Source organism: Saccopteryx leptura, chromosome 4, assembly GCF_036850995.1.
Source record: "Saccopteryx leptura isolate mSacLep1 chromosome 4, mSacLep1_pri_phased_curated, whole genome shotgun sequence".
Classification (NCBI taxonomy): Eukaryota; Metazoa; Chordata; class Mammalia; order Chiroptera; family Emballonuridae; genus Saccopteryx; species Saccopteryx leptura.
In genome coordinates this window covers 22,150,509-22,222,597 of record NC_089506.1, presented here as the reverse complement: position 1 = coordinate 22,222,597, position 72,089 = coordinate 22,150,509, and the positions used below count along the sequence as shown (strand labels likewise).

General features: G+C 40.8%; 1 long non-coding RNA gene across 1 annotated transcript; it reads left to right on the top strand.

Annotated features, from left to right (window-relative positions):
• Positions 1-15,754: 15,754 nt before the first annotated feature.
• Positions 15,755-60,093, top strand: LOC136404061 (uncharacterized). Its single transcript, XR_010751221.1, has 5 exons — positions 15,755-15,976; positions 36,106-36,227; positions 39,089-39,216; positions 58,820-59,025; positions 59,778-60,093. It is a non-coding gene; the product is annotated as an uncharacterized lncRNA (long non-coding RNA).
• The last annotated feature ends 11,996 nt before the right edge of the window (positions 60,094-72,089 follow it).

Here is a 72,089-nt window from a genome sequence, read left to right as displayed (position 1 = left end):
AACCCAATTATTGAATGTGTCATGTTGTTAACTGCATTTGGTAAAGGATGAAATGAAAAATCCAGGAAAAACTAGTGATAGTTCAATTTATGACTTTCCTCCTTTTTCTCTATTGTAGCCTTGATGCCGAGAAAGTAAAAATTAGCTCAGATTAAGAAAGCGAAATATCTGCTCTGCTATGTATCTTTCTGGAATAACAAATAACAAATAGAGCCAGCTGCTACACAGCCCTGCTCAGTGTTCAGCCTGTCAAAACGGTGCTTCATTTCACAATGAGATACCACTTCAGACCTACTAGGATGGCTATAATAAAAGACGTGCAAGATAACAAGTGTTGATGAGGATGTGGAGAAACTGTAGCCCTCATACATTACTGGTAGGAATGTAAAATGGCACAGTTGGGCGGTTCTTCATAAAGCTAACCATAGAATTGCCACATGGCCCAGCACTTTCACTTCTGAACACATGTCCGAAACCACTGAAAGCAGCAACTCAAACAGACTGTTTGTACATCAATGTTTATAGAAACATTACTCCAATAGCCAAAATGTCGAAACAACCCATGTGTCCGTTGACCAATGAATGGAAAACCCAAACATGGTATATATATAAAATAGAATATCATTCGGCCTTAAAAAGGAAGGAAAGTCTGAAACACACTGTAGTGTAGATGATCCTTGAGGACATTATGCTAAATGAAACAAGGTGATCACAAAAGCAGAGATAGAGTATGATTCTGCTTATAAGATACGTGGTCCAATCCATAGACGGAAAGTAGGAGTTGCCAGGGGCTAGGGAAAGGGAAAATGAACAGTCCCTGTTTAATGGGTACAGAGTTTCAGTTGTGCAAAATATAAACAGTTCTGTGGATGGATGATGGTGGTGGTAGCACAACGAAATGAATGTCAGGTCACAGAGCTGACACTTCAGACTGTTTAAGATAGCCAAAAACAAACAAACAAACAAATAAAAAACCTCATTATTTAAATTTCACCTGAACTCCACTTTTCCCTGAATCCCATGGTAACTCTATTTTTCCCTTTGTTTGAGAGAGACCCACAGTTTCTCTGAGGTGCTATCTGCCTCATAGCAATGAGCTAACAAACTGGACTTTGTTGGACTACAATTTTGTCCCTGGTGAACTTTGGTTGATTGGACTAAGAAAGTGTTCACTATTGTCTAACTAACCAGATCTTATTGTAATGGAATCTGGGGACTACTGGCAATTTGGTGACCTTGGGGAGATATTGCAAATTGATTCACTAAGTCAAGGGATAAACTTAAGCCAGTCCCCAGTTGAAGACTGGTTTGCTCTCCCCTCTCTCAGGGCCCTAAGTTTTCATAAAGCCATGGCTCCAGCGGGAGGTAAGCAACATTTGTGTTCTGCATTCTTTCAAAAACAGAGAACGACCCCCAGCCCACCCCCAACCTTAGGCTCTTCATCCATGTCTCCAGGGTCATCTAGGGGGAAGCACTGTTTATCCTGGTCCTTTAGAAGTGGTGACTCTACAGGTACCACTGCTGGCTCCTGACCTACATCCCAGCTGAGCTCCAGCCTCTGTCTCGTTCACCATTCTGAGGTCCTGTTCTGCTTCCGGTCCACGGAGATACTTAGCTTGTTTTTTATTTTTTCACTGATTCTGCCATTTGATTATCTACCATTGCGTTGGTTTTGCTCAGGGATTGAGGGTGTAGGATCACTTTGACCAAAAGTTCTTGTTTAAAAACTTTAGTGGCACTGGCTCAAAATATATTATAGAGCATCTCAGCCATATGAATGTGTAAATCTATCTAACAATGTCTGATTTTCTTCAATGAAGACCACTTTGATTTAAAAAAATATATATCAACTCTCAAATTCTTTCCATTTTTTTTTTTTGGCTGCCTCTGCTTTGCTGGTTTCCCAACCACTTATATAATTATATATATAGCGTGGCTACTAAGTAAACCAACACTTCACCACTACAAGTGAGTAAGTATGTATAGATCTTGTGAAATAACCTAGTCTTGAAAGTGTTGAGATGATCAGATTAAGTAATAGTAATTTTGGCCAGAAAAACAATAAATAATGTTAATTTTTGGATTTTAGCCTGTATGGACTGTCAACTAAAGTACAATCAATAAGTGTACAATCAATAACATGATTAAAAATTGCACATGATGTCTAAACAACTCTTCCCAGGCCAAGCTTTAATTCCAGCCTACTTTGATCAGCTCAGAAGCTGACAGAAAACAAACAAACAAATAAGCAAACTCAATTGTTCTTAACACAGCCCATCTAGGCAAAATTGTGAAGTTAATAAGGTTACTTGTGTTTTTCCTTTTTCTTTCTGGTGACTCACACAATTCCTGTTTCTTGCTCCAGGAATCTCTCCCATGTCCACTCTTGTAGAGCCTTGGGAAAAAACCAAGGCAAAGTATAGGGCAGGGGTACTCAATCTTTTTATACCTACCGCCCACTTTTGTATCTCTGTTAATAGAATTTTCTAACCGCCCACCAGTTCCACAGTAATGGTGATTTATAAAGTAGGGAAGTAACTTTACTTTATAAAATTTATAAAGCAGAGTTACAGCAAGTTAAAGCATATAATAATAATTACTTACCAAGTACTTTATGTTGGATTTTCGCTAAGTTAGGCAGAGTAAATCTTTATAAAACAACTTACTATAGTTAAATCTATCTTTTTATTTATACTTTGGTTGCTCTGCTACTGCCCACCATGAAAGCTGGAACACCCACTAGTGGGCAGTAGGGACCAGGTCGACTACCACTGGTCTAGGGAAAGGGCACTCCACTGGGAACTAAAAACATTGAGTTTAGTTCCAGTTCAGCTAACGGTTAGCTTTGTGACTTTGGATAACATCTCTGGGTCTCAATTTACTGATCTACAAACTTGGAGAAAAAGGAAGAGTTGCGTGAATGAGATCTCTTTTGTCTCCTGATTTCAACAGTTTTAGATGCATCATTCCTACTGGTCTATTAATTAAGGAAGAGTCATCCCCCCCCCCCCTCTGAGATTTAATAGGAAAATCTTGGAAATCAAAAGTGTTAAATTCTTAAATTTTTAATGATGACAATTTCAGGAACTGTGGCATGTTGATGGAGAAATATTTTTTTTCCATAGAAATTTTCTAAGAGACTTTAAATCACAAAATATGATTGAATTACTTACTTGTAAATTTGGAGTGGAGAAAAACAGGGAAACGTGATTTTTAATTTGTTAGCTTAATTACTTTCACCAATTTGAAATTTTGACTGTGTATCAAGCACTACTGGGAGGGTCTTGTGATACCCCTTCTCTTTCAATAAAGCACATTCTGTGTAACATCTCATTTTCCCTCCATTTTACTCTGTTGTTTATTTATGACTTTCATGCTATGCATTGCTTGTGGTTAAATTTGTGTTGCTAAATAATACTGTTGTAAATTAGGTACTGCTATTTTCTGGTCTTGTCTAGATCTCATCAGTGGAGTTCTATTAACTCTGAGATATTTTGTCACAGATAAATTGCTTTGTTCAATTTGCATTTCAGTAATTTTCTGATTTCAACATGGGCTTGGTAATGGGCATAATAATTCTGGAAGAGTAAATTGAAGGCAGAGAATCTTCTCCAAGTCTTGCCTCTTTAGCAACATTTCCAAATTGTCACTATTTTCCAGTGTGCAGTATCTTCTTACATCTGAGTAAATAAAAGTTAATTATCTTTATACAGCAGTGTTGGAAATGTTATCAGCTATTTTCTTCCCTTTGTATATGCTGCTGTCAATTGGAATTCAAATTGGCTTGGTAAAGAGTTTTGCCCCAGGGGTGCATTTTAATAGAAGCATTTCTGATTTATCATAATTTACGGGAGCATAGAAACTATTAAAATCGCGATTTCAAAGGCCGACTCTGGGAAGAAATGCATCAATTCGTTGGTTATGGGGCTTGATTTCTGCTTGTGGCCTCTCAAGTCTTCATTCTTCCAGTAAGCCTTTCCTGACATTTTCCTTTGTGTTTGTACTGTTTTTCTCACCTTTTCAAAAACTGTGAGCATTTTGAAAGAGAGACTTAGTTTGTTTACTTATAGGACTTAACCCAGTGCTGGACAATTAGTAGGTATTTAGAAGTTTAAATAGACTTACTTATCTAAATTCTGAAATATAGTACTCCTTGTCTTAAAGAAACACACACATAGAACTTAGAAGTGGTTTACTGATTGGTTGCTTTGTCTTCAAAATGTCAAACAAATGGTCCGAATGGTATTTTTTTCTTGATTGAATTTATGTATGTGTATGTACGAGGTGAGGAACAATCAACTATCCTGACAGGTTGTTTTTGCCTCCTGAAACAGCTTTTAAACAAACAAAAAACTGGAACCATTAACTGACATGAAATTGCTTTAACCCCATACACCACATAAAACGTGATATGTGTGTGTAAATATATATATTCACATACACAAAATACAGTGTGTCCGTAAAGTCATGGTGCACTTTTATCCAGTCCCAGGAAAGCAACAAAAGACGATAGAAATGTGAAATCTGCACCAAATAAAAGGAAAACTCTCCCAGTTTCATACCTATTCAGTGCAGTTTGATGTGGGCTCATGCACAGATTTTTTAGAGCTCCTTAGGTAGCTATCCCATATAGCCTCTACAGTCTCGTCACTGACTGATGGCCTACTAGAATGGGGTTTTTCCACCAAACTGCCGGTTTCCTTCAACTGCTTATCCCACCGAGTAATGTGATTCCTATGTGGTGGCACTTCGTTATAAATGTGCCGATATTCATGTTGCACTTTGGTCACAGATTCGAATTTAGCGAGCCACAGAACCCACTGAACTTTCCTCTGTACTGTCCACATCTCAACTGGCATGGCCGTGGGCTGCTCCACTGTATACACGGTGTGACGTCATCATCTGCGCATGCGCACATGCTGCCACATCATCCTACAGAAACTGGGAGGGTTTTCCTTTTATTTGGTGCAGATTTCACATTTCTATCATCTTTTGTTGCTTTCCTGTGACCAGTCAAAAGTGCACCATGACTTTACGGACACACTGTATTGAAATTATACAGGAAAAAGGAACCTGATCATTGCCTTTTTATGTGGTTCTCTCTTTTGAAAAAAAAAATTTGGACTATATTTGGAGATAGGATCTATTAAGAGGTACTTAAATTTACACGAGGTCAAATGAATAGGCCAATAAGACTGGTGCCTTTATAAGAAAAATAAGAAACACCATAGACACGTGAGCACAGAGGAAAAGACGTGTGGAGACACAGTGAGGAAGGTGGCCATAGGCAAGCCAAGCGGAGAGGTTTCAGATGAAACCAACCTTGCTAGTACCTTGATCTTTTGGACGTCCAGCCCACAAAACTGTAAGAAAATAAAGTTCTGTTGTTTAAGCCACCTGTCTGTGATATTTTGTTATGGCAGCCATAGTAAATTAATACATCTGGGAAAAATCCCAGCTTTAATTAACTCCCTTGTTTTTCTAACTCCCCATATGTAGCTGTGCAGTTGAATTTTGCTGCAGCAACATAAACCACTCAAACATACTGACAGGTCTCACATTAAACTCAAAACTAATGATGTGAAGTGAGTCCTTGGTATCTCAGGCCATCGTTCTACGTGTCTGTAGTCCATTTGCTCCCCCATCTCAGCCACATCAATCGTGTACCTTCCCCTCTGTCCTCAGACCACGAGCGTCTTCTCCCTGACCCTCGCCTTCAATAAATGATGTTGCTTCCTATCTTGCTGAGAGAATAGACATAATCAGAAAAGACCTAGACAGCCTGACCAGGCGGTGGCACAGTGGATAGAGCGTCGGACTGGGATGCCGAGGACCCAGGTTCGAGACCCTGAGCTCACCAGCTTGAGCGCGAGCTCATCTGGCTTGAGCAAAAGCTCACCAGCTTGAACCCAAGGTCGCTGGCTCGAGCAAGGGGTTACTCGGTCTGCTGAAGGCCCGCAGTCAAGGCACGTATGAGAAAGCAGTCAATGAACAACTAAGGTGTCGCAATGCGCAACGAAAAACTAATGATTGATGCTTCTCATCTCTCTCTGTTCCTGTCTATCCCTCTCTCTGACTCTCTCTCTGTTTCTGTAAAAAAAAAAGGAAAAGAAAAGACCTAGACATAATCAGTAAAGACCGTTCTCTCCTCACTTAGCCTACTTATAAGTGTTATTTACCTTGTTTATTTTTGTCTCTTCCTGCTAAATACAAGTTACATGGGAGCAAGATTTTATCTATTTATTCATTGTACCATCTCTGATGTTTGCAACATAATAGCCATTCAAAAAATATTTTTTGAATAATCAACAAATGAATATGACAGTGGACCAAATTTCTTATTATACACAAGACTGCCTCCAAGTTAACAGGGAAAGAATATTATAAATGGACAAAAAGTATGAATTGAAAGTTCATAGACAAAAGAAATATAAAAAGTGTGTTCAGCATTGTTTGTAATTGAAGAAAGACAACTTAAAGCAATAAGAGACTATAAATTTCATTTATCAGATTGACAAAAATTTTACATTTTGTTAAAACTCAGTGTTGGTGAGGATGCAAGAAAACAGACATTTTTACATACTATTGGTAGAAGTGTGAATTGGCATTCTGTGTTGACACTATCCATCAAAATCTACAACAAACATACTTTATGTAAGTGTGCCAACATATATGTGTAACAGGATGTTTATTCACAGTTTTGTTTTAATAGAAAATATGCGATTTAAATTTTTATGAATGTAAAAAATTGATACATTCATAAAAGGGAATACTCTACAGCCATTAAAATGAAAGCAATAGATTTTCATTTGGTGATATGAAAAGACGTTCATTGTTGCCAACATTCAAGCAATGAACAAAACGGTATAGTGTGTTTCCATTAAACATTTCTGAAAGGTTATATAAGAAGCAGTCAATAATTCCCCTGGGCAAGCCTGTTAGGAAGCACTGTATTCAGGGATAGCCAGGTTGTGTTATAATTAGAGTGAGGGATTGATGGGAATGCTCAGAGAAGAAGTCAAGCATATAAGAGATTTGCTTGAGTGACAGCACAGTGGAAAAGTGTTAGGAATTAAGGATAGAAGATGTGGGGTCAGAAAGGGAAGGTATGGGCCAAATGCGAGTGAGGGTCCAGACAAGAAGGGAAATCTGGGCTTTGTGAGGTGATAGAAAAACAAGAATAAAGGTCAAGATAGAGATCAGTGTCAATGATCTCAAAGAGGTTAATGGTGGGCGGTGAGCTATGTGGGTGAGGGTAGTGGGGCTAGAGTTGGTGGAAGAGGGGGCTTTGCCATGAGCATAAAGAATTGTAGGGCAGTTTTTAACTCCTGCCAATAGAGGTGTGGAGGCCAGGTGAGGGGTGGTCATATATGTTGCAAATGCAAATGCTTTCTTACTTAAATTGTTTTCTTTATTAATATATATTTATATTATATATTAATATACACTTATAAAACTTTTTACTTGTTATATTGTCAAATTTATCTATCTTTTTACTTAAGACTTTTTGGTATATTTATGCTTAAGGAATTTCTTCCTTATTCCAAAATCATAACAACTATATTTTTTAGAAGAACATTTAAAAATGTTTTCTTTTAATATTTTTATTTTTTATTTGGAGTATTTTGGATTAATGTTATGTAAGAATCTGGATTTTTATTTTTTTTATATAACCAGCTTAAGGTTCCAACATCATTCATCAAATGGTTATCATTTTTCTATGTTTTGAAATATCCTAAATTGAGTTTTAAATATTTATTTATCATGTATTTATATCTTCTCTCTCAGTTCCTAACCAAGTCTTGGACTAAAATTTTCATTCCACACCTTTTTAAACATTTCTGTGCTCTTAGCATTTTTTGTCTTGGTTTATAATAAAAATCTGAAAACGAAGGTCTTCTACCTTTAAAATCCAGACGTATCCTTAGACATTAAGCATCTCAGTGAGTTTGGTTGCTCCTGCTGCTGTGCCATTCATGCTAATCCTGCCATTTGCGTTTGAGGAACAAAGTTGGTAAAATAACTACTGAATAAAACACTTATCACACAATATTCTCTTGTCTAATGACTTGGTTTTGACTAATATACTTTCTCCAGAAGAACGGTAGCATGCAGAGCGTTGGGAAAATGAAAATATGATATTCACAGTTCATTTATAGTGTGGCAACTCCAGTAACTGTTTATATTTCAAAGTCTTATTGAAAGTCTGTTTAGAGCAGGGGTCCCCAAACTTTTTACACAGGGGGCCAGTTCACTGTCCCTCAGACCGTTGGAGGGCCAGACTATAAAAAAAACAACTATGAACAAATCCCTGTGCATATTGCACAGATCTTATTTTAAAGTAAAAAAACAAAATGGGAACAAATACAATATTTAAAATAAAGAACAAGTAAGTTTAAATCAACAAACTGACCAGTATTTCAATGGGAACTATGCTCCTCTCACTGACCACCAATGAAAGAGGTGCCCCTTCCAGAAGTGCAGCAGGGGCCGGATAAATGGCCTCAGGGGGCCGCATGCGGCCCGCAGGCCGTAGTTTGGGGACCCCTGGTTTAGAGTAAGGCAGAAGACCAGCCAGCTCAGATAACATCATGGTGCTGTGAACCTCGTAGCAGCTCCCTTTGTCTTTTGTTGGTTTCTTATAATTTAGAATTTTCTCACTTCTCAAATTCTGAAGCACTGCCTTAAACTTATAAGACTTTTGATTTTGAAAAAAGAGAACAAACAACAAAACGGCATCGCCCGAGAGAAATGAGTAACAGGCCCGCGTCATGGACACTAGCAATCCCTCAGTCAGACCAGAGCCCTACTTTCTCCCCACACTCTTGTTCATCCCGTCTGTTCTGGAGAGTTCAATGATCTTCATGCCTCCAGCTCTGTCTTCCAATTCATGGTCCAGATGGGCTTCCTGGTTCTCTTTCCAATATGCAAATGAGAACACATGGCTCCCGGTGCTCAGGAAGTACTCATGATTCTCTGCTGCTTAAAGAAGGAAGCCCAACCTCTGGAGCTTGGCATGCCGAGTCTTCATCCTCTGGCTGATGCACAGCTCTAGCTGGATCTCCTGCCATCCCCTCTAAACACCCCACAATGGACTTACATATTGTCTCATCCCTAGTTTTGTTTAGAGAGTTCCCAGGCCTGCAATACAACACCTCACATCTCTTCTCCCCCAAACCAGGATGATATCACAGATCCCGTAAGGCTCAGCTCAAACATCAACCCCTCCAAGGAACCTTCCCTCTTCCCTCAGGCAGAATCCATCACTTCCTTGTTATTATTCTTATAAAAGTTATTTTATACCATTATTAAACCGTGCTCACTGGTAGTTAGATGGTTGATTACGACACTGGCCCTCCCACTGAATTGGGGCCACTCCATCTGTAGAAACTTATTTAAGCATGTGGCGCTGGCATAGCTGCCCTGTGTTGAGCACAAGCATTATCTTGTTTTATCTTCCAAACAATCCTGTTAGGCAGGCAGTTTTATTACCTTTACTTTCGGATAAGAACGTTGAGCCTTAAAGAGATTAAGTAACTAACTTGCAGGCAGATTGCATATTCACTCCGAGTATTCTGTGACTGGAACTCAGTCCTTTTATGTCATCCCAGAGCCCCTGAATGAAGGAAAGAAGCAGCCCTCGTGCTGTGTGTGACTTGCTTTCTCTTGAAGAAGAATCTCCTCGTGTGGGGTCCATATGGCGCTGAGAGCTTCTTGCAGTCTGTGTGACCTTGGGCTAGCTACCAAATATTGCTGGGTCCCTGGGCTTACATCTGTAAGACGACAATAATGAACTTAACTACCTCCCAGGGCTTTCCATAGGATTAAATGAAATTCTGTATGCAAAACACATAAAAGGTGGCAGAATAAATTAGTAATAGATAACTTTTCTTCCCTTTTCCCTCACTGCTTTTCCCACAAAGACAACAGACCATTCTCAGAGGCTTATCTGGCTTCCCTGACCAGAGAGAAAACCAAATGAGGGCTAGAGAGATAGAGATAAGTAACCAGAGGATGACAGGTTTAGACAGAATTATCTATAGATAGAACCATGCCACTTCCGTGAGTATCTTAAATGAATAATGATTTAAATGTACTATACCATTGCTTTTGTCTCCTGTATTTATTTGGGGGAAGAAATGGCCTCACAGAGCATTACAGAGAGGGGGAAGCCATGGGGAATTATCTCTTGTCCTAACAGGACTATCATTTCTTTCTTTTTTCTTTTTTTTTTTAGGACTATCATTTCTTGTCACAAGATCTCCGAGTTTGGACACTGGCTTTCTGTCAGGCAGATAAAATATATTATGCTCTCTTTGTTAAAGATGGAGCTGCTCACGTGGAAGCCTGTTGCCCAGGTGATAATATTAATTGCCCTTCTTACTTGGGATGTGTGTGATTATATTAATGTGTGTTGGGGGCGGGCTGTGGGCAGGCAGGATCCTCGTATCCTGGGGCCTGGTTTTAGGACTAAGCCTTTCCCACCCTTTTTGATGTGAGATGGTGCACTGTCATGAGGAATCCCATATGCCTCAGATAAGTGACTTTGTATCAGAAACTTCCTTGTTTGTATATGGGATTAAAGGTTTTGAATCTACACTATAAAATGATGGGCAGACCAGGAGCTTGCTCTCTCTCTAGTTCCTGGAATAAGCATTAGAGAGGAGAGCAGAGAAAGGCCACGTGGAGGAGGCCAGGAGAAGTAGCCAAGATGTGGAGTGCTGAGTGAGAAGCCAGTTTGTGCAGAGTTTGTGCAGGGAGAAGGAAGGAGATGGGGAACATAGGTGAATAAGTCTGGTGAGCTAGAAACCTTTGATTCTAGGAAACTCGGATAAGTCAGTAGCTTTGTGAGCACTGAATGTGAGTGGTTTTGGAGCCCGCTGCATGTTTTTACTTGCCCACAGGGTGCAAGCTAAGATTAAAGATGATGGCCCACCAGTTCTTGGCTCCATTGTTTCATTACTGTCTGTCTGTTCGAATCTAATGCAAACCTGCATGGGCCAGGCTGATAGTGGTCGTGGATACTGGCTATACACTTTCAAGTTCAGGAGAAAAACAACCCCTTAGAGATTCTTTTGATGTGCTCTCTGGCACCATTAACACCATTATCAAATGACTTCAAAGTTCTCTGCTCCAGTGATAAGAGTGCAGCTCTCATGGCTGGTGAGAAGTTGGAGAAGGAAAATTGTTCTTACACTTTTGGGATGTGGTTTTATACAACTTTTTGTCTGTTTATTAAATTTAACTTTTGGATAGTAAGTATGTATTTAACACTTTATGACATGTGCAGAATTAGAACGTTAGAATGAGAGGCAGAGGTGAACAGGTAAAATATGGCAACTAATTTGAACTGGTGGTGGTTTGAAAGAGGTAAACACAGGGTGTCAGGAGAATTCAAGAAGAGAAGCCTAGCCCACTTGGGAGTCAGGAAGTAGGTTGGTAGTGGTCAGGACCTGCCCGTGGAAGCTTTCCCTCGGTCAGAGTCTTGGAAGATGGGTAGGAGTTAGTCAGACTAAGAAGGAAGAAATGGTCTTTTTTATCCTAAGTCTCAAACCAGCTATGGGAAATTAAAATGAATCTTCACTGAGTATTATATCCTGCTATGAGTTACACAGACAGTGTTTGGTTTAATCTGCATACTAACCTTGTGAGATATGTACAATATTTTAGAAATGAGGAAATATAAAGCTTTTGAACAACCTCTCTAAGGTTCCACTGCTAGTCAACAGAGAGATTGGGATTGAAATCCAAGTCAGACTCTAAAATACTTGGTCTTTTCATTGTGCCAAGCTAATTTTACAGTTCTCAGTAATATCTGCATTCACCACAGACAATTAGATTGATAATAGCGACATCATAGGATTTTAAAACTGGATTGAGATACAATTTCTGTATGTATGTATGCTTTTTAGAGGATGAGAAAGGAATATTTTTTTGTGTGGGTAAAGGTTACAGCAATATAAATGGCATTTATGAGAATATGTTTATTTTGGCAAAAGCATGTAAGAACTAGTTCTTTTAAAGTAATGCAGAGCACATGCCATTATCAGAATTGACTTTGTGTTATTCCAATTCTGTACTCGATGCTAATAATCTGAAACCAGGTAAGCATATTATTGTGAATGTGCCTTTAAAATTTCAAGTAAAATATAAAAAAATGGATTAAGATCTTGTCAGGCCAGGGGCCGCCGCCATCCACCATCGTGGCCCTTCACATGCAGGTTTCCATTAGATGGTAAAGAAACAGTGGAGCCAAAAAGTGGTGAGGCAGTCCTTTATTCTAGCCTTGCACTGGCGGGTGAGTCAACACACACAGGGCTCCAAAACCCTGACACACTCTCTGGTTTTTCCTGGAATCAAAGGCCCCCAGCAGTCTCAGTCACCTCTGGTTCCCCGTCTGCACGCCTTCTCCCTTCTCCTCTCTGCACAGACTGGCTTCTCCTTCAGCACCCTGCCATCTTGGCTTCCTTCTCCTTTCTGACTCTGCAAAAAAATGGCTTCCTTCCTTTTTTAACTTCTTTGGTGCCAAAAACCTCTTCTCCAGCAACATTAGCATAACAGTGGCCCTTCCTAAGCAGGAAGGTAATTAGCAATTTCACAGACCAGTGCCATTTTTAACAATAAAAGTGAGCAAACTCAAAAATCATATTTTACAAACTCATTTGCCCAACAGATCTATATGAACTTCTTTTTTTCCCCTCTATCAAATTGCTCACACATCATAATACCCTTGTGAATCCCCCTCTTACCTGTTGATAAGACAGGTTTCATCTTCATTTTACAGATGACTCAAAATCTTAGCTGAGGGAAGTGGCAAAGTTATCATTCAAATGCAGGGACTTTCAGAGCAGAGGGAAATTTATGTGCCAGGCACTGTGCTTGGAATTTTCACATGTTTTTACATATAATTTCTATAATAACCCTAGAATGTAAATGTCCTCCCCAACTTTTAGAAATGAGAAATTGAAGCCCAGAGACAGAATCTGATCAAGTTAAGGAGCTAAAAAGTGACTGAGTTGAAATTTGAACTTACTTGTCAAAGCCACATGCTTTCACATTTCTGCAAGACACCTATATTTTTCAGCTGCCATCCAACATGGAGCATAGTGCCTGTCACATTGTGGGTACTCGTTGGTGTCCACTTTGGTGGAGTGACTAAGTAAGAAATAAAATGTGTGATAAATAGAATGTGTGTGAAATATATACTACCTGATAATCTCTTATTTGACAAAAAGAAGTAGGGAAAGTATTACTGAAAATATTTTTGGGTCTTCTCCTCAGGGTCCATAAGCATGGCATTGTATGAAGTGATTTCTGGGCTCCTAACTACCTTGTTTATGGAAGCACTCTGACTTCGGCTGTACCCCGAACATCCTTATACGAAACACTCTGGCCCTTTGTCGGACCCCGAAGGGCACAAGGGCTCTCCAGTTAATACTTGACTAGAGCCCAAATGCAAAATACTTTTCCTTATTTATAAAGGATGCTATTTTTATAAATTACCATCTGTTAATAAATAACATTGACTTTGAATTGGATTCTCAGTTATTCAGCAAATATTGATTAAGTAGCTGTTGTGCACTAGGAGGACATTATTGATTCTCCATTACTTGACAGAGAAAACCTGTTGTCTTGTGACATTCTGCAGACTCAGAACTCTAGTCCTGGGTTCTGGGATTGCCTTTACCACAAATTACTGTAGAATGTGGGCTAGTGAGCATCTTACTTTGGACATCTGTAAATTTAACATATTCACTGAATCTCAGTCTATGGCCTAACTGTGTCCTTAAGGGGTATTTGGGAATGTGTGGGAGTGTATGGGGGTCATCAAAATGATTGAAGGGTGCTACTGGCATTTAGTAGCTAGAGACCAGGAATGACAAATGCCATGCAAGGTGGGGGGTGAGTCCCTCAGCACAAGAAAACATATTCTGACCAAGACTGTAACCATTTCTCCACAGTGAAACAGCAGTTGAAATCCTTCTGAGTTCTAACGTTCTCTAAGATAGTGACTGAGAGGCAAATTGCAGTTCCATTAACTTTGGCAAAGACAACAAGTGCTGATGTTAAATATAGATAAGCTACTGGTAAATTGCCTTCCAAGGAGCAGAAATTTTTTTTTAAAAAGTGAGTATTAAATACTAGTGTTCTTTCCAATGCATGCTGGCAAAGAAATTACTGAAATACCATTCATTATTGTAGCACATTTTCTATTAATTATCTTAGATAATTTGTAAAGCAATAGCTTAAATGTCACATGGAACGTTAATTCTGCTAATGAACTTAGTGACTGTACTTTTCCTTGCTTCTCACTATAATCTTAGCGCAAGGCACTTTTGTTTCTGTGAAAGGGCCCTAGACTTGGTGTACTTGCCTTTATATATACCACTGACTTTCTTTTATAACAGTAACAGAAGAACTATATGCTCCAGACTTACTGTTGACTATTTTATTTTGCCATTAAAGCTAATTGTCAGTAAGCATAATGAAAATGACTCTCAAACATTTTAGTAATTTGAACCACCATAAGCCCCTTGGTAGCATGATGCTGGTTGGCATCATCATCCTAGGCCAGCTCTGCAGCTGTTCAGAATGCACCCCCTCTGGCACAAACCCATTTGTAGTTCTCTCTGCCTTGTGAGATTATAGGGTTCCAAAGCTTTTTGCAAACAAGAGAATCTATTTTTAAAATACAGGCATACATTGCCTGACCTGTGGTGGCACAGTGGATAAAACGTTGACCTGGAACGCTGAGGTCGCAGGTTTAAAACCCCGGGTTTACCAGTTCAAGGCATGTATGAGAAGCAACTATGTATGAGTTGAAGCTTCCCACTACCCCCCACTCTGACTTTCTCTCTCTCTCTCTCTCCCCTCTGTAAAATCAATAAATAAAAATCTTTAAAAAATATATGGGCATAGGCACAAATGTTCTTATTGACCAAATCAAAGTTTTGAACTCTTTCTTCCGTTCCACTGAATTCAAGAATATAGATAAAGCAACCTGCTCATCCTCTGCTTGGGACTGGGGGCTAAGAGTGGGAGTGGGAGTTTCTTCTCCCCCATCTTTTAAGGCTATTTGATCTCATTTCCTCTGGACAGGAGAACCCATTAACATCACCACATAACATTTGATTCATGCGTGGTTGACCCATTACCACAACCAAGCCTAGGTTTTGTTTGGCATGAGTCCAGCTTCAGGTGAATGACAAGCTTATTCCCCAATTTCTTTAATTTCTTCCTTTCTTTCAGAAAGAGTTGCCAAGTTTACTAGCTCTGGTGAATAAAATCTTGAGACCTAAGGGGAACTCTTTTGTTAAGATTTCTAAGAAAGTTTCTCTTTATCTGAAAAAACAAACAAACAAACAAACAAACAAACAGAAGGAAGGGACAGATGATGTTTTGCCATTTTCCCTTGACAGTGACATGATTCCTGGAGATGCAGCAGCCATCTTGTGACCAGGAACCTGGTTGCTTGATGGTATCTCTCAGAGCTTGTCTAGACCTGCCTGCCCAACTCAGGACTTCTTGGAATGGAAAACAAACAAACCTCCACAAACCTTCATTTGCCTACATCATTGTAGTAAAATTTTCTGTTATTTACAGTCAAATACAAACCTTACTAATATATCATGTTTTATTCTCAACTGAAGACATAACTCTGGGGTCTTGGAAATTGGGCTATGAGAATATTACTGGCAGCAGTGACTTTAACATTAATGTTTCAAAGCTACTGTATGTGAAACATTCCTTTTTTTTCCAGCTGCTGGAGATTTGAGTACGTCAAGCATGTTTGGATAAAGTGGGTGCTGCCACTGCCCAAATGTGCCTCAAAAACCAAACAAAGTGTCATATGCCAAGAATGTAAAAACATCAGACCGGACATCTCTAAGGGTATCACTTTCCATATGAATTGCTAGAACTGGGAGAAGAAAACAAATATTTGCTGAATTGAATTGAATTGACTTGAATTGAACAGGTGGGAATACATTTGTGAGTTGAATTGTATACATGTTATATTAGTCAAGTGACTGGAGAGGGTTATAGTGGTGCTTTTAATGGCAATGAACCTACATCAACATTTCTGATCAGTGTCCTTATAAGAAGAGACAACAGAGAATTCTCTCTCTCTGCTTCTGTTACTTATACTTTTGGTGCCATATTGAGGAAATCATTGCCAATAACTTTTTTTTTTTTTTTTCTTTCATTTTTCTGAAGCTGGAAACAGGGAGAGACAGTCAGACAGACTCCCGCATGCGCCCGACCGGGATCCACCTGGCATGCCCACCAGGGGTGATGCTCTGTCCACCAGGGGGCGATGCTCTGCCCATCCTGGGCGTCGCCATGTTGCGACCAGAGCCACTCTAGTGCCTGAGGCAGAGGCCAAGGAGCCATCCCCAGCGCTTGGGCCATCTTTGCTCCAATGGAGCCTTGGCTGCGGGAGGGGAAGAGAGAGACAGAGAGGAAAGCGCGGCGGAGGGGTGGAGAAGCAAATGGGTGCTTCTCCTGTGTGCCCTGGCCAGGAATCGAACCCTGGTCCTCCGCACGCTAGGCCGACGCTCTACCGCTGAGCCAACCAGCCAGGGCGCCAACACCAATAACTTTAACCTTATGTTTCCTTTTAGGAATTTTATAGTTTTAGGTCTTATAAGCCTTTAACCCATTTTGAGTTGATTTTTGGTATGATATCAGGTAAGTGTTCAATTACACTCCTTTGCATGTGGATAGTCAGTTTTCCCAAAGCCATTTGTTGAAGAAACTATCTTTTCCTCATCATATGTGTACCTCGGTCAAAGATAATTTAATCATATATGTCTGGATTTATCTCTGGGCTTTCTATTCTATTCCATTGGTTTATGTCTATCTGTATGTTAGTACCACATTGTTTTGATTGCTATAGCTTTGTAATATGTTTAAAAGTCAGGAAGTATAGGGTTTCCAGCTTTGTCTTTTCTTTTAAAGATTGTTTGGGCTATTTGAGTTTTTTTTATGATTCCATGATTTTAGGACTTAAAAAATTTCTGCAGATATCTTTCCATTTATGGGTGTCTTATTTAATGTTTTTCAGTATTCAGTGTATGTCTATCACCTCTTTGGTTAAGTTAAGCCTTAGTATTTCATTCTTTTTGATGCTATTGTAAATGAGATTTTTTTCTTAATTTACTTTTTGAATTGTTTATTGTTAGCACGTAGAAACGCAACTGATTTTGTACCCTGTAACTTTGCTGACTTTATGGTTCTACCAGCTTTTTGTGGAATCTTTAGGTTTTTTACGTGTAAGGTTATGTCATCTGCAGAAGTACTTTTACTTATTCCTTTTTGATTTAGGTGACTTTTACATCTTTTTCTTGCCTAATTGCTCTTGGAGAACTTATAGCAGTATATTGAATAAAAGTAGTTGAAAGCAGGCATCCATGCCTTGTTTATGATCTTAAGAAAAACCTTTTAGTTCCTTTTCTCTCTTTCTCTCTCTCTCCCTCTTTTTTTTTAACCATTGAATATAATATTAGTTTTGGAGTTTATACATGTGGCCTTTATTATATTGAAGCAATATTTTTTATTCTTGCTTTGTTAAGTGTTTTTATTATGAAAGGGTGTTGAATTTTTCCAAATATCTTCATTGCATTTATTTAGTTGATTATGTAATTTTATTTTGTTTTGTTAATATGGTATCTCTTTGGGTTGGCAAGAAATGTTTTAGGTTGTTACACATAGAGAGCATTTTAATTGGTTTTTTTTTTTTTTGTTTTTTTTTTTGTATTTTTCTGAAGCTGGAAACGGGGAGAGACAGTCAGACAGACTCCCGCATGCATCCGGCACGCCCACCAGGGGCAACGCTCTGCCCACCAGGGGGCGATGCTCTGCCCCTCTGGGGCGTCGCTCTGCCGCGACCAGAGCCACTCCAGCGCCTGGGGCAGAGGCCAAGGAGCCATCCCCAGCGCCCGGGCCATCCCTGCTCCAATGGAGCCCCGGCTGCGGGAGGGGAAGAGAGAGAGACAGAGAGGAAGGGGGTGGGGTGGAGAAGCAAATGGGCGCCTCTCCTATGGGCGATCCCCTGGCCGGGAATCGAACCCTGGACTTCCGCACGCCAGGCCGACACTCTACCGCTGAGCCAACCGGCCAGGGCCCATTTTAATTGTTTTTGAAAGACTTCTGTCAGTGTTATGGTTTTTTCCTTTTGACATTTGATATCAGTCACATTTAGGTTAATTTAAAAGCAAGTTGTGTGTAATTTGATTTGTAGCTGTTAGTTTAGGGTCAATTTTAACATGGAGTGCAGAAACAAACATTTTTGGCATATTTTACCTTTTTATTACCGTAAAGGAAAGAAAGCTGCTGAAACTCACAAAAAGATATGTGAAGTTTATGATGTTGATTGCATAACAGAATACACATGTCAGAATTGGTTTAAAAAATCCTGTTCTGGAGATTTTTCACTCAAAGATGACCAATGTTCTGGTTGACCTACTGAAGCTGATGATGAATGACCAAATCCAAGCCATAATTGAAGAGAATTGTCATATAACTGTTCAAGAGATTGCAGAGAGGTTAACTCAGTGGTTCTCAAAGTATGTGCCAGGGCACACTGGTGCGCCCGAGAAGATTTCCAGGTGTGCCCTATGGTATTCCAGAGAAATATGTGCCTGTTGGGATCCAAAAACCAATAAGAGTTTTTGGAGTTTAGATTTTTGGGGGATAGAGGTGTGGGGAATTGGCGGTAAGCTGACAGGCTGTCCAACCCCCACCTCACTTGCCTGATTAGGTTGCAAAAGGCTGTTAAGCTGTGGTGCTGGATTGTTTACACTACCCCCCCATGTTCCCCGGAAAGACTGGAGGCAAGTTTCTTCTATCCTTTTTTTGGTGTAAAGTTAAGATGATATGTATGGTGGGGGTTTTCTGCACTAAACACAAGTAAGAGTAAAAAGAGAGGAATTCTTCAATGTATTGACGAGGAAATGAGAGTTTGCCTTTCAAATATATGCCCAAACATTGAAGAAATCACCAGGACACATCAAGCTTATGTTTCTCATAAACACAAGAATGAAAAAACTTAACACATTTGTGCCGGGACCTGCTGAATTTACTAAATCTTACTAATAACGTATCTATCTATCTATCTATCTATATAGATAAAAAGATAACTTTTTTGTTGTTTTTTTATTTTTTAATCCTTTTTATGAATTCTAAAGAGCATAACTCAAAAAAATGTAACATAAAAATGTTTTTTAATGTCAGAATAAATTCTGTTGTATTTATTTCATTTAATTACCATAAAAGCACTCTTGGACTTTGTATATATTTTCTTTAATATTTGACTTAATTATTATAACATATTTCTCAGAAATTTGTATGTGGTGTGCCTACAATTATTTGTAGGACTTTAAATGCACCCCAAATTCAAAAAGTTTGAGAACCACTGGGTTAAATGTACCACATACAACAATTGAAAATCACTTAAAATGTCTTGGACTCACTGAGAAGCTCGATATTTGGGTTCTGCAAGAATTGAAAGAGATTCACTTAACATAACGAATCAATATTTGCAATATGCACCACAAACGCAATGAAACCGACCCCTTTTTGAAAAAAATCATCACTGATGATGAAAAATGGGTCATCTACAGTAACATCATTCAAAAACGATCGTGGTTCAAGCGTGATGAACCAGCACAAACCACATCTAAAGCTGAGTTGCATCAAAAAAAGGTCCTGCTGTCAAGTTGGTGGGACTACAAAGGTGTTGTGTATTTTGAGCTGCTTCCAAGAAACCAGACAATCAATTCAGATGTTTACTGTCAACAACTAGTGAAACTGGATGAAGCAATCAAAGAAAAAATGGCCAGAATTGGCAAATCGCCAAGGAATTGTGTCCCACCATGATAATGCAAAGCCTCACATATTTTTAGTAACTCGTGGGAAATTGTTGGAGCTTGGTTGGGAAGTGATGTCACATGCCCCATACAACCTTGACCAGGCACCATCTGATTACCTTTTATTTCAAAGTTTGCAAAACTCTTTGAATGGTAAAACTTTCACAAATGATGATGACCTTAAATTGCACTTGGTCCAGTTTTATGCTAATAAGGACAAAAATTTCTGTGAGCGCGGTTGAAACTGCAAGAAAGATGGCAAAAGGTCATTGAACAAAATGGAAAATATATAATTGATTAAAGTTTAGTCTTTGTATTAAAAAAAATGAGTTTTATTTCACACTACATTGACTGGCATACATTGAACCATCCTTGGATCCGACAGATAAAGCTCACTGGTCATGGTATAATCCATAAATTATGCTCTATATTAGATTTGCTAGTATTTTGTTGAGGAGATTTTGCATCTAATTCATCAGAGATATTGGCTTGTAATTTCCTTTTCTTATAGTGTGTTTGTCTGGGTTTGGTATCAGAGTAATGCAGGCCTCTTAAATTGAGTTTGGAAGTGTTTCTTCTTCAATTTTTTGGACAGTTTGAGAAGGATTGACATTAATTTTTCTTTAAATGTTTGGAAGAATCTTCCAGTGACATTATCAAGGCCCTCATGTTTCTTTTTTTGGGAGGATTGTGATTACTGATTCCATCTTCTTACTCATTATGAATCTATTTCAAGCTTTCTACTTTTCATCACTCAGTATCAGTAGGTTGTATGTTCTAGGAATTTACCCATTTCTTTTTTTTTTTTCTGAAGCTGGAAACAGGGAGAGACAGTCATACAGACTCCCGCATGCGCCCCACCAGGATCCACCCGGCATGCCCACCAGGGGCGAAGCTCTGCCCACCAGGGGGCGATGCTCTGCCCCTCCGGGGCGTCGCTCTGCCGCGACCAGAGCCACTCTAGCGCCTGGGGCAGAGGCCAAGGAGCCATCCCCAGTGCCCGGGCCATCTTTGCTCCAATGGTGCCTTGGCTGTGGGAGGGGAAGAGAGACAGAGAGGAAGGAGGGAGGGGTGGAGAAGCAAATGGGCACTTCTCCTATGTGCCCTGGCCAGGAATCAAACCCGGGTCCCCTGCACGCCAGGCCGACGCTCTACCACTGAGCCAACCGGCCAGGATGGAATTTACCCATTTCTTTTATGTTATCCAACTTGTTGAAATGCAGGAGCCTCTTAAGTATTTTCTGGGTTTCTTAAAAGAGAATTGATCCATATATAGCTGTTGAATGAGTGTCTCTGTGGGCAAAGGAAGGTTTGGCTTCCTGTTACACTATTTTGCTTACTATGTGTATATTGTTAAATTTTAAAATAACAACATTAAAAAGTAGATTCTAAAAAACATTCTAGAAGCCACTCATAAAAAGAAACTAGATTAATTTTAACAGTATATTTTTAAACCCAGTATATCCAAAATATTATTATTTCAACATGTAATCAATAGAAAATTATTAATAAGATATTTTACATTCTTTATTTTGTACTTTTTTGAAAGTCTAATTTATACTTTGATCACATCTCAATTTAGACTAACCACAATTCAGGTGTTCAATAGTCTCAGTGGCTTGTAATAACTGTATTGGACAGCATAGAACAATACATAGAAATTACTTCTAACAAATAAAAAAGAAGATAACCATAATAATAATAATTTGGGGCTATTCATAGAAGACAAAATCTAAATGACCATTGACACATAGGTGTTTTACTTCATGGATAGAGAAATACAAATTAGAACAATAAAATACTATTTTTAATTTATAAGCTTATTAAGGAGTTGAAGAAGGAAAAACTATTATGAAACATTTATATAGTATTTTTTGTGTAGCTGCCTTTTTTAAACAAAATGAAACATTCTTTTCCTTTTCTGCCTGATAATGAGTTAATTTGCATTTATATCTTTATTTTAAAGTAATAAGATGCTTATGTTAGTTTATTTCTTGTGCTCACAGATAAGCCTCTGATTTAATCATTTGATAAATCAAATTTCACTAGAACCTAGTTTTTGAAAACAAAAATATGGTTTAAATTTTTGTATATAAAGTGTTATTTTGGTATAGATTTTTATTATAATCCAAAGATTTATGTACATTTCTGAGATATTCATATTTTATTATTCTGACAAATTGATTTAAAATTCTCTTCAAATGAATTTTCTTCTTCAATGAATTTTCCACTAATTTTTAATTATAGTGAATGATCAATCTGTAAGCATTTACCTGCAGGAACCAATCTTGGAAGGATTTTTTTGTAAGAAATCCTTTTAAATGCTATTGTAATCTGGTTAAAAGTTCAGGTGTCTGTGTAGTAAGTATTTTTACACAGGGGTTCATCTACAATGGGCAGAACGAACGTTTCAAGCCACCAGCTTTAAGATCTGTCCATACATTCACCTGCGGTGAGTCTTTGTCAAGCAGGGCCATTGATGAACAAGAATTTCTTTCTCTGGTTAAATAAAAGGATGAGGGAAATTGCCCCTAGAGTAAAGACAAAAAGAAAAAAGAGAAAGGTAACGTTTTATCCCCTGTGTATTGTCGTCATTGGACAAGAGACCAGGACACAACAGCCAGGCCAAAGAATGGATGTCACTGAAACAAGAAACTGGGCCAGAAGGAATTGTGGAAATCTGATGCTTCTGAGTATAACTTAAAAGGGCTCCACCAGACACACGCACCTTAAAATGATGTTCTAATTGTTCTTTTTCTTTGACAAATCACAAAGAAAAAGAGGGTAAAAGCCCAGTGGGAAGAGTCCGCTGCTGAGCCTGTTAGAAGAAGAAAGAGCATGGATATATGTTAATTTTGCTTCATTATCTCACACTCTACAAACTGGCAATTAGGTAAACACCCTGCCCAGAGAATCCAGGGAGTTTTAATCAGCAACAGCAGTATGTCTGGTGTGGCCATATTATCTAAAAGTCTCTGTGAACAAGGGTAGGAGAAAGAAACAAAAGCCTATATGATTTCCATCGATTCTCCAAGGTTATAATAGCTCGCCAGTAGATTGGGGAAGATAACAAGCTATGCTCTCCTCAACTGGAGACATTCAGCTTGCAGAGCACCAGCACATGAAAGAGAAACTGAAATGCGTACTGTGATTATTTCTGGGGAAGAAAACAAGCTTTGAGCTGTACCCACATCAATATCCGTAGCATAGGAAGCCTTTGCACAAGCTATTAAGCTATTGTTCTCTCTCTCTCAAACATGCGCTCGCGCGCACACACACACACACACACACACACACACACACACACACACACACGTGCACGCTTCAGCACCAAAAACACCCCAAGGACCCCAATCACGATTGTTCCATGCACAGTGATCCTGACCTGCCACTCATGAAATGCAAATATTGGCTGTGAGAGAGAGCCAGGGAATGAGAATTCCATTTACAGCAAGAGGCAGAGTCCTTTTTCTCTGAGAACCTCGGGAGACTGAATGAGCAGTCAGTATTTTTCCCTTCTGTTTGTCTGTTTGTTTGTTTGTTTTCCAGATGGGACTGCTCAGACCACAGGTCTGGCTTAACCAGCTGGCTTTGGAGCTAATTCTGTGTTTGACTGAAAAGCATGCTAGGCATGCCAACATTTCTTCATTGTGTTTCGGGCAGTACATACATGTGACCACCACTCCTCAGCTGAGACAACCACTTCATCCCCAAAGGTTAAAAGTCACTTCAGGCAGTTTCAGTAGCTCCTGCTCGACAATGCACCTTGGTGCTCTGTTCTTGCAATTTCCTCTCACCAGCAAACTCACTGGCCTGAGGAAGACAGATGGTGTTAGCCCCCGCCTCTGCCAGCTCTAGCTAAGACTATTCACTTGACTCCACTCATGAGTCAGTCTCAATGGTGGTAGCAGAGTCCCTTGCAGAGAGGGCAGCTCATTTGTGGGGTCCAGAATTAGAACTGCTGCTATAAACACTCACTGTCCAGAATCCGTGGTGTGACCCAGGGGCACCTGCGTACTTGTTGGGCTGAGGATGTTTCTTGATCACTGAGATACACAACCATCAGAATCATTTATGTCATTTTTTATAATGCAGATGCCTGGATCTTATTCCAAGTTTATTGCATAAAGACAGGCCTAAAAAAACCCTGTATTTTCATACAAAATGGTTTATAAGAAGAAGTATAATGCAATGATTAAACACATAAGCTCTATTTTTGTGATCTTGGGGAAAATCACTTAACCTTATTGTTAAATGGTGATATAAACTTAATACCTACTTTATAGAGAGGATTAAATGAGTAAACTCATTTAAAGTGCCTAAAACAGTGTCAGGCACATAATAAGACTTAATACATGCTGGTTATTACTAACATTGTGTAACAAACACCCCTGATTATCATGTTTGAGATTTATAAGTCCAGTGTGTTCATCTTGGATTCTAAACCTACTTTTTGCTTATCCCTGCTGAGTCCTCCTGAGTCCGAGCTCTGTTGCTGTTCCTCCAACCTGTCTTCCTCAACATAGACCTTCTTGCCTGTCTTATAAGTCTCTCTAGTCCTTCTTTGGGGTGCCTGGAACAGGTACCGTATTGATTCCCCCATGTATAAGACGCACTGTTTCTTGAAAAGTTTGAGGTGCGTCTTATACAATGGTTGTAGAATTTTTACTTGCATTTCCCGCTTTTTTGCACTTGTTTCTGTGCTCATTGTTGAAGATGCTGATTTGTCATCAGACACAGATGAGGACAAGCTAATGGATGGGAGTTTTTATAGTGATGAGGAATTGTATGAATTTGATGATGAATAAAACTTGAGTTCAATAACTTTATGTAATACATTTTTTCCCCAAATTTTAGACCTCCAAATTAAGGTGCGTCTTATACATGGGGAAATACGGTATTTTTTTTTATCAAGTTACTGCTTGTCCTTCATTCAAAGTGGGTTGGCCTGCGGAAGAATCCGCGGTGTGACCCAGGGGCACCTGCGTACTTGTTGGGCTGAGGATGTTTCTTGATCACTGAGCTACACAGCCATCAGAATCATTTGGATGAGCCATCAGAATCATCCACTGGGAACAAGGATGTTGTAATTGGTTTACGGAATAGCCACTCTCCAAATAGGGAGAAAAGAATGATCTGTAATTGAGTTCAACTCTAAAACTGAAAGTCCTTAATCACTCAATACAATTTAGATAACTGTTCAAGCCTAGACAAAGCTACTAGGTTATTTTGGACACAGTACATTAGAAAAGGGGCCCTTTCCTTAGGGACTTGTCCTCTGGTGATCAACTGTGCCAGTCTTCTTGGACTGTCTTGGTTCTTGCATTGAAAGTCCCAGGTTTCAGGAAACCCCACAGTTCAGGGGCAAGCAGGATGGTCAGTCCCCCTGTGCCCTACAGTTACTGGGTTGAGTCTCCAGTAGACTAGGTATGTCCAATTAGATTCTTAGTTACAAAGCAGGGGCTTAACTGGAGCTTGGACTCAGCTGTACTAACCTTCAGAGGAATGAAGCTCAGACCTAGAGAGCTCCCTCTCCCCGTTGTGTTGGTTTAGGACACTCAGGTCTGAAAAGTGTCCTCGCACTTCCTATCTGCCAAGCCGATGTGGAACAGACACTTACTGACTGCCTCATATTTTCTGTACCTTAATAGGAAATCAGAGGATTTCTACAATATATGGTGCTTCCTATAAGGCACTCAGAACTCATATCTTCCTTCCAGGTCTGTCACGTTTCTTATGTGAACAATAACGAGAGCTATAAATAGCCATTCTTCCCTGGGTCTGAAGCTTTATATGCTAATTGCAGTTCAGCTGGAAACCAGCAGAAGAGCTTTCTTCCCTATTTTCCCCAAAGTAGAGATTCGGGAGGGAGAAGATGAGGATCTAGATTTTATGGGGCTGTAGGAATTGCAAATGTTGCCAAGTTAGTTAATCAACATCTAAAGACAGCATCAAGCCTCATCCTGTACCTGCAGTCAATGCCTCTAACCCCAGTAGGCGTGAGTAATAGTATGGAAATGAAGGAAATTACCTGAAGGAAACGGCCTGAAATGGGACTGTTAGAAGATGAGGGTAGGGCTTACTTAATTAAAGTTCAGTTTAATTATTGCTGTAACTTAGGGTAATGGCATGCCATGCAATAATATGGGAGTATGAGAGGTTTGGGCTTTGTTGGATAACAATTAATTTCAAATAGTTTGTGGGGGAAGGCATGATTAAATACAGGAACAGGCTGATAAATGAATCATTAGGGAAGCACATTTTAAACTAATGGAAATGAGTCTAAAAAGAATGGGGAAATATCATTATAATTATCATTGTGTGGTCTTATTATGCAGAAGAGGGAGCATGGTCTCTGGGTCAGAATAAGAGCCAAAAGGCTGAGAACGTCAGGGAACCCCTGACGTTCCCAGATACAGTGCAGGAAGTGGTAAGCCCGTTTCAGCAGCAGGGCTGCTCATAAAAACCTGAGCCTCCTGCATCCTTGGGTTTGCATCATACTTGAAGCCACCACAAAGTCCCTGTGGCCTCCAGGAAGCCATGGAGTCTGCAAAATCCACCTAGTCCTGCCCTCTCCCCCGCATCATTCCCGGCACGGGCGGCCTCTTCTTCACAAGTCCAGTTTCCTTTTCTTCGTTTGTCAACTCGGAAGAAAATCTCTGCCATCTTACCAATCTCAGGATAAAACAATAAGATAACATGAAAGCATCTGTGAGAGAAGAGATTTATTTAGTCAAGAGAAAGCTGAGAATAAGAATATAAAATATGGTCTTTCATGTGAGGGAATTGTCCACAGTGAATAAGAAAAAGAAGGAATGGGAAGAGCTCTCAGTTTATGCAGAGCTTTATAGATATTGTACAATATACCGTATTTCCCCATGTATAAGATACTCCCATGTATAAGACACACCTTAATTTGGAGGTCCAAAATTTGAAAAACAAAATGTATTACATAAAGTTATTGAACTCAAGTTTTATTCATCATAAAATTCAACTCCTCATCAAGCATGAAAAAGCGGGAAATGCGAGTTAAAAATATCTACAACCACTGTATGAGACGCACCCAGTTTTTAGACTCCAAATTTTTTGACAAAGGGTTCGTGTTACACATGGGGGAATACGGTAAATGTTATATACCTGCATGAATAAATCTATAACTTTAATTAAATTTTTATTTTTATTATATATAAAAATATATAAAACTTTAAGTAAGCCTTGCCCTCCTCTTATAAGTTACCTAAAATCATGAGTTTGTAACGATACCTTCAATTCCATTCGAAGCCCAGAACATTCTTCCTTGCCTTTTTCCATTCTGCATTTCCGTATCTCCTTCCGCAGTGAAAATCCAGGTTCTCCAAAATCTGATTGCTTATATTCTTTTTCTCAATCTTACAATATACATAAATAGTTAAAGAACTTCTATTTATACGTAACTAAAGAAAACAAAAACAGGAATATCTCTAACTTCAACCTTTGTTAGTTTCCCCCATTCCCCAGACTGAGGACATACTGTGGTAAGTTACCAAAGAATTGAAAAATTAATATTGATGTTTTAAAGTCAGGTTTCCTGTCCTCTCCTTTCTGTAGGGAGTGAAAGTAAAGGGATGTGGGAGTTTCCTGGCTTGCAGAGACATACTGTGTAGGAAACCCCTTTTTACCAGGGGTTTACCTTTAAAAGGGCATTTTATAATTTAGGCTAGGCATACAGAGAGATTTTGTAAATATGATTTTTATACTTGTGTGTAATTTGCACCAACTCAGGATAGACAACAGTATTGTATTGTAAAGAGATTTTGTGCTAGGGAGACTTAGTTTTCCCCTCCCTCCACCTCTGAGAGAAACGGGGTAAACACCTAGCCAGGTGTGGGGAGGGGAAGGAGATAAGGGAAGCCACTTTCTCTTTCTTTCCTCTTTGATGGGCCATTCACATGCTTATTCCCTGGCGCCATGTGGGCTTCCCGCCCCATCCTGAAAGCGTATAGTTAATGCATACATCTCTAGACAAAGGAATAGTAAGTAAACTGAAAAATTTGGAAATATCTTTTAATATGAAAAGCAACATTTTTTGCTATTGTATTACCTTATAAGTTTTGATATATAGGAATATTTTTTGTAAATCCTATAGACGAATGTTATAAGCTTGCTAATGAATTGTGTCATCACTGCCCTTCCCCCTTTTCCCACCAACTTGTGTGTGATCAAAGGTATATAACCTGCCTCGGGGCTGTGCGCGGGGCACATGATTTGGGTCAGCTATGCCCCATGTTAACCATATACGGCCGGCATATTAAATTTTCTCCTCTTAATAAAATTCCTTAAAAATTCATTTGGACTTGGTGTCTCTACATAAACCTGGCGAAATGGTACTTTACAACAATATAACCAAAGTAGTGTGTTCAAACATGCCCTCATTAATTCATATTCTGTCCCTACAGTGTGGTTCTGTTCTTCATTTGTAATAGTTTGGGGATTATTTATTCTTATTTGCATGAAGTTTTAGATTTTCCCCCTACCTTGTTGATTTAACTTTTTAAAAATTGTTGACATGCCTTCAAAAGTCACACCTGTACTGAAAAATCTGCTTGTTCGTGTTTTGTTCCTCCTGTTAGCCTTTCTACTCCTCAGCACAGTCTGCAGTTCTCTGGTTTCTCCTTGTGTCTTACATGAAAAGGCATGGTACTTTATAAACTCTCTTACAGTTTGCTCTTTTCATTTAACAGTATATCCTGGAAATTACTTCATGTAAGGTTATATAGATTGTCCCTATGTTTTCCCATTGTGTGCATGTTCTGTAGTATTCACCAATCTTCTATGCTTGGGCATTTAGGTATTGCCAATAATTTGCCATTACAAACAACAACTAACCTTATGCTTGCATAGCTCTGTATTGTAAGCATATCTTTAGGTGGGTCTGCAGACCAAAAATGAGCTGTTTGTTTGGAGACTTTATAAGATCCTGGGCACAGGCAGTGCCACCCTGGGACCCAGCATGGATTATAAAGTACAGACCTGGGAAGAAGGGTGTCACATGTTTCCACGCTACAAAGTAATGGTTCTAGGGATAAAGAGGTGACTCGAGGGAACTTCATGCCATTTGTCACCTTGAGGTGCCAGAGAGCAGCTCTCAGAGACAGCACTCTAGACAGCAGAAGTCTCATGCGTTGCTGCAATACCAAATGCAGTGGCGGTGGCGAAGGCCAGGCTATTGTGAAAGTGACCTGTGGGCGGCCAACATTTAATGAGTCCGAAGGAGAGGACTGTGAGCACAGACAACATCCCCCTGGAGGACTCCAGACCTAGGGGCTGTGTTTAATGAGAACATAACCTAATCCATACTGTCTGATGGGCTTAGGAAAGCTCAGGTTATAAACAAATAATGACTTACGGTTTTGCATAGAAGACAGGAGTAAAACATAAAAAAATCACATGCTCATTAGAATGATGATGTGATTAAGTGCTTTTGTAGATATGTTAAAGCATTGACTAGGTAGCTCAGAGTAGGGACAGACTTCTCATTTCCTGTTTATTACCATGGAAACAATCATTTGAGTGGGCATTGAATATGGAGTGTTCATTTTGAAAGATTAAAGTCCAGGAGAGAAATGTGTTCGATCAGAGAGCAAACTTTTGGCTGTCCCCATGTGGATACTTCAAAGGGGCATTTACCTTGGCGATTTCACCACAGCCCAAGGTCTGGCCCTGAGTTTTTCAGGTTCAAAAACTGAGAAAATTGGATTTTTCAGCACACTGACATAAGTAAGATCAGTCGATCGGGCCCTCAGTCATACTGACCAAGTTCACAAGACAGATGTATAAACCGAAATGCCACTTTATTAATTTACAATGACAAGTAAAATCGGCCATGAGATCAGACAGGCATTCTGTTTCAGGCACCTTCTCTCCCTGTGGTGAAATCTGTGTGGGAAGTCAACTTATTATCAGAAGACAGCCAGGCAAGCCTTGGATCAGAGCGAGAAGAGGGAGCTGATTGGAATGTTAAACAAAGTCGGATGCTCCACCCTCCACCGAAGGATTTACCTAGAGAATCCCCGAATTCTGGGGACAGATCACCTGCTCCATGACAGACCTGGGCATTCACAGCTCCTTCTTCGTCTTGAACACTGCTTTGTCCCTCACTGACCATACCTGTGTGCTGACATGTTTCTTCTCCTGCTGTGTCTATTCCATTGACTCGGTTACAGCCCAGGTAGCCCTCTTTTTTGCCCTTGCCTTTGCCTTCACCCCTGCCTACCAAGTGAGGCTGAGAAACAGTCGTCCCAAAGCGGCCCTAACCTAGGCTTGGCAGTGCCTGTTGTGTTCTGCTGAGGTTAGGAAGCCTCATAGAATCGTGACTGATCGTGTGTAAACCAAACAATTCCTCCAGGCTTTGTCTTTCAAGCTTCAGGCAAGGTTTAGTGGGGTGGAGAAAGCTAATGATTTGTTAATGATGGGTGATCAATGCCTTTATCTCAGTACAGAGACTGCCTCTTCTCTGCAAATGGTTTACTGCCTCCAAACCCAGAGCAAGCTGCCATTGGGGACTGAGCTGATGGCAGAGGGCTGCGGCAGTCCCAGAGTTACAGGTATGCTCTGCCTTGGCATCCACACATGGTGCTTGAAATGCTCAGAGTGTTAGCTGGCACCTTTATGAAAGTAAAGGAATAGTCTAAAGGTAGCAGCTCTGGTTTGGTTTGTGGGGAAAGAGACATCACAGCATCCGTGGCTCTGAGTGCTGGCCTTCCATCGAATGTGTCTGACTCCCACTCCCATTCCTTCCGTGGGTGCCTCTCTTATAAACAGAATGATCTGTGTGAGCCTTCACTTGACTTAGATCAACAGATGACAGTTATTGAGAGCTTGTCATTTGCCAGACTCTGCTCTGAGCCCTTTCAATATAAATTTATTTAATCTTCACCATAATCTTGTGGAGTTTTCATGTTATAGATGAAGAAATGAGACTGAAAAGTTAAGCATCTTGCCCAAGGTCACTAGCTAGTAAGTGGCAGAACCAGAATCCAAACCTGTCAGATTCCTGAGCCTGTCCGGTTACCTGCAATGTTAAATGGAGCTAAAATGTTTCTTTAAATGTCTTCAATTCTCCCTAGAGAATTGTTTAAATTTCAGCTGATCATTTGAGCTCTCATGGCTGAGAAACAGTCAGTGAGTTTCTAAGTTTCTGAGTATCTGAGTTTCTAAGAATCTGCTTAAATATTGGATTAGTTTGAAAACAAATATTTGAGTCTAGCGGTTATACATCCTTACATGTTATTTATTTCTCTGGAACTAAGTGTGTGTGTGTGTGTGTGTGTGTGTGTGTGTGTGTGTGTGTGTGGAATGTGACAGAGACAGATAGAGGGACAGATAGGGACAGACAGATAGGAAGGGAGAGAGATGAGAAGCATCAACTCTTCGTTGTGGCTCCTTAGTTGTTCATTGATTGCTTTCTCATATGTGCCTTGACTGTAGGGGCTATAGTAGAGCAATTGACCCTTTGCTCAAATCAGTGACCTTGGGTTCAAGCCAGTGACCTTGGACTTCAAGCCAGCGACCTTTGGGCTCAAGTCAACAGCCATGGGGTTATGTCTATGATCTCACACTCAAGCCAGCGACCCTGTGCTCAAGCCAGACCTGTGCTCAAGCTAGATGAGCCTGTGCTCAGGCAGATGACCTCGGGGTTTTGAACCTGGGTCTTCTGCATCCCAGTCCAATGCTCTATGCACTGTGCCACTGCTTGGTCAGGCTGGAACTGAGTTTGTTAAAAATGAGGGAGTTAGCTTACCAAATTTCTAAGTCCCCTTCCAACTTAGGCTTTCTGAGTTTACTACCATGACCACTATTACTACTTAGTGTTTTTAGAGATTTTTAACAATTTACATAAATTATTTTATTTTTCTATTAAATGAGCATTGGGTCAAGAAGTAATACTTATTTACCTTTATGCTTCTAGAAATAGCCATTACAGTGTTGGACATAGTAGATACTGCTTACATATTTATTAACTTGGACGGATTTTTCATAATCACCTTGCAAGATGGGCAGGCAACATTATCTTCATTACACAAATGAAAATACTGATGCTTAGAGAGTTTAATAAATGACCTAAAACCATAAAGTTCACTTCTGTGTCCTTGTTGTTTTCACCTATCCTTCCATGGTGGTGCAAATGTGCCAGTCCTCCTATAGTAGCAAATTCTGAAATAATAAACAACTGTGCAGAGTGCATTTCCTAGGCAGCTGTCTGCCAGAGGAATAATGTGATTGTGCCTGATTTAATGTAACTTTTCTAGCTCATTTAAGAGAACAAATTGTTCTAAGGTGGATTCTGTAGAGCTATTGATCAACTGAATATTGTGAGTACATGTCATTTTCAAATTGAGTAATTGATAGTGAAAGATGAACATATAATTTCTTTTTGTTGACTGAATTAGAAATCCTCAGTGTTGAACAATGACTCATGCAAGATCACCCAGGAATTTGATGCAATGAAAAGTGACTCATACTTCAACATTGTAGAATGTGACCACATTTTTGTTAAGGGGTAAAGCAGTCCAAATTTCTGCCAACCACAAATCTAATGGAGATGAAAACAGTTAATCAAGAATTGGATTTATACTTTGATTAACTAGGGTTTTATATATGACCATGAATAACTTTCAGCACCAAACAATTTCTAAAGAGATATTCTTGTGCATGGGGAAAAAAGAGTGCTAATGATCAAGATCATTCTAAAGTTTTATTCCTTGAGGCTCTGTTCTCTGGGAGCTATTTTAATTTCAAGCTTCAGATTTTCCAAACTTCAAAAGGGATGTTGGTCTCCGAGAGGATGAGCCACAGGAAAATTGAGCTCCACAAATTCATGAACTCTAATTATCAGTATGAAACTCTCCCTTGGAGATGCTTGGGTAGAGTCAGGACTAGGAATCATGGGACAAGAGGAAAGGGCTGAAGGAGATAAAGTGAGAAAGTCACTTTGGCCAGAAAGCATACTGTGAAGCTTGAACTCCTGTGGCCCATTACAATGAAAAGACTCGAGGCTTATATCTGGCTATTAGGGGCACATAGACTTGCTTTTCTTCCTCGTGAAATAGATAGGCTCCTCTATAGCTGCTGTTCTTTTGCAGAAGTGCTTTTGAGGGTGACATAAATATATAGACATATTTATAAAGGGAGTTTGTTTATTCCATTCATTCACTGATGTTGTTACATCTAGTAGGTCATGAGCAAGTTAAGGGTGGGAATATTATTTTTTCATCTCTAAGCTCCTTTTTCTCCTCCTCATTCCTGCTATCTGCAAAGACGTTCACATTGCTTCTTGAATGAATCTCTAGTGGGAAGCCAACTAATTTTTTAAATTAAAAAATAGTCTTCTATGAATTATATAAAGTTCACGTGACCAAGATCTGCTGAAGGGTAATATACTTAGGTATTTTATAGCTTTTATTGCTATTGCAAGTGGATTTTCCCTTCACATTGTATGTTTTAATTAGCTATTTTTAATGGGAAGGAGACTTATTGCATTGATTAGGTATTGCCACAAAAATGCTGCTTAACCAACTACCTTAAAACACAGTGGATTACAACAACAACCACTTTCTCATGGCCTGTGGATAAGAAGTGGGCTGCTCACATGGGCCAGACTCAGCCCAGGGACTCTGCTTTGATCCGAGGGTCCATCTGGCTGAGACATCTCCACACCTGGAGTGAAGGACAGAAGTGACCTGGAGTAGCTCTTTTCCTGGTCATGACAGAAGTACAAGGGGCCAAGCAGAAAAACTACATACTTTTTAAAGCCTGTTGTGGGTTAATTTGTGAGCCCCAAATGTTATGCTGAAGTCCTAATCTACACCCACCCTTTACTTGTGAATGTGATCTTATTTGAGAATAGGGTCTTTGCACATGTTATCAAGTAAGATGACTTCATACCAGATTAGGGTGGGCCTAATCCAATGACTAGAGTTCTCATAAAACAAGAGAAATCTGGACACAGACGCACAGGGAAAAGGCCATATGAGGCTGGAGGCAGAGCTCGGAGTTATGCCGATACAACCAAGGGACTCCAAGGATTGCCAGTTACCCCCAGAAACTCAGAGAAAAACACTAAACACATTTTCCCTTTGAGCTACAATAAGGAATCAATGCTGCCCACACCTTGAATTTGGGCTTCTGGTCTCCAAAACAGTGAGAGAACAAGTTTCTGTTACTTTAAGCCAAAAATTCATAGTAATTTGTTACAACGGCTCCAGGAACCTTATACAAGGCCCAAGCCTGTCACTTCAGCCCACGTTTCATGAGCCAAAACAGGTCACATGGTCAACCACGGAGTCAAGGGGTAGAAAGAACATGCTATATATCATCGTGAGGCCATCCAAGTATGTGCATATAGGAATGGTGGGAAATTGGGGATAATAACTTAATCTACCACAAGTAAGACTTGGAATATCTAAGATAACTTTGTATTCTTTTTTTTCTTTTTTTTTTTTTTTGTTTTTTTTTTTTCATTTTTCTGACGCTGGAAACAGGGTGAGACAGTCAGACAGACTCCCACATGCGCCCGACCGGGATCCACCTGGCATGCCCACCATGGGGCAACGCTCTGCCCACCAGGGGGCGATGCTCTGCCCATCCTGGGTGTCGCCATGTTGCGACCAGAGCCACTCTAGCACCTAAGGCAGAGGCCACAGAGCCATCCCCAGCGCCCGAGCCATCTTTGCTCCAATGGAGCCTTGGCTGCAGGAGGGGAAGAGAGAGACAGAGAGGAAAGCGCGGCGGAGGGGTGGAGAAGCAAATGGGCGCTTCTCCTGTGTGCCCTGGCTGGGAATCGAACCCGGGTCCTCCGCACGCTAGGCCGACGCTCTACCGCTGAGCCAACCGGCCAGGGCCATAACTTTGTATTCTGAAGCAGCTTTAGGCAGGGCAGTAGAATGTAATGGTTAAGGACATTTTACAGAAATGTTTAATAGCCTAATAATTAAGGCCTTGAGTTAAGAAAGATTTGGGTGTGACACTTCCTTTTGTGTGATCTCAGGCAAATTACTTAACCACTAAGCATCATGTTCCTTTATTTGTTAAAATGAAAACAATAATAGTGCCTGTCTCACAGGACACTCATTCATATTTCATGAGTTGATGTGTATGAAATGCGTACTTCAGTTGTCGATACAAAGCACTGTTACCTGTTACATTTCTCATTGCTATAATAAAACTCCATAGAGGACTTGGAAATACAGGTAGTATTTTTCTATTGAGACTTTAAAAGGTGAGAAGATTAGCTATGCAAAAGCTGGGAGATTTTAAGTTTGGATTTATGAAGCCTTGTTTAATGATCCTTTGGTAGGTGTGGGTTGCATCTCCTGGTGAAAGAGAAGTCCTGCTTGCCTGGAGAGCAGCCAGTTAGTCTAAGGAGACTTTAGACTGAATATAACAGAGAACGAGATCAAGCTCCCAAATGCAGAGGAAGGAGGATTTGTCAGGAAATCCATGTGGGAAAACACTGCAGGATGGGAGGAGGCAAGGCTGAAGCAGTATTTGGAGCATCAGACACATATATGTCAACAAGCAGAGCCTTGGAATGAAGTGGCCATAACATAAAAATATAATCTCGGGAGTTGATTGCCTCAATCTACAAGATGAAACTCAGAATTCTAGTATGGAGATGGGACAAAGGGGCTTTTTTGTTTTTTTTTGTTTGTTTTTCCAAAAGGAGCCAGTGAGAAAGAGATGTGGTGTGTCCTTATAGATCGAGGAATGTTTAACTGTTGGGAGCCACAGGCTCGTGGAGGACTTGTGGAGAAAGGTCCAAGAGCAGACTCAAGAAGGTATTATCATTGGAGCTTTCGTTACATCACATGATTAGATTAAAAAGGAAAAGGGTACCGGGTCACTTGTAGCAAGAGCCAGATACACCGTAATACAGTTATTAGTGGGAATGTGTGGAGGAATGGGGATGACCTTGAGCTACCAGGACATGGAGGATCCTCATTAGTCTGAAAGCAGCAGAGAAGGTTTTGACCTTCCTTACAAGGAGCTGAAACAAAATGAGAACTGTTAATATAATTAGAACTTTAGTTTTACAGACAACGAGAAATTCGTTGGGGGGGAAGTACGTAGTATTAATAAACAAGAGCTAAAAGCACTGAGCTCTTACAGTGGACACTTATCTAAATCATTACATACTTGATCACTCTTAATTCCTTCAGTGACCTTATGAGGTTGGTACCTTTAAATCTTCATTTTACAGGTGAGAAAATTGGGGCAAAAGAAGTTAAGTCAATTGCTGTGTGTCACACAGGAAGCGCAGGACTAACTTCAGAGCGCATGCTCTTAACCATGGCTCCATCCAGCTCCCACTGCTTAGGGAGGGTAAGTCACCGCTGTCTTTATGAGGAAGGGAAAGTTTTGGGAGAAAGTGATCCCAAGGGTCTAGTAGATGTGTTCGAAGCCAACCACTTGGTGCTAAAGAGCCAGAAAATCTGGGTTCAGGTGGCCCAAAAAGGGGGATTAGGAAATGGGCCAAAACAGGCAGAAGCAATGAATGTTTTTACCAATTTGCAAGGAAAGTAACACCTTTGTTCAGCAATGAGAATTGTCCTCTTGTTATGTGTACTTATTTTTTCATTTTCTGAAAATATCATACAGTTTTGAATCTTTAAATCTTTGAACAGGCTGATCTACTTCTTGGAAGACCATTTCATCTCTCCTCTCCCTGGCCAACTTCTGTTTTGCTGCAAAGCTCAGCTGCAAGGGCATCCCCTCCTCTACAGCCTCTCTCATCTCCCTGGAGAGCTGTGAGCTCTTTGGAGGAGAGACCATGTCTTCCTAACCTTGTCTGGGCACTCTAACGCTAACATGGACCAGGTACAAGGTAGGTATAAATGCATATTGAATGGATATGCACATCAATATAAATCCACATGTTAGTCACCATAAAATGGTCAAAGTGAAATAAGCAGCACACTGGGCTATTTGTCTAGTATTTTGGAAGCAAGTTATTGCTTATTCTAATTGAAAAGCAGAAGTTAAAGATGCATGCAACCCATTTTCTTTTGAAGGAAAATTTGTCTTGCTCTTTTATGCAAGTGGGTAATATATGCTCATAAAACAATTCGTTCTGAAAATGGCAAACGTTTCAGGGAAATTTCAATGGAATAAGTTCTTTGTAATTTCATTACCTAACCCTCTGTAAAAATGACTGAAAAGACAAAAGATATAGATGAAGGGAATGACTCCAAATATTATAGAGGGAAACAGAATAGCTGAGCAGGAATTTTTCACCAAGGAAGATTTATGCAAATCTCAAGAGTGCCTTAAAAGTTAATCTTTTAAAAAATCCCTTTAGTCTGAGCAGATTATGCTTATAAAAATCTTTTTTTGAGTAAATCCATGGAAAAAATTTATTACATAATTTCAAGGAAAATAGCATATATTTGTAATAGCAATTTAAGATTTATTGCTTTAGGAAAACTGCCAAAAAAGTGTTTATCATTGACATATCCTGCTTACGTATTTTTTAGGTTATTTATGAATGTCCTTATTTTAGCTAAAATATGTAACTACAATGAATCATTTAAATGTATTTTTCAAGCAAAATACTGTATCGGGAAAGAAAACTGTTCTCATTGGAGGATGAACCAATTAAATGTTGGATTGTCAGAGTTCATAGACTAAAAAATGATGAGCCCCAAACATATTTTGCTCAGGTAGAGGTAGAATAAAAGCAATGACAACAAATAAATTCTCATTAATTATTGATTTGTACCCTTGCTCTAAGCCACCACCATTTAGAAACCACACACGGCCTCCTCAGGAGTGCGGCGGTTCTGTGCTGGTGTCTCTCCTCTCTGTAAGGTTGTTTTACTTAGACCTCGAGACTAAAACAGACTAGATCAACAAGTTTCAGCCCTGAAAGGAGTTTTCAAGTATTACAAGAGCTACCACTTACTGAGTGCTGACCACATTCCGGTCACTGTGGAAAGCCCTTCACATGCACTCTCTCACTTAATTCTCACAGCAGTCTTATGAGGTATGCACCATTAGCTCCAGCCTACAGATAAGGAAACCGAAGCATAGAGAAGTAAGTAAATGCTGCAAGTCTTAGAGCTGGAATCAAGATGCACATGAGACTTGGGGTCCCCCTTGAATGTCAACACTGCACTGTTATCTTCTACTATGCATTTATCATACAAAAATCTCCCAGGTGATCTAGCCCATGTTTGAGTACTTTCATAATATTGCGAGCCCTATCAGATTACAGGTTGTTTTTTTGTTTGTCTGTGTTTTTTTTTTGTTTGTTTTGTTTTGTTTTTAATGAGAGAGACAGAGAGAGGGAAAGATAGGGACAGACAGACAGGAAGGGAGAGAGATGAGACGTATCAATTCTTTGTTGTGGCGTCTTAGCTGTTTCATTGATTGCTTTCTCATATGTGCCTTGAACCAGGGGCTACCGCTGAGCCAGCGACCCCTTGCTCAAGCCAGAGACCTTAGGCTTCAAGCCAGTGATCTTTAGGCTCAAGCTAGTGACCATGGGGTCATGTCTATGATCCCACGCTCAAGTCAGTGACCCTGTGCTCAAGCTTGTGAGCCCGCATTCAAGTCGGCGAGCTTGGGCTTTCAAACCTGGGTCCTCTGTGTCCTAGGCTGATGCTCTAACCACTGCACTATTGCATGGTCAGGCAGGTAGTTTGTATTTTTTCTTACAATTACACACATCTCTATGCACACGGCCTTGACAGCTATTCATGTTTGCTCAATGAACAAATTCCCTTATGTGCATATCAAAATTTCAAGTGTAGAGGACTTGAAATAATCCATATAATTATATAATTCTTCTGCTCCATTAAAAAAACCCTACAACTTTTAACAGATTGAAAAACATAGTTTAAATGGATTGAATGAATTCACAAACATCCCAAAACAAACAGCTGGTGGCTTACACCAGGTCACCTGTCTCCCAGGTCATTGCTTGATTCCAAAAGATGTCTGCCTACTCTTTCCCTGTTTTTTTTTTTCTGTCTGTCTCTACCTCTCTCCATACCTTTCATCTTCTTCGTGTCTCTCTCCTGTAAACCAGGGCACAGATACCATTCCATTTTACATGGCTTTATCCATCTTTGTATCCCAGAACCTAGCAGGCTCTGAAAACAATGATTATATGGATGACAAATAAATCACTAATGAAAACATATAGTTTTTGGTGGAGACACCATTATTTTCTCTCTTTTTAGATCCAAGACCACTCTCTGCATTATAGATGTTCTGTAAGCCACATTTCTTTTTTTGTGAAACAATGAGAAAGCTATAGAAGACTCACCTGATGTAATTCAGTGACCTTCTCAAGTCTGCAGTTGTGTATGTGAGTATGTGTTTAATTACTAAGAAATTGAATCTGTTTTTAGCTCATTTCTTTCTTGCCTCCCTGATTAGTATAGATGAGTGTACTTTTCAGGACTCTGCTCTTGCATTCGTCTTCTAGAGAATTTCTAAAGCAGTCGGGAGCAATGCACAGATGGAGGGAGAATATGTACAATTTCCCCTTTCCTGAAAGCAGCCGGCAGTCCTACATATGGGGCTCTTTGTGTTTTGTGACATAATGAAAAGAATTTCCCCTCTACAAATTACAAGGCGGCCATTCCGTGAAATTGCAGGCCATGTTCAATAGCAGGTGCAGAATTGCTGATGGAATTCCAGCTCTAAGGGGCACACTGCAGGTTTTTCATGCTGATAAATGTGCTTTTTTGCTCTCCAGGAAAATTTCAAGGATTAAATTTGGGAGGCACTAGAAAGCTAGCACCTTGTGCCCCCGTGTAAATGGGCTAAATTGTGGGCTGTCTTGGCATGGTCCTCTCCTTGGTTTGGCAATGAGGTGGTTAAAGCACCTCTAATGATTCCTGCTAAGTATTTCCTAAAAGTATGATTGCAGAAAGCATTCGACATCTGCTGTGAAGTAGCAATGCCAACATTAGCTATAGGAATATAAAAAGCATCTCAACACTGAACAAATTTAAGAAAGCCTTAGAACCACCGTGCCCTGCAAGGGTTGCAGGGGAGAGAGGTTTCAGTTTCGTATCTGTTGGTCTCTTCCCACCCTACCTGCCTACAAGGACTTCCATGTTGGCACGCTGCACACATGCACATAAATCAAGGCTGTTTCAGGACGTCTCACTCTTTAATGTGAAGAGCTTCCAAAGATGAGAAGTATGGAGTCTACTCTTAGTTCCTAATTGTTTCATGTTGTACCGAAAAAAGGGTGGGGGAGATAACCACCCCTCCATGCATTATCTTTCTCCAGTCAACATCCTGGGATGAGGCAGTGGAGGAGAAGTCCAGAGTTGCACAGTACTTACCAGTTTATAAAATGTTTTCCGCTTTATGATTTCACTCTCTCCACAACCCATGTGAGGCATGGATCACGTGAAGTCTGCCTATTTCATGGAAGAGGGAAGAGAAGAGCCGGGCATTGAATAATTGTGCTGGCGCCTCCGGAATCATGATGGCAGAGGGCTCTTGAACCCAGGCTTCCTGACTCAGAGATCCTCTAAGCATGTTCTCCAAAAGCAGTGTCTTCTTAACAAGTTTTCCTTCTTTCTTTGTCAATGATATGTCAGCATGATGATGTTTAGGACTATGATGAAAAGGCAAGAATCATGGAAGAGCAAAAGACTTTGTTCAAAGGACAGTGGGTCCTCTGCTATGTGTGCCTTCCACACCCAGCAGCCCAGGGCCTTCTCCTTCTGCCCCATCACCCACCCCCAGCCCTTCGCCATTGCTTTGTGTTGTTGCTTTTGTTTCATGGACCCTGTGTTTTTCTCTTTGTTGAGTTTCTTTTTAATTCTGTCAAAGCATAGGCTTTAGGAGTTTGAGCAAAGTGCTTGGTAAATGAAATTTTTGAGTTCTGTGTAGTTGACAATGTTTATATTATAGCCTCACTTAATCCTTAGTTGTCCACTCAAGTTTGGTGCATAAGGGTGGAGTTGTCAAATTGTAGACTCTTTTGTAGGGAATACATAGATTTCATTTTTTTTCCCATTGCTAGACTCTCAATTTTTATTGTGCAGACATCCTCTGGGGCCACTCAGGTTCTACAGAGAAGAACTTTCCCTCTCCCCCGGGGGAGGGGCTATAACCCTGACTGCCCCCTCTGGGCGCAGGGCTGAGGCGGAGGACGGAGCCCCTCCCAGTTCACCGTGTCAGCCCTTAACGATCCCGCTTACCGCACTATGCTTCCCCTGCCCTCACTGTGTCTGTGCCCCCCGTCTCTGGTTTAATTTCCCTAGAAAAGAAAACACAATCCTTTTTCTCATGAGAGAGTGAACACAGGAGTGGTGGCCTGCCTCCTCAGAGTGGGACAGGTCTTGTTGGTTCTACAGCTCAGCATGGACCCTTTCACAAAACTCACCTGTTTTCTTTTTTTTTTCTTTCTTTTTTTTTTTTTTTTTTTGTATTTTTCTGAAGCTGGAAACGGGGAGAGACAGTCAGACTGACTCCCGCATGCGCCCGACTGGGATCCACCCGGCACGGCCACCAGGGGCGACGCTCTGCCCACCAGGGGGCGATGCTCTGCCCCTCCGGGGCGTCGCTCTGCCGCGACTAGAGCCACTGTAGCGCCTGGAGCAGAGGCCAAGGAGCCATCCCCAGCGCCCGGGCCATCTTTGCTCCAATGGAGCCTTGGCTGAGGGAGGGGAAGAGAGAGACAGAGAGGAAGGAGGGGGGGTGTGGAGAAGCAAATGGGCGCTTCTCCTGTGTGCCCTGGCCAGGAATCGAACCCAGGTCCCCCGCACGCCAGGCCGACGCTCTACCGCTGAGCCAACCGGCCAGGGCCAAAACTCACCTGTTTTCTACCTTACACTCTCACCAGCGGCAGTCCTTGACAACCCACCTTCCTCTTCTAAGTGAACTCTATCTTCCATGAGTCACTCTGTTTAGGCTGCCATAAAAAAATACCATAGACTGGGTGGCTTAATCAGCAGAAATTTATTTTCCATAGTTCTGAAGTCTGGAAGTCCAAGATGAGAATGCCACGAGCACAGTCAGGTTCCGGGGAGGACCCTCTTCCTGGCTTGTAGTGATGGCTGTCTTCCTGTGTGCTCACATGACCTCTTCCTTTGTGCATCACATACTGAGGAAAAGAGAGATCTCTGGTCTCTCTCCTTCTTCTTATAAGGACACTAGTCCGGTCGGATCAAGGCCCCACCCTTTATGCTCATTTAACCTTAATTATCTCCCAGAGGTCCCATCTTCCGGTGCCTTCACATTGGCACTTACGCTTCAACATACGAATTTGGGGGGGGATCCAATCCAGTCCATAGCACCCTTCTGCTTCCTGCCTTCCCTCAGTTCATAGAAATCTTTTAGCTTCTGTTTTCCCCCTCCCCACTCCGTTCTCTTGGGCCATGGCTTAATGCCTTTTTTCAAGTTTTCTACCATTTTCATTTTTTTACTTGGAGTTTCAGAAGGGACAAAAAAAAAAAACATGTTTGGTTATTTCTCCACATATAACTGTAAGTCCAAGTAAAGAGTACCAACCTGTAAAATAAAAACTGTAACACAAAAATTCGAAACAAAAGAAAGTCAACCTGTAAACACTCCAGATGTGTGCGTGCATGTGTGTGTGTGTGTGTGTGTGTGCGCGCGCGCGCGCGTATGTATGTTAGGCGGGTGTGCGGACCTACCAATATCGCCCCAAATGAGCACGGCATTCTATGGCTTGTCTTGCAGACAATGAATCTTTATAGGGAAGCACTGTCCCTTCCCGGGGCCCCGCCCACTCCGCAGCATTTGTAGCCAGTGCTGCTGGCATGGACCCACCGGCAAGGAAAGCAGATGGCTTTCAAACACTGATTAATCGCTGCTCTCCCTTCGCTTAGGTTTCCAGCTGTGGTTCACTTTCTCTTCCTGGCGTGGAGTTATTTCTGCTGGTTTCTTTTCTACCTGGCAAAATGTAAGAAGCACTCTTGTCCTTTACTAAATCTCTTCTGGTCAATAGCTCCACAGTGCTGGTGGCCAGCATTGCTTTTTCAGCTTATCTCGAAGCCACCCTTAGGCTGTAATCATCTGTTATGGCATTAAGAAAATCCATCCTAAAAAAAAAAAAAAGAAAGAAAAGAAAATTTATCCTCATCTAGCTCTTTGACCTCAGGCTGCACAGTGTGGTCAATAGAAAGTAGAAAGTCAAAGGCAGGGAAATCTCCATGAGTCAGAGAGATCTTTCTGTACGTCTTCTGAAGCTGGACCCAATAGAAGTCACCTCTGGGTTTTTTAGCTCCCTGTTTAGCCTTATTTCAAAGTCACCTAGCACATCTAAAAACAAAAGGGAGTTGTCAATGCAAAGCTTTGGAGTCTGGCAAGTGGTTGGTCAAATTTATTAGCACTGTAGTTCTAAAATAGTACATCTACATCTTGCTGCATGGTTTGGCGGGTGTATCCACCTCTTTTCTCTAAGCAATGGTTAGAAATCAGAGATGTACCTCAGGATCACCTTGGACACTGTCCTAAGCTGTAGGTCCAGACCACACCCTGAGAGTTTATTAGCACCAAAGCATTCACATTCTGGAATAGTTCTACAGGTGACTTGGGTTAGGAGGCATTGCTCTAAAGAAATAGCTCTAAGATGGAAGAGGCATTACAGTAGAATAATTATTAAAACATAACGACTCTGGATACCTGGGCTGATTCTGGACTCAGCTACCTTGTTTTTCTCATTTGTAAGGAGACAATTAATTTATTGTCCATATTAGGATACATTTGAGAGGAAAAGAGGGAGCTATTAATAACTGTGTTAGGGTAAGAGGCATAAACTGAAACGGTCTGGATAAACCTGTCACACTCTTCATTAGTCAAATGAGAGACTGAAGCAGACAACTCTGGGGTCCCTTTCCGATTTATGATTCTATATACATCATGCCACTCTCGCATCTCAAACTCGTGTGAAACAGAGGTGTTTCGGCATCCTCACAGTCAGGGAAGCTGAAATGGCAAATGTACACAGCTCTGAGCTTGAGACGACGCCAAGGCTGAGTGGCCAGGCAGAGAAAGCAAACGGGAGGGAGTGACCCACCTAGAGCAGAGGCGCCGGAAGGCAAGGATCCGGAGGGAGGTTCCCAGCCAGGCTCTGTCAGAGGCCCCTGGTGTCGCCAGCAGAACGCCAAGAAGAGAAATGAATAACATTTGAAGACACTTTTAAATAATATTAATATAGTCTGAGACATTTAGACACATTTCTGTATTATCTTCAAATATGTTTTACAAAAAAAAAAACTGGTGTGGCTATTTCTCTGGTGCCTCTCTGCCATGTGGCGTCATCAGAGATGAGAGGGATTAGGTCCGTTAAATGTCTTGATTGGGCCCTGGCCGGTTGGCTCACTGGTAGAGTGTCGGCCTGGCGTACGGGAGTCCCGGGTTCGATTCCCGGCCAGGGCACACAGGAGAAGCGCCCATCTGCTTCTCCACCCTTCCCCCTCTCCTTCCTCTCTGTCTCTTTCTTCCCCTCCCGCAGCCAAGGCTCCACTGAAGCAGAGTTTGCCCAGGTGCTGAGGATGGCTCTGTGGCCCCTGCCTCAGGCGCTAGAATGGCTCTGATTGTGGCAGAGCGATGCCCCAGATGGGCAGAGCATCGCCCCCTGGTGGGCATGCCGGGTGGATCCCGGTTGGGCGCATGCGGGAGTCTGTCTGACTGCCTCCCCATTTCCAGCTTCAGAAAAATACCAAAAAAAAAAAAAAAAAAAAAAAGTCCTGATTGAGTGTACGTTAGTGTATAAATTATACCATACACAATTACCAATGTTCTAAAAATCCAAGGGTAATAAAATCCTCAAACCCCCCAGACCGTGATCATTCTGCATTCATAATTTAGAAAGCACTTCAGGGCTCTCCACTGGCTAAATCATGTCACACCACAGCTGTGAAAGGTCAGCCTGAAAGAGTCCATGGTGTCAACAGGTTTTCATGAACACAGGAGAGTTAAGCTCAGTGGAGTTTGGTTCTTACAGCCCTTTTTTCTTTCTATTGTATTTTCTATGTCGGTGCTTATCAAGTGCATACTTAGAGGGAGATATTGGACACAGCGCGAGGAAGGGAGAAGATGACATGACCATCACAAAGCCACCATCTTATCATTTCAGGGGCACGGACTGAACTCCCTGGTTTGTGAGTTTTACATATCAGGGGAACTGGCCGAGATATGGAGAGAGAGGCACATACAGGTAAAGGGAAGACAAAGAGAAGGAAGGGAGGTGGAAGGAGAGAGAGAAAGGAAGGGAGGGGAAAGAGAGAATAGAGAGACAGAGATAAAGGAGGAAAGAGAAAGGGGAGGGAGGGAAGGACTCAAATATCTAAACAGAGAAACAAAGAGAAAGGTGGAGATCCATAGCAGAGAGGGCTCGAGGAGGCGGTTGGTGTACGTGAGCCAAGTCAGATGTGCAGACGTCTGCGCGCACATACAGATCTGTCTGTCTCTGGTTGTTGGGAGGAGGTAATCCTAGGTTAGAGTTTTTAGTCAAAACCTAGAAAAGTCTTGCCTCAGAATGTAAGAAATGGAATGACTCTCATAGTTGCTGAAGCTATTTTGATGAGCACAATCTAGTTTGTTTCACACAGACTTAGGCTCGCGCTGTTTGAAAGGAAATTGCGCTCTGTGGCTACGCTTCAGGGGTGTAATCAGGGTGACTGGCATTGATAGAAAGCTTCTCACCGTCGCTCTAGGAGGAAGCCAGCGGATTGTGAACAGCTCTGTGTCCGTGGCTGTGGCTGTGTTGTCACTGTTGGTCAGAATCCGTGCCCTGCATGCATTTGGGATGTGAACATGCTTAGCCCAGGATTAGAATTCTCCTGACTGCAAGATGTTTTTCCTCTGTACTGATGCTTCCCTGTGGCAGAGAACAGCAGCAGAGCAAGGAGTAATTGCTATTGTCTGGCTAGGAGTCATTTTCAGAGAGGCATGGAGAGGTATCTGCCCCTGAGAAAGTGGAGGAGGGGAAGAAAGACAAGAGGTCATCATTTGGCTCGTCAGTGGACATGGGCTTCGTGGCCAGGATGGCCAGTGTGAGGCTGGTGCCTCCAGGAAGAGCTTTGAAAACACCACCTGCTTTCACTTGAAAAGTGCTATGCATACTTCTCATCCCTGCACTTCAAGAAAGGTATAATGACAGGAGAGGGCCCAAGGGTGGCCAGGGAGCTGAACAAGGGGTTGGAGGACTGGGCCGATGGGGAATATTGGCATCTTCAGTCCAGAGTGCTGACGCGAAGAAGGGATGGGATAGTTCTTTGAAACGAAGGAAGGAAAAGGATGAAGAACAGAGCACATTCACAGATTCTCAGATAGCAAGCCCTTGAAGGTTTAGAGAGGTTATTTTAGGAGAAAAGAATTAAAGGATCAATTTTTATAGTGAACAGCAAACTGAGGAAACTTGTAGATAGTTGCGAAACACCACTAATCACCACCCCACAGACTCTTATTGGCTTTGGGCATGAACTCTCCTGATTAAACCCAAGCAGGCGGTTGATAATTCGTCTCCCTGTCAGTGCTGAGTCTGTAGCCTGGTGTCTTCACAAGGATATAGAGAATTCGCCCAACAGAGTTTGGACACCTGGTGAAAAATGTAACACAGCCAAGTGGCAAGTGTGGAGCAAGAAAAGGAAAAGACAGCATTCTGGAAGTGAGCTCAATAAATGCCATGCAGACGGAGCCAGCAGAGACCATGACAGAATCCGGGGCTGCTGGCACAAGGACACATCCTTCGGTAACCCATGATTCACCAGAGAGGGCAGGAAAATTCCCCGCTAGGGTATCTCAACCTTGAGGTTGAGCATATTCAATATTATCATGGTAATTAATGTTCCTGAAAACAAAAGCTCAGATGTATTCAAATCCTTTTGATTGGTGAAGCTATTTCAGATATAGAGTGAGAAAGCATTTCAAGGAACACAAACAGAAATGTGACAAAACCCCCCATCTGGTGTGGACTCATCTGTCTTGCGTTGCTCCCAGCACCACTGCATCCTGACACTTGTCATGCTTCATAGCAGAGGTCTATTTATTTGTCTGGCTTTGCCACTACATTGTGAGCTCTGTGATGCCACAGAAGAGTTCTATGTCCCTCTCCAACACATCTACTGGGCGCATCCTCGGTGTCTGAGAGATGAATAGACCAGCATCAACCAGCCTCTAGATGAGATACGTGGCTGTCAGTGTGTCCTTTGCATGTTTGACCTGCCCTTCCTGCAGCGTTCACTGCCTTCCCTGGAGGTCCCCCACTCCCCTGTCCTCAGGTACAGAAACATCCCCGAGGAGGCTTTGACAAATCCTTAGGGAACATGGAAGCTCCCCCATTTCACAGAGGAGGAAACTGAAATGTACACAAGGAAAATCATGGTAAGCCAAAGTCCAGCAGCAAATCTGTGGTACGTGGCCAATCAGAACTCAGGCTATCGCTGCATCATCACGCTTGTTGCTAGGCAGCGCTGCCTCAGATGTTCCAAGTTTGCTGAAATTCTTAAATAGACCATGCTAATTGGTCAGCTCATTAACTTTTTTTTTTTTCACTTATTAAGTTTTTAGAGAGAAAGAGAGAGAAACATTCGTTTGTTGTTCCACTTATTCATGGTTGATTCTTGTATGTGCTCTGACTGGGAATTGAACCAACAACCTTGGCATATTGGAATGATGCTCTAACCCAGTGGTCCCCAACCTTTTTTGGGCCATGGACCAGTTTAATGTCAGAAAATATTTTCACGGAACGGCCTTTAGGGTGGAATGGATAAATGTATCACGTGACCTAGACAAGCGTCAAGAGTGAGTCTTACACCAGGGGTCCCCAAACTACGGCTCGCGGGCCGCATGCGGCCCCCTGAGGCCATTTATCCGGCCCCCGCCGCACTTCCGGAAGGGGCACCTCTTTCATTGGTGGTCAGTGAGAGGAGCATAGTTCCCATTGAAATACTGGTCAGTTTGTTGATTTAAATTTACTTGTTCTTTATTTTAAATATTGTATTTGTTCACGTTTTTTTTTTTTTTTCTATTTATTCATTTTAGAGAGGAGAGGGAGAGACAGAGAGAGAGAGAGATAGAGAGAGAGAGAGAGAAGGGGGGGAGGAGCTGGAAGCATCAACTCCCATATGTGCCTTGACCAGGCAAGCCCAGGGTTTTGAACCGGCGACCTCAGCATTTCCAAGTCGACGCTTTATCCACTGCGCCACCACAGGTCAGGCTCACGTTTTGTTTTTTTACTTTAAAATAAGATATGTGCAGTGTGCATAGGGATTTGTTCTTAGTTTTTTTTTTATAGTCCGGCCCTCCAACGGTCTGAGGGACAGTGAACTGGCACCCTGTGTAAAAAGTTTGGGGACCCCTGTCTTAGACGGATATAACAGAGGGAATCTAGTCATTTTTAAAAAATAAAACATCGTTTAGACTTAAATATAAATAAAACGGAAATAATGTAAGTTATTTATTCTTTCTCTGCGGACCAGTACCAAATGGCCTACCGACCGGTACCAGTCCGCGGCCCGGGGGTTGGGGACCACTGCTCTAACCAACTGAGCTATCTGGCCAGGGCTGCTCATTTTAGATTTGAGGAAGAGGGAAATTAGAGCTGGACTAGAGTCTTATTAGAGATCAGCTTTCATTTCCCCACTAGGTTTGAGACTAGAGGTGGAGGGCGAGGTGGAGGGTTTTCAGGGGCAGGAAGGAGGCAGGGAGATAAGAGCAGAGTGAGCCTGCCAGGACTGGTCATTGTCTTCCCTTGCTTATGAAGTTCAGTTGTATCCAACACAGTTCTTAACCCAGCATTTAATGTCCTTCCCGATCTGTTCCTCACCTGCTTTTCTGGCCATATTTTCTCTAAATAATAGTGATAAATAGCACATTGTGTTTGTGCAGCAATTTAGAATTTTCAAATATAGTACCTTTCACATTTACTATGTAATCAGATCCTTCCAAAGACTGTATGAGGGATTGTCAAGGAAGGAAAACTCAGGGTCGCAGCAGCTGCTGACCTTGCCCATGGCCCATACAGGTCCCGCTGGCTCCATGTGAGGTCACTGCAGATGCTGCCCCTGCCAGCGCTTGCCTGGGACTCGACACTCTGTAGGGAACTGTGTCCACTCATGTTGTGTCACCATCTCCACTCAGAATCCGCCCCTTTCTGCACAGCTCGGTGAATCCTTCTCCCTGATTCCATGTCCAAGTCCTACCTTTTTTTTTTTTTTTTTTACAGAGACAGAGAGAGAGTCAAAGAGAGGGATAGAAAGGGACAGACAGAGTGACGTCACGGAAATGGCGCCGTGAGCAGCGCGTCCGACAGATCTCCCCAAAATCTCAACAAATTTATCAACTAGAAACAGAAAAATTTATCCTCGGAGCATTCCGGACTTCCACACACACACTGAAAGCAGAGGGACTGTTGCCCAGGAGGGAGTACACCTGTGGTGAGTCAACCCACACGTGCAGCTGCCCGCCCACACTCGGGGACGGCAGCCTGGGCACTGGCGGCCATCCCAGCATACCCTGAGAAGCCGCGCGCACGGCCCCCCGTGCTGCGGTCCGACCACTGGCGTGACGAGAAACCGCACGCCCGGTGCCGCGATCCAGAGAGGCCCCGTCCACTGGCGTGCTGAGAAACCGCGCGCACCCCCGTGCCGCGGTCCCCGGCCACTGGCGTGCGGAGAAACCGCGCACACCCCCGTGCCGCGATCCCCGGCCACTGGCGTGCTGAGAAACCGCGCGCGCCCCCGTGCCGCGGTCCCCGTCCACTGGCGTGCTGAGAAACTGCTCGCACGCCCCGTGCCGCGCGGGCGCCAAGGCTGTCCTTCCTAGTCAGGAGATTCTCTCCGGGGGCGGGGCACCTCACCCAGCCATTCAAGCTAACAATCAAGCGTTGGGGGAGGGGCGGCGCAGGCAGCCTGAAATTCTTTTTGGAGCACAGCTGCGGATCCAATCACTGAAATTAGCTTAACCCACGAAATCTACGCACCCACGGGGCTCTAATTGATAAGATCTCTCCCAGTTCAGCGATCCAAGACAAGAGGCGTGATATTTTTCAGTGCCTTTCGCTAAAGGGGCGGGGGCAACTTCTGATTGACAGAGCCTCCATATTCAGGGATATTCCTAACAAGAGGGACTTGGCAGATATTAAGATCCATAAAGCAAACAGCGACTAGTGCTTCTTCTTCCCAGCCAAAACAGGCTACCAAGTGTGGAAAGCCTGGATTGAGTGGTCCAACTGAATGATAGGCGCTGAACAGTCACCTTGACAACAATTGACTCCCAGCCCCACCTGATTACGCTGGAGGCTCTGACTGCCAAAGCCTTACCCAGAGCCTTGCGCTGAGTGAGGATAGAGTGGGGATTTCCCAGCTCTTTGAGCCTCTTACTCCCCAGACAGAAGCAGTGGCAGCCTCATTGCTAGATCATCAGGCTGCTAATTCAGGAAGGGGAGACTAGGAAAGAGACTCCAGGAAAGCAAACTCTCTCATTGTTGGACTCTGCAAACGCCAACAAGCCTTGACTACCAGCGAGACTAAAGCCAATTATATGACATTGCCATAGAATCCCATCAACTGCAAATTCCTACCTAAGAGTGACATAGGGGCAGAACCTGGGGTATAGAGTCACTGACCAGAAAGAGGGAGAGAAAAGAAAAAAGGAAGAAGTTAACCTCTCAAAATCAAGAAAAATCCACAGACTTTATAACTTGTTCCACTAATTCTTTGTTGTTGTTTCTTTCTTCTATTTTATTGCCTTTATTATTATTTCTATTTCTTCCACCTCAGTCCTTTTACTCTCTGCCCATCTTATGCTACCCTTTTCTTGAACTACACTACCCATGAGTGTTACATTTTATTTCTTTTCTTCATCCTAACTCTCCTTTAGGGTTACACTCCAAAACCCTTAACTCTCACTCTCTCCCCTTTTGTTTTTTTTTCCTTTCCTTTTTTTCTTCCTTTGTTTCTCTCTTACTCTTATTTTTTCCTTTCTATTCATTTCTTCTTTTCTCCTTTTACTTTTCCTCCCATTTAAGCCTCAATCACGAACAAATTATTTAATTTGGGACTCAAGTTTTTGTGGGTTTTTTTTTGTTGTTGTTGTTCTTTTTTTTCTTCTTCTGCTTTTGATCTTGGTTTTTCTTTATTTGTTTGTTTTTGTGGCATTTTGGGCACTTTTTACATTGCTTTTTAATTCACTAACATTCCTCCCAACCCAAAGTCTCCATTGTATTTAGTCTTCGCTCCACTTAATACAACAGATTTTTACTTATTATTTTTATTTTTTTCTTCTTTAATTATAGTTTTTCTCTCCTTTTTTCTGTTCCCCTCTCATCCCTCTCATTAAATCTCTTAGTCGACCATCACTTACAAGCAAATCATTTTATGCTTGTCTAAGATTTTCTCCCTTTTTTTTTTTTTTTTTGTATTTAGTAGGTCCCTAATCCCTTTTTTGCCCCTTGAACTCTTCACCCCAAATCAGGCCCTCCATTATAGGCAGTTTTTGTTCCATTTTAGCATAATATAATTAACAGGTCATCACGATATTTCCCTAAGGAGGTGAGAGGAGGGGAAGAGAAGAAAGAAAAAAGGGGGAAATAATAAATTATTACTTTTTTTTGTGGAGTGTTTTCCTTTTTTTTTTCTTTATTTCTTTTTTTCTTTCTTTTTTTTTTTTTCCTTTTTATTTTTTATTAATTCTAATTAACACTATCATCAAGACCACCTTCAGATGCCAATAAGAAAAAGGAAATCGAACATTATGGATACAAAAGACAGAGAGGTAACACAAATTGATGTGGAAAAATCTATGGAGAAAAGATTTAACATATTGGAAGCCTTGGAGCCAAATGACAGAGAATTTAAAATAGAAATCTTAAAAATACTCAGAGATATACAAGAAAACACAGAAAGGCAATTTAGGGAAATCAGAAAACAACTCAACGATCACAAAGAATATATTACCAAGGAAATTGAAACTATAAAAACAAATCAAACAGAAATGAAAAACTCAATTCAAGAGATGAAAAACGAGGTAGCAAGCTTAGCTAATAGAACAGCTCAGATAGAAGACAGGATCAGTGAAATAGAAGACAAGCAACTTGAGGCACAACAGAGAGAAGAAGAAAGAGACTCAAAAATAATAAAAAACGAGAAAGCCCTACAGGAATTGTCTGACTCCATCAGAAAGAATAACATAAGAATAATAGGTATATCAGAGGGAGAAGAGAAAGAAAATGGAATGGAGAATATACTCAAACAAATAATAGATGAGAACTTCCCAAGCCTGTGGAAAGAATTAAAGCCTAAAATTCAAGAAGCAAACAGAACACCGAGTTTTCTTAACCACAACAAACCCACTCCAAGGCACATCATAATGAAGATGACACAAACCAATGACAAAGAAAAAATTCTCAAGGCAGCCAGGGAAAAGAAGAATACAACATATAAAGGAAGGCCTATTAGATTATCATCAGATTTCTCAGCAGAAACTCTACAAGCTAGAAGAGAGTGGACCCCAATATTTAAAGCCCTGAAAGAGAGGAACTTTCAGCCAAGAATACTATACCCATCAAAGCTATCCTTCAAGTACAAAGGAGATATAAAAATATTCACAAATACAGAAAAGATGAGAGAATTTATCATCAGAAAGCCCCCACTCCAGGAAATACTAAAGGGGGTTTTCCAATCAGATTCAAAGAACAAAAGAAAACATAACCACAAGTAACAGCTCCACGAAGAAAACAATAAAACCAAACTAAAACTGTGACAACAAAAGAAAAAAAAAAGGGGGAGAAAAGATAAAGATTAACAGTAGCAAAGGATGATGAAGCGCAGAAATACTCATAAGAAAGGGTACTACAATGAATATGGTAGGTACCCTTTTCATTACTTAATGGTAACCACCCTTGAAAAAACCACCACAAAAACACTTGACTTAAAAAAGGTAGCAACAGAGGAAAGAAGTATGGAATACAAACAAACAAAAACAAATGATAGAAAAACAAAAGAGAAGAATCAAACAAGATACAAAACTAACAGAAAGCAATTTACAAAATGGCAATAGGGAACCCACAAGTGTCAATAATTACACTAAATGTAAATGGATTAAACTTACCAATAAAAAGACACAGAGTAGCAGAATGGATTAAAAAAAAAATCCAACTCTATGCTGCCTACAAGAAACTCATCTAAGCAACAAGGATAAAAACAAATTCAAAGTGAAAGGCTGGAAAACAATACTCCAAGCAAACAACACCCAAAAAAAAGCAGGTGTAGCAATACTCATCTAATAATGCTGACTACAAGACAGAAAAAGTACTCAGAGACAAAAACGGTCATTTCATAATGATTAAGGGGACACTGAATCAAGAAGACATAACAATCCTTAATATATATGCACCAAACCAAGGAGCACCAAAATATATAAGACAGCTACTTATTGACCTTAAAACAAAAACTGACAAAAATACAATCATACTTGGAGACCTCAATACACCGCTGACAGCTCTAGATCGGTCATCCAAACAGAGAATCAATAAAGATATAGTGGCCTTAAATGAAATACTAGAACAACTGGATATGATAGACATCTACAGGACACTTCATCCCAAAGCGACAGAGTATACATTTTTCTCTAGTGTACATGGAACATTCTCAAGAATTGACCATATGTTGGGCCACAAAGACAATATCAGCAAATTTAAAAAAATTGAAATTGTGCCAAGCATATTCTCTGATCATAAAGCCTTGAAACTAGAATTCAACTGTAAAAAAGAGGGGGAAAAACCCACAAAATTGTGGAAATTAAACAACATACTTTTAAAAAATGAATGGGTCAAAGAAGAAATAAGCGCAGAGATCAAAAGATATATACAAACAAATGAAAATGAAAATACGACATATCAGAATCTCTGGGATGCAGCAAAAGCAGTAATAAGAGGAAAGTTCATATCACTTCAGGCCTATATGAACAAACAAGAGAGAGCCGAAGTAAACCACTTAACTTCACACCTTAAGGAACTAGAAAAAGAAGAACAAAGACAACCCAAAACCAGCCGAAGAAAGGAGATAATAAAAATCAGAGCAGAAATAAACGAAATAGAGAACAGAAAAACTATAGAAAAAATCAATAAAACAAGGAGCTGCTTCTTTGAAAAGATCAACAAAATCAACAAACCCTCGGCAAGACTCACCAAGGAAAAAAGACACAGGACTCAAATTAATAAAATCCAAAATGAAAGAGGAGAGATCACCACAGACATCATAGATATACAAAGAATTATTGTAGAATACTATGAAAAACTATATGCCTCCAAATACAACAATCTAGAAGAAATGGATAAATTCCTAGAACAATACAACCTTCCTAAACTGAGTCATGAAGAAGCAAAAAGCCTAAACAGACCAATCAGCAGGGAGGAAATAGAAAAAACTATTAAAAACCTCCCCAAAAATAAAAGTCCAGGTCCAGACGTTTATACTAGTGAATTCTATCAAACATTCAAAGAAGACTTGGTTCCTATTCTACTCAAAGTCTTCCAAAAAATTGAAGAAGAAGCAATACTTCCAAACACATTTTATGAGGCCAACATAACCCTCATACCAAAACCTGGCAAGGATGGCACAAAAAAAGAAAACTACAGACCAATATCTCTAATGAATACAGATGCTAAAATACTAAACAAAATACTGGCAAATCGAATACAACAACATATTAAAAAAATAATACATCATGATCAAGTGGGATTCATCCCAGAATCTCAAGGATGGTTCAACATACGTAAAACAGTTAACGTAATACATCATATCAACAAAACAAAGAACAAAAACCACATGATCTTATCAATAGATGCAGAAAAGGCTTTCGATAAAATACAACACAATTTTATGTTTAAGACTCTCAACAAAATGGGTATAGAAGGAAAATATCTCAACATAATAAAGGCCATATATGATAAACCATCAGCCAACATCATATTAAATGGCATAAAACTGAGGACTTTCCACCTTAAATCAGGAACACGACAGGGGTGTCCACTCTCTCCACTCTTATTTAATGTGGTGCTAGAAGTGCTGGCCAGAGCAATCAGACAAGACAAAGAAATAAAAGGCATCCATATCGGAAAAGAAGTAAAGGTATCACTTTTTGCTGATGATATGATCCTATACATCAAAAACCCAAAGGACTCCACAAAAAGATTACTAGAAACAATAAACCAATACAGTAAGGTCGCAGGATACAAAATTAACATATGGAAGTCCATAGCCTTTCTATATGCCAACAATGAAATATTAGAAAACGAACTCAAAAAAATAATCCCCTTCATGTTTGCAACAAAAAAAATAAGGTACCTAGGAATAAACATAACAAAGAATGTAAAGGACCTATATAAAGAAAACTACAAGGCATTGCTAAGAGAAATAGAAAAAGACACAATGAGATGGAAAAATATTCCTTGTTCTTGGATAGGAAGAATAAATATAATTAAAATGGCCATATTACCCAAAGTAATATATAAATTTAATGCAATTCCCATCAAAATTCCTATGACATTTTTTAAAGAAATGGAACAAAAAATCATCAGATTTATATGGAACTATAAAAAACCCCGAATAGCCAAAGCAATCCTAAGGAAAAAGAATGAAGCTGGGGGCATTACAATACCTGACTTTAAACTATATTATAGGGCCATAATAATCAAAACTGCATGGTATTGGCAGAAAAATAGACACTCAGACCAATGGAACAGAATAAAAAGCCCAGAAATAAAACCACATATATATGGTCAAATAATCTTTGATAAAGGGGCCAACAACACAAAATGGAGAAAAGAAAGCCTCCTCAACAAATGGTGTTGGGAAAACTGGAAAGCCACATGCAAAAGAATGAAACTCGACTACAGCCTGTCCCCATGTACTAAAATTAATTCAAAATGGATCAAAGACCTAAATATAAGATCTGAAACAATAAAGTACATAGAAGAAGACATAGGTACTAAACTCATGGATCTGGGTTTTAAAGAACATTTTATGAACTTGACTCCAATGGCAAGAGAAGTGAAGGCAAAGATAAATGAATGGGACTACATCAGAATTAAAAGATTTTGCTCAGCAAGAGAAACTGATATCAAAATAAACAGACAGCCAACTAAATGGGAACTGATATTTTCAAACGACAGCTCAGATAAGGGCCTAATATCCAAAATTTACAAAGAACTCATAAAACTCAACAACAAACAAACAATCCAATAAAAAAATGTGAAGAGGACATGAACAGACACTTCTCCCAGGAAGAAATACAAATGGCCAACAGATATATGAAAAGATGCTCAGCTTCATTAGTTATTAGAGAAATGCAAATCAAAACTACAATGAGATACCACCTCACCCCTGTTAGATTAGCTATTATCAACAAGTCGGGTAATAACAAATGTTGGAGAGGCTGTGGAGAAAAAGGAACCCTCATACACTGTTGGTGGGAATGTAAAGTAGTACAACCACTATGGAGGAAAGTATGGTGGTTTCTCAAAAAACTGCAAATAGAACTACCTTATGACCCAGCAATCCCTCTACTGGGTATATATCCCAAAACCTCAGAATCATTGATACGTAAAGACACATGTAGCCCCATGTTCATAGCAGCATTGTTCACAGTGGCCAAGACATGGAAACAACCAAAAAGCCCTTCAGTAGAGGATTGGATAAAGAAGATGTGGCACATATACACTATGGAATACTACTCAACCATAAGAAATGATGACATTAGATCATTTATAGCAAAATGGTGGGATCTTGATAACATTATACGGAGTGAAATAAGTAAATCAGAAAAAAACAAGAACTACATGATTCCATACATTGGTGGAACATAAAAACGAGACTAAGAGACTTGGACAAGAGTGTGGTGGTTACCAGGGGTGGGGGGAGGGAGGACGCAGGAGAGAGGGAGGGAGAGATTTAGGGGGAGGGGGAGGGGCACAGAGAAAACTAGATAGAGGGTGACGGAGGACAATCTGACTCTGGGCGAGGGGTATGCAACATAATTTAATGACAAGATAACCTAGACATGTTTTTCTTTGAATATATGTACCCTGAATTATTAATGTCATCCCATTAACATTAATAAAAATTTATAAAAAAAAAAAAAAAGAAAAAAAGAAAGGGACAGACAGGAACGAAGAGAGACGAGAAGCATCAATCATCAGTTTTTCATTGCGACACCTTAGTTGTTCATTGATTGCTTTCTCATATGTGTCTTGACCGTGGGGCTACAGCAGCCTGAGCAATCCCTTGCTCGAGCCAGCGACCCTGGGTCCAAGCCGGTGAGCTCTTGCTCAAACCAGATGAGCCCGCGCTCAAGCTGGAGACCTCGGGTTCTCAAACCTGGGTCCTCCGTATTCCAGTCCGACGCCCTATCCACTGTGCCACCGCCTGGTCAGGTGGTCCTACTTTCTGCACAAAATCTTCCCCAGGGACTCTGGCCTTTGGCTTTCAGTCCTGGCAATGCCAGATCACTCAGGTGACCCTTAAGATGGCTTGTCTTGGAGTACTACTAGCTAATGTTTATGGGTTCATGTCTGTTTGTCTTTCTCGAGGACGTGGATACAACATACATTGGTTTACCCACAGAGCCTCACTTGGGGCTGGCCCATTGGCAGAACTGGATGGTGGCTAATATCTTTGCCAGACATGTGACAAGAACATGAGCCCAGCTACCATGTCTTACATGTGAGGACTTGAGCAGACCGTGCTGCCTGCCTTTTAGAAAACCCACAACTGAGACGGGTACCTCAAATTTTATTAATATTTTCCACTAAAAGCACTATTTTTCACTAATATTTAGAGGGTAATTGCTTTCTAGAAGCACAGCCTAGAGGAGGCCAGGAGGGATTATGGCACAGGGGAAGCAATTTCATAAGACCTCCCAGTGAGCTGTCACTGCAGGAGACCAGTGAGGACATTAAACTAGAGCTCATGTGAAGGCTATTTGAAGAGTCATCCAGTCTTTAGAGAATAACCATGCTTGTGGCAATCAACATTGGCTTGCCAAAGATAAAACAATTAAAAAAAACCCGAATCCATCAAAAAGCTCTAAATCAAACAAAGATTGAGATACTTTATAGATGTTGAAACATGCCAAAGGAAGAGTCATATAGTTTATTTCATTTGGGGAAGAGTGTGCTTACAAATCATATAGAGGACTTCATTAATTTTTCATGTTTTATTACTGTCAATCCATTGAAGTACTAACTCCTTCATTGAGTCACTCAACAAGGATTCTTCTGCATTTTCTCTGTGTCACTCACTGCTCAAAAACTTGAGATAAAACTTTAGAGGACACTATCCTTGTGCACAAGCATCTTCTGTTCAAATAGGTTGTTCTTATGTGTTCAGAAGAAGAGGTTATTTCTGTTTTACAAAAGAAGAAACAAAATTTCAAAGAAACTTGGTGAATTTCCTTAATCACATCTCAAATATATAATAAAGCCTTTAAAATATTGATGTGAGAATCCTCTCATTTTTCTCTCAAACCCTGATTATAGTCCCCCCAAATCTATAATTTATCAGGTGACCAAGTAGTTCTGAACTGGACACCTCTGTTCTCTCTCCCTGAATCACAGTACTGTAGATCTGGAAGCCCAGAAGAAATTGGGAGCTTGAATTCAGGTCTGTACAACTGTAGAAGTAAAACTAATATGGCCCAATTCTATTGACTCCCATAGTGTTGTGGGGTGGGACGAAGACAACAAGACTTTGCCTGACTACTAGTGAGCCCCATATCTATGTGAACAAGTTACTTTCTATAAAGAAAAAGAACACTTCCCTAGTTCCAATAGAGCTCACCTTCAGATCAGGAATATTCCTGAAGAACCTGGTAGAAACACAACTTTGGAGTATAGAGCTGCTCACGTTAAGGTTGCATGAAACAAAATTTATCTCTCCCTTGTGCTTAATTGGTGCATTCGTTTCTTCCCACAGCATCCTGATCTTAAAAAAAAAAAAAAGTTATTATTGGCATAAAGGAACAAAAGAATATCAAGAATATCTCTTCCAACTTGGTATAATGTGAACGACCCAGAAAAGAGATAAAGAAAGCAGTTCTGGCCCATTGTCTCAGGGGTGCAGTACTCACATACAGAAGGAGATCGAGCTATCTTTTTAAGAAGGACAATGTTGATTTGAAAGTGAGCTTATACACTGTTGGTGGGAATGTAAAGTAGTACAACCATTATGGAAGAAAGTATGGTGGTTCCTCAAAAAACTGAAAATAGAACTACCTTATGACCCAGCAATCCCTCTACTGGGTATATACCCCCAAAACTCAGAATCATTGATACGTAAAGACACATGCAGCCCCATGTTCATTGCGGCATTGTTCACAGTGGCCAAGACATGGAAACAACCAAAAAGCCCGTCAATAGATGACTGGATAAAGAAGATGTGGCACATATACACTAAGGAATACTATACAGCCATAAGAAATGATGACATCGGATCATTTACAGCAAAATGGTGGGATCTTGATAACATTATATGAAGTGAAATAAGTAAATCAGAAAAAAACAGGAACTGCATTATTCCATACGTAGGTGGGACATAAAAGTGAAACTAACAGACATTTATAAGAGTGTGGTGGTTACGGGGGGGGGGGGGAGGGGGGAGAGGGAGAGGGAAAGGGGAAGGGGGAGGGGCACAAAGAAAACTAGATAGAAGGTGACAGAGGACAATCTGACTTTGGGTGATGGGTATGCAACATAATTGAACGACAAGATAACCTGGAGTTGTTATCTTTGAATATATGTATCCTGATTTATTGATGTCGCCCCATTAAAAATAAAATTATATAAAAAAAGAAACCTCTAAAGTAAAATGTAAGAAATTGCAAACAAATTAATTAAAAACAATCAGAACAAAGAAAAAAAAAAAAAAAAGAAAGTGAGCATGGTCGGTTTTGTTTCCTGTGCATGGACTCGAAGGAGCACACACATAGCTCCCTCGATTTGGCTGATTCCAGCTGTATTTTCATACTTAGGGGTGGAAGACGAGGAAACCAAGTGGAGGAGAAGAGAGTGACTGTATTCCCAGACCATGACTTATACAGAACTCGATGGTGTGAGAGTTTCCGAAGCCCAGCACCTGATTGATTTTTCCCTTCCATATCTTCCAGAATTCACATATAAATGTTTTGGAAGATTGCTAATGTCATGCCGATGAATCTCTTCTAATGCACTTCTTTGGGGAAATAAATAGCTATCGTCTCTTTTGGCCTTGATATTCCCATCTTTTCTGATAGCATTTTGTGACATAAATGGGCAACATTTTTTTTTCTTTAACATCTTTTAGGCAGACACCAATGTGTGCGCCATACACACACATATTCTGGTTTAGATATTTTTTTTTGCCCTCCTCTAGTCTACTTTTAAAAGAGTTTATTACTTAAAGATGGACTTTTAATTTTTCACAACCTTATCAGTGCATTATGTCTCCTCAAATACATTCTCTTTAGAAAACGACAAGACAGCAAGTTCAAAGGTGTTTTTTTAAACTTTAGTACCATACTGGGCATACCATAGGCAATCAAATTAGTGGCTAATTGAGGCACTCGTTCTGGGGAAAACTCTCTCTACATCACGTGCAATAGAGTGACTTATTCCTAAAGGAGAAGAGATGGCACCGTAATTTGGGGGGGGGGGGGAGTGTTAAGTATGAGTGATCTCTGTCAACAGATCACAGGCCTTACAGAGTAATTGTTCAGATCATGAGCTTTGGAATTAAGTAGAAGGCAATTCTGATCCTAACTCTGGCATTTACCAATATTGTAACCTTGAGTGAGTTGCTTAAACTTTCTAAATCTCCATGCCTTCATCTGTAAAATGGGAACAATGTTACTACTTACTTCATAGAGCTGCTGTGAAAATGAAATAAGTGTGTAAAGCGTTTAGCAGTGTTCCTGGCATCTGGAAAACACTCAGTAATTAAGCTCTTGTTGTTTTAATTATTGGAGTATTCTGGTGGGGCAGAAAGAACAGTAACTTGGAAACCAGAAACCTGAGCACCTACATTGAAAGTATCAATCAGAAGGTGGCCGGCCGTTCCTGTCACCTAGTTCATGTTTGAGTTCTCATTCTCCAATGCTATTTAAATGACCGTAGAGTTGCAAATCCTCTCTTCCCACTAAAATTCAGGAAGTTAAAAGTCAAAGTTTGATGAAGAGTGTTTCTGTTTCACTCACGGAGTAGGCTACCTTTATGGGCGCCTCTTAAAATGCTTGAGGCTAAGTTGGAGAAAAGCTAATTGGAACATTTTCCCAGCAGAAATGTTCAGCAAGCTTCACCAGAAGAGATTGGATCATCTTTTTCTTTTCAAAAGCTTTTTGTAAGGAACTGTGGACAAGCCACAAAACAACTAGATCCATCACCTTGGCAGGACGGCTTTCCAAGGGCCCTCAAGCACTAACCGTAACCCTAAATGGCCATCTCTACTTATCTGGGACAATTTCAGAGAAAAAAAGGTGAAGCAAAACCACTTTTCATAGAGTTTCAGCTTCTTATTAGAACTCTCAAACCACTTTAGAGAAAAGGGTCATATAACATTTCAACTGTTTCAACAATAATTCCCTCCCACGGCCTGTCAGCATGTCCTTCATTCTTCTCTAGCACGTTCACACTGAGGACGACTCTTTCCAGCTTCCTTCTCCTACTTGATATGATAGTATATGTATGTTTTCACCAACTGACACAGCTCACAGACTCGTCATCTGTAATATTCCTCAACTGTGGGTTTTCTATCTTTGTATCATAAAACTAGAATTATAGAATGATATCACTGGAGAGATCTCAGAGCTATATTAAATATAATAAGAGACAATTTTTATCAGACCCTTACTTACTGTGTGGCAGGTACTGTGCTGAGGGCTTTCTATACTTTATTTAATCGTCCCAATAATCCAATGTGGTAGGTTCTCAGTGATCTCTCTGTTTTACAGATGAGGAAACTGAGGCCAAAGATTGAGATGACTTGCTCAAAGTCACACAGCTAATAGGGCTAATACTCAAGCACAGGCTGCACTGAGTCTACACCACGCTTAATTACTATGCTGTGAGGTAGGGAATTTTCAGATGAAGATCCTGGACCCCCAAAGAACAATGTGTTTGCTCAGAGCCATCTAGCTGGTGGCAATCAGGGCTGGAAGCCAGTTCTCCGGACTCCCAGGCCCCAGAACCGTCCATTGTACATTTCACTCTACCTCCGACACTGAGAACGAGAGCTCTGGCACCATTCTGGAACTCCTGTTGACCTTGTGTTTACAAAATTCTCAATACTCATTTTTGTAATTGAAAATTAAATTTTTATGTAAACTACTTTAAGAAATGATGGGTTCTGTTTTTCTTTTGTTTGTTTGTTTTTATTTATTCATTTTAGAGAGGAGAGGGAGAGACAGAGAGAGAGAAGGGGGGGAGGAGCTGGAAGCATCAACTCCCATATGTGCCTTGACCAGGCAAGCCCAGGGTTTTGAACCGGCGACCTCAGCATTTCCAGGTCGACGCTTTATCCACTGCGCCACCACAGGTCAGGCGGGTTCTGTTTTTCCATTCCTCCTCTTCTCGTCTCATTCTCTCGGGGGGCACTGTGAATTTTCAGAATTTTTAGAATCAGAAAATTCACTTTGAATAAGGCAACTCTCCTTAAACACATTCGCCAACAATTCTTGTGGATTCCTCAGTTAACAGCTTTGAGGCAGCAGATCTGTGGGACTAGGGAACAGACCGCTCCAGTTGCTCTGTTGTTAGTCCTTTGTTTCTTTAGAAAGCAGAACAAAACACACATGTCTTTTTCAGAATGGAATCTAAATGAAGAAAATGGTAAGATAAGAAATGTAGCCAGAATCAAATTAAGTTTTATTTGGCTCATTTTCAACCTGTTCTTTCTAATCTAGATATATCCCTGGTAAATCCTTAAACAAATGGTCATGATATTTACTAAACACACTTGTCAAATAGCTCATAAGTTCTGATCAGATCAGAATATCTCTGTTTGGATCCCAAGAGGGGAGTAATGGATGAGATCTGCTCCCTGTGAGTGTCCCTGCTTGTCTACCTTCTGGATGAACTCATATAACAGAGAGACTCTGGAAGGACTCTTAGTTATCCCTATAGTCTAATTTATTGCTTCAGGAACCTGATATGTGCTATACCTTGGATAATGTTAATTTTATTCTTTTGTGAGCTGAGCTTGGTGTTTTCGAAAAGCTATAAGATGTAATTTATTTCTCCCCATTTGCCTTCTAAATATTAACTCTATTGAAAAATGATTAAATAGATTATGTAAATCATGGTAATTTCATCCACTTTAAAGGTTAATCCTGCCATCATGTAGCCAGATAACTAATTTGAATTCATTCCCGAACACTAATTCTCAGGGAAGTTAAAGTGTAATGGGTTGAGTACCCTATTACGGATGTCACTCCATGCTCACCTGTGATAAAATTTGGAAGAAACAAGTCTCAAAGCTTTGAGAACAGAAGTTCCTTAGAGCTATTGAAAGGCCCAGTGCATGCTGGGATCAGAGCTACCACCTTTTCCAGAATTCTAGGAGCTAGTTTTACTGATTAGTCTCTTCTTCCTTGACTTTTCTTAAGTGTCACCTCCCTTGTTAGGAAGTCAGAGCTGGTTTGGTTTCAAAGATTCTAGGATAGTCCTGCTGTTTCAAACAGGAAACCGCACCCACTTTCTGAAAATTCCAGGCCAGGAGAGACCCATGAGCCGTGTTCGCAGCCTCATCTGCCCATTGCCGTCCCCTATGCTTGGACAGGGGCCTTTGGGAGCAAGGAGCCCCTGGACTTCTCCTGCACGGTATAACTGTCTCTGTATAATATCATGGCGTCTGCTGGTGCCATTTCCTGTCTTTTCTGTCCTGCCGGCACCTCCTCCCACTCTTATCAAACACGTAGCACTGAATCACATCTCTGTCCCCTTGGGCTCATGGCTTTTTGTCTCTTCTCTGGCCTTATTTCTCCCATTCTCTCTTGCACCCTTTCATTATCTCTAGTCATCCGGAGCATTCAGAAGCATCCCTCAAACCTTCCGCCTTCTCCCGTAGCTGATGTTTGCTGCTTCGCGTCCACAGCATCCCTGACTGGTGGGTGTCTCAGGCGTGGCGACGGACAGCCCAGACCCTGCCTGCCAGCCGCTGGGCGTTCCTCCAGGGCTCCGTTTCCTACAGGCCTAGTTGGAGCCCTCTGGCTTGGTCCCAGGAACTGCTGCAGCAATACCATTTGGGCCTCTGGGAACACCACCTGAAGCTTACCTTTGCTTCTCTGTTAGTTGTAACCCGCACGAGGCTACCCAGCAAATAACGCTGACTTTCCCCCATCGTCCTTTCCAACCTCCTAAAGCAGCAGTAACAGCAGAGAGATCTTTGAGTAGAATATTCTAAACCTCACTCCGATTCCTTTCTTTGTCTTAAGAGATCATTCCTTTCCTCCTGGATTTTTCAGTCTGCAGACTCATTCTGGTGTCGCCAATCTCTTCAAAGTTTCACTGCTTCTTGCAGACAAGAGAGCTGAGTACAAAGAGCACCGAGATAACGCTGTGCTCCAGGGAACTCGGGGTGGGGAGGGCTGCTCCCTGAGATGTGCTCTTATGCCTGAGATCCAGCCACAGTCTTGTGCAGGTCCACACATGAACTGTTTAATAAAAACTCAACTCTCTCTTCTTCCTATCCCCATTTCTTCTTTTTATCTAACTTCTCAATATATTAATTTAGTCATAGGTTTGAGTAATTTAGTTAATTGAATGCTTAAAGAACAGTATCTCTTCCTGGTTAGCTAATTTATTTTGAAGAGAATTGAACATTTAGAAATGAGCTTTGTGTCCCTGTCTGCATATGAACTTTACCTGTGCGTGGGAGGTGTGGCTTCTGGCCAGCCAGGTCCCTGCTGTAACTTTCTCATTCCAGGTAACACAGTTCAGAAAGGCATAGGCCTCTCAGTTCACCATACTTAACTTTGTTTATTGTGCTACAACTTTCAAAATACTTTGTAAAATTTCCAATTTAAGCCCCACAATGAACAACCCTATTGAGGTAGGCAGGGAAGGATAATAATAATTCTCGTATTATCCATCCAACAAATATTGAGTGTGTACTATGGATGTGCCTAGTACTATTCTAGCCACCAAGGAACAAAGAGGATGAAATTTGGTCCCTGCTCTCATCATATTGGGGGACCATCGTTCAGATGAATGGGTTGGCTTGCTCAAAGCCATGTGGCTCTTATGACTTTTCTCATTGCTTTTTCGACGACAGGTGCTGGGAGCGTGAGTCTTTCATTAGGAGAAGCTCAGGGCTGGCTGACAAGATGCAGGCCGTGTCAGGAGGACGGTCAAGGACGCAGTGAATTCTGCGAGGATGCACAGGCCCATGGTGGCCTTGTACACTGTGTTAGTTTTCTGCGGCTGTGGTAACAAATCACCACAGACTTGGAGTTTTAAAACAACAGGAATTTGTTTTCTCACAGTTCCGGAGGCCAGAGGTCTGAAGTCAGTGTCACTGGACAAATGAAAGTTTCAGCAGGCTGCACTTTCCGCACAGGCTCTAGGGAAGCATCCATCTCTGCTTTTCTTCTTCTAGTTCCTCATGGCTGCTGGCATTCCTTAGCTTGTGGCCACATCACTCACTCCAGTCTGCAGGGCTGACATCTTTGAATCACTCCCTGCTCCGTATTCATAGCACTTTCCCCTGTGTGTGTGTGTGTGTGTGTGTGTGTGTGTGTGTGTAAAACTTCCCTCTGTCTCTCTTTTAGGGAGACATTTATGATGGCATTTAGGGCCTGACTGGATAATCCAGGATATCTCCTCCATCTCAAGATCTTTAATTATATCTGCAAAGATCCTTTTTTCCAAAAGAGATAACATTCATAGGCTCCAGGGACAGTTGAGGGCCATTACTCAGCTCACTACATGCCTGCAAACCAAAGTACACTTCGAGAAGAGGCCATTAATGTCATCTTTTAATCTCCGGGGAAGCCCCACTCAGTGGCCAGACACTGACGTGAGGAGAGAGCTTGGGAAATCCAGTCCGAGGGAGGCCAGAGAAGGGAGGGCGTTACAAGGTGGCTTGTGCAAGCTAATAGCCGTGGAAGGAACTGCCTTTTTCCTTTTCAGTCTCGAGTTCTTTTTGCCAAGCTTCCCATTGAGATCAGGAATGGGTGTTCCGCATGTACAGCGCTCTGTCCCTGTACCCTCTGCTTCCGCCGGCTTCTCTCCAAAGGCCTGTCGTGACCAGTTCCACTCCTCAGCTATTGTTGCTGGAAGAGGGACCAGCAGAGATGGGCAGTAGGTTCCAGGCTGGTCAGGGGACTGGGAGGGACAGGCTGGAAGCTGTGCCTCTGGCAGTAGGAGGATCCTTGGCCTGTCCCAGGAAGAACACTGCCAACCATTGCTTCCCCCTCCACCTGCAAGCAGAAATCCAACAGAAGTTCCCACAGGATTTTGTCTCAGCACTGCAATGAGGGGCTAGAGCGGAGGCATGGCCACCTCTCCTGGGAACCAGGCTCCCAAGTCAGGGCTCTGTGAGTGTGGAGACGGAGGAGCCTGCAAGCGCGGATCTGGAACTGCTGAGGGCTCTTGGTTCTGTTAAAGGAGATTTGTTTTCCCCCAGTGATGGTTTAGATGGAAATTCTGGAAGTTTCATTTTACACAGCATAAAACCCAAGTACTAGCGGGCTTGCCTAAAAGGACAAACACATCTGAAAGAAACCTTGTCTTCCCTAAACCAGCTTCTCCGGCCCAGATGTCTGCTAGCATCCTAGCCACGCTCTGGGAGCTGCGAGTTCTCAGCCAGTCTCCACTCTTCCTGCTGTCTCAGGGGTTGGTGAATCCCGGGGACCTTATCTCTGCAGTTCGTCTCAGTCGGTCCTGCCCTTTCCGTCTTCACTGCCCTGTTCTGGCCCTCATGGACTCCTCCTGGCTTTAACTACGAAAACACCACAGGCTTGCTTCAGAGGGGAGCAAGAGTCAAGGAATGGAGTTCTAGAAGCTGGAAAAGAAAAAGAAACAAATTCTAGTCTAGAGCCACCTTGATTGTGGCTCAGTGAAGCAGATTTTCACTGACCTCCATGAGAATGCATGTCTGTTGATTTAAGTCACAAAATTTGTGGTAATTTGTTACAAAAACCTTAGGAAACATTATTTCTAACTCTTTGAACTTGTGAATATGTTATAACCTATTATCTCTTGACAGGAACCCATGACTCCAATTTCCCCTGGCTTTGGTCTGTCCCCAAGCCACCCTTCTGTTCCAGGGCCTTTGAACAACTCCCCATTTCTGGAAAACAAACTCTAAATTCCATAGCTCAAAGACCCTCCGGACACTAACTCTAACCCACCTTTTGCGTTTTAAAATGGACTACCCTGTGACCACACCCACCCTCAATACTTCCTACATTCGTTATTTGGTGTACAAAGTTTTCTGTGTATGAAATGCCTTCCTCATGCCATCTATGATGAGGGTGCTGTAAGCTCTGGTCAAATGAGATCTCTCTCTCTCAAAAAAAACAACAACACCTTTCTCAGCCAACCCTCAACAAGATACGGTCTTTGCCTTCTTTGAATATATATAACACTTTGCATCTTTCTTGTGGAAAAGATCAATTCTACCTTACATATAAATTATATTTTTATATATTAAATGCCTTGCACTTAAATAGTTTGCTGAATTAGTTGCTCATTAAATATTTGTTGAGTTAAATTGAAATATAAACTGTGCTATAGAATAAAGTCTACTTCCTGATTGTGTCATAATTTGGTACCCATGATGAGATAGAAACACCATCGAGTTTAACAATGAAAGATGGCCTTGGGAAAGGAAGGCAGAGTAAACAAACAAGCCTTATTATGCTTCCAGTTTTTCACATCATATCCCTGTGTTGTGCCTTTAGAGATTCAAGAATAAGTAGGATGGTGATTCGTGAGAAAAGAACTTGAGAATATTTTCTGAACCCAGACTCAATGATTCCCCACTCTGATTCCATCACTGAAACTGCTAATGCCATCCTAGGCTGCGGAGTGCAGGTCCAGCACAAAGAGGGGATGGTCTCATGGTCCTTTCAGATGCGCCCTCTGCGGGAGGTCTGATCAATGTGATCATTGAATCCTAGACCTGGTGCGGGGCCAGAATAACCTGGAAAGCTGTTACAAACACAGATTTTAAAATCCCACCTCCAAAAGATTCTGAATCTACAGATTAGAGAAAAGCCTAGGGACCAAATTCTTTTTTTTTTTTTTGCCATGGCTGCAGGACGAGAAAGAGAGAATGGAGAAGTAGATGATCGCTTCTTCTGTGTGCCTTGACTGGGAATTGAACCCAGGACTTCCACCATCAGGCCAATGCTATACCACTGAGCCAACCAGTCCAAGCTCTTTTTCCCTCTCTTATTCCAGACAATTACCTGAACCTAACATTTCTTGTATCATATATATCCAGCATAAATACATATACCAAATACAAATACACATATAATTTTGTTTATTTATTTTTAATATTTTTATTATAAAGACTAATACTTTAGTCTTTGCTTTTATTTTCTTACCTCTGTAATCTATATTCCTAAATCACTACTTTTATCCTTCGTTGATCAAAGAGTTCTAGCATCACCCAGATTCCTATTCAATTAAAATTTTATATTTCTCTTCCACCCCCAAATCTCTCCCTTACGGACTAGAAGAATAACTGAAGGCATAATAGTCAAGTTGGAAGAGATCTGTGGCTTTCTCTGGTTTGATGTCCGGAAGTGTGATATCACCCACTTTATTCTTCTTTTTCAAGATTGCTGAGGTTATTCGTGTTCTTTTTTGGTTCCATATGAATTTTTGGAATATTTGTTCTATATCTTTAAAGTATGTCCTTGGTATTTTAATAGGATTGCATTGAATTTATAAATTGCTTTGGGTAATATAGACCCAAATGTTTATTCTTCCTAGCTATGAACACGGTATATGCTTCTACTTGTTTGTATTTTCCTTGATTTCTTTTATCAATGTTTTATAATTTTCCAAGTACAAGTCTTTAACCTCCTTGATTAAATTTACTCCTAGGTATTTTATTTTTTTTTGTTGCAATGGTGAAGGGGATTGTTTTCTTAATTTCTCTTTCAGACAGATCATTGTTGATGTATAAAAATGCCTCTGATTTCTAAGTATTAATTTTATATCCTGACACCTTGCTGAATTCATTTATCAGGTCCAGTAGTTTTTTGACTGTGACTTTAGGGTTTTCTATGTACAGTATCATATCATCAGCAAATAATGATAGTTTTACTTCTTCTTTTCCAATTTGGATACCTTTTATTTCTTCTTCTTGTCTGACTGCTGTGGGTAGTACTTCCAGAACTATATTGAATAAGAGTGGTGAAAGGGGGCACCCCTGCCTTGTTCCTGATCCTAAGGGGATTGCTTTAACTTTTGCCCATTGAGTATGATGTTGGCTGTGAACCTGTCATAGATGGCCTTTATCATGTTGAGGTATGTTCCGTGTAGTCTCACTTTGCTGAGAGTTTTGATCATAAATGGGTGCTGGATTTTATCGAATGCTTTTTCTGCATCTATTGATATTATCATGTGGTTTTTGTCCTTCCTTTTGTTTATGTGATGAATCACATTGATTGATTTGTGAATATTGTACCAGCCTTGCCTCCCCAAAATAAATCCCACTTGATCATGATCTATGATTTTTTTCATGTATTGCTGGATCCGATTTGCTAATATTTTGTTGAGAATTTTAGCATCTAAATTCATCAAGGATATTGGCCTATAGTTTTCTTTCTTTGTGTTGTCTTTGCCTGGATTTGGGATCAGAATTATGCTCGCCTCATAAAAGGAACTTGAAAGTTTTCCCTCCCCATGAAGTTTTTGAAATAGCTTGAGAAGGATAGGAGTTAGTTCTTCTTTGAATGTTTGGTAGAATTTGCCTGTGAAGCCATCTGGCCCAGGGCTTTCGTTTGTTGGGAGTTTTTTGATAACTGTTTCCGATCTCATTTGTTGTAATCTGTTTATTTAGGTTTTCTGATTCTTCCAGATTAATTTTTGAAAGCTATTTTTCAAGGAATTTGTCCATTTCACCTAGGTTGTCTAATTTTTTGGCATACAGTTCTTTATAGTATATATTTTCTTATAATCCTTTGTATTTCTGCTGTGTCTGTTGTTACTTCTCCACCTTCATTTCTAATTTTATTTACTTGAGTCCTTTCTCTTTTTTTCTTGGTGAGTCTGGCTAAGAGTTCATCGATCTTGTTTACTTTTTCGAAGAACCAGCTCTTGGTTTCATTGATCCTCTGTATTGTTTTTTTAGTCTCTATGTCATTTATTTCTGCTCTGATCTTTATTATTTCCTTCCTTCTACTTCCTCTAGGCTGTACTTGCTATTTTTTTTCTAGTTCTTTTAGTTGCATGATTAAGTTGTTTATTTGAGCTTTGCCCAGCTTCTTAAGGTATGCCTATAATGCTGTGAATTTCCCTCTCAGGACTGCTTTTGCTGTGTCCCACAGATTTTGAGTTTTTGTTTGCTCATTTTCATTTGTTTCAAGGAAATTTTTTATTTCTTCCTTGATCTCATTGTTGACCCATTTGTTGTTTAATAACATGCTGGTTAGTTTCCAAGTGTTTGAGTGTTTTTCAGTTTTTCTATTGTAGTTGATTTCTAGTTTCATGCCATTGTGGTCAGAGAAGATGCTTGATATGGTTTCAATCTTCTTAAATTTGTTGAGACTCTTTTTATGCCCTAATATGTGGTATATCCTAGAGAATGTACCATGCGCACTTGAAAAGAATGTATATTCTGCAGCTCTGGGTAAAGGTTATCTGGGTGAAGATATCTATTAAATCCAGTTGATTTAGTGTGTCCCTTAATTCTGCTGTTTCTTTGTTAATTTTCTTTCTTGAGGATCTATCCATTTGTGTTAGTGGGATATTGAAATCCCTTACTATTATAGTATTGCTGTTGATCTCTCCTTTTATGTCCATCAAAATCTGCTTTATATATTTAAGTGCTCCTATATTAGATGTATAAACATTTATAATGGTTATCTCTGGCTGTTGGATTGCTCCCTTTATCATTATGTAGTGACCTTCTTTATCTCTTACTATAGTCTTTGTTTTAAAGTCTATTTTGTCAGATATAAGTATTGCTACCTCAGCTTTTTCTTCATTTCCCTTTGCATGAAATATTTTTTTTCCATCCTTTTACTTTCAGTCTATGTGTATCTTTTGTTTTGAGGTGGGTCTCCTGTAGACCGCATATGTACGAGTCCTGTTTTCTTATCCATTCAGCTATCCAATGTCTTTTTTTTTTTTTAAAGATTTAAAAAAATTTTTTTTTTATTATTTATTCATTTTAGAGAGGAGAGAGAGAGAGAGGAGAGAGAGAGACAGGGGGGGAGGAGCTGGAAGCATCAACTCCCATATGTGCCTTGACCAGGTAAGCCCAGGGTTTCGAACCGGCAACCTTAGCATTTCCAGGTCGACGCTTTATCCACTGCGCCACCACAGGTCAGGCTCTATCCAATGTCTTTTGATTAAAGCATTTAATCCATTTACATTTAAGGTTATTATTGATATGTAGTTGTTTATTGCCATTTTTTTCTTTAAATCTATATTCCTCTTTTACTCCCCCCCCCCACTTTGTTCTGTCTACAGCAGGCCCCTTAGCATTTCTTGCAGCATTGGTTTGGTTGTGATAAATTCCTTGAGTTTTTTTTTTTGTCTGGGAAGCTTTTTATTTTTCCTTCAATTTTAAACGATAGTCTTGCTGGATAAAGAAGTCTTGTTTGTAGGTTCTTGTTCTGCATTACTTTGAATATTTCTTTCCAATTCCTTCTGGCCTCAAGTGTTTCTATTGAGAAGTCAAATGTCATCCTTATGGGTGTTCCTTTGTATGTGATTGACTGTTTTTCTCTTACAACTTTTAATATTCTTTCTTTATCTCTTGGCTTTGGTATTTTGATTGTGATATGTCTTGGTGTGGGTTTCTTTAAGTTCTTTTTATTTTTTTTAACTTTTTTTAAAAATTTATTTTATTTATTCATTTTTAGAGAGGAGATAGAGACAGAGAGGGAGAGAGAGGAAAGAGAGAAGGGGGAGGAGCTGGAAGCATCAACTCCCATATGTGTCTTGACCAGGCAAGCCCAGGGTTTTAAACCGGCGACCTCAGCATTTCCAGGTCAACGCTCTATCCACTGCGCCACCACAGGTCAGGC